Source organism: Beta vulgaris, chromosome 4, assembly GCF_026745355.1.
Source record: "Beta vulgaris subsp. vulgaris cultivar EL10 chromosome 4, EL10.2, whole genome shotgun sequence".
NCBI lineage: Eukaryota > Viridiplantae > Streptophyta > Magnoliopsida > Caryophyllales > Amaranthaceae > Beta > Beta vulgaris.
In genome coordinates, this window is record NC_079205.1 from 41,544,607 (window position 1) to 41,606,404 (window position 61,798).

Below are 61,798 nucleotides of genomic sequence, written 5' to 3' on the forward strand. Positions count from 1 at the left end.
CGATGCAAATTAGGCGTCTGCGTCGCATCTTCAGCCATGTGCGACGCAAATCAGGCAAAAGTGCGACTTACTGAAAAGTCAGGTCAACTATTAAAAAAAAAAAAGAAATATGCGTCGAACATAGTTCAGAGTACGACGCAAAAGGCGCACTCAGCTACTGCAATTTTGCGTAAACAACAAAATAGATCCAGAAATTCAGAAATTCAGAAATCGGATGGTGCTGTAAACAACAACATGCATTTTTGCTAGTAAGGAAATTAAACAAATTTATATTGATAGCAGATCAAAACCAGTATCATAAATTTACAATGAGAAAAAAATAGGAAGTGGTGTTTTACGACACTAAGTACAAAAAAAATACAAACTACAAAAAGTAAAACAGAGAAAATTACAGAAAATAAAACAGAGAAAATTATAGAAAATAAATAAGAAAAAATTACAGAATTTCCATATTGAATTTTTACATCTTACGAGTTATAAGATGAAAATTTGACAAATTCTAAAACTTAGATATAATTCTTCAAATTTCAACACTTAAAAAAGAATAAAAACAAGTAAAACCCCAATTCGAGCAAATCTAAATCTGAAAAATCTCTGTCGCAAGTCTTCGGTGGAGAATGAAATTGGAACAAACAATCAATGATGGCTTCTTATTGGTGTTTCAAAAACAAACGAACGAACAAGAGGTTGAAGAAGGGTTCGTCTTCAGGGAAAACAAGCTTCGTGGAAAAACAAAGGTTCTTCGTTGAAACAACAGTGAGTATAAAATTAGAAACCAAACATAAATCTGCAAATGAAAATAAGAATTTTCAGATTTGATAGTTATAACATAAAATTAGATCTAAAAAAAATTAAAAATGAAATAGACTACGATAAACGCCAAAAATAAAACAAAAAATTACATCTAAAAAAAAATGAAAAAACGAAATTGTAGATCTGAATACAGAAAATTGTAGAGTACAAAATTATAAATAATCTGATTGAAAAATTGAGAAAAAAAATGAACCCGTCAAAGTGAGAGAAAGAGTGTTCGTTGCGATGAAGAATTTGGATCTGCGACGAAGTCGCTGGAGACGCACGAAGAAGTCGATAAGCATTGTTCGTTGTTCGCCTCTACGAAATTTTGTTCATTGCGATTGTTCGTTGTTCGCCTAAGGCGCACGGAGCGGCGGTTAAGAGTGGGAGAAGGAGAGAGAGAGAGAGAGAGAGAGAGAGAGAGAGAGAGAGAGAGAGAAAGAAAGAGAAAGAGAGAGAGAGAGAGAGAGAGAGAGAGAGAGAGAGAAAGAGGCGATGAGGGTTTGAGGGAGACGCTGGTTTGAGAGGGACGAAAGTGACGCTGGTTTAAGAGGGACGAAAGTGAGAGAGAAAGAGAAGGATGAAAATGAGGGTTTTAGGGTTTGAGAAATTTTAAAAGGAGATGCGCTAGTTATAGGGGTTAAAAAAAGTAAATTGGGCTTTTAGGATGATCTGCGTCGGATGGGCCAAGGGGTCCGACGCAAATTATCCTTTTGCAACGCACATTGATTAAGTGCAACACAGATAGGGACAAGCGTTGTGTGTCGCATGGGCCTCAGTGTCCGACGCACATGAGCTATATGCGTCGCACATCAATAGGGTACGACGCATATAGCTCGTATCTGGTGCTTATCAATGATGTTTTGCGTCGCACTCTTCATTGCATGCGACGCAAATTATGGTTTTGCGTCATTTTGCCTTTTAAGCGATGCAAATGGGGAGACGCAAATCGTCCTTTTTTTACTAGTGATACTTTTATACATGATATCAAATAGTCAATTTTGATTGATAGTTTCTTACCCTGTGGGCATAGAGTAGGATTTTTGAGCTTGTTAGTTGACTTAGGTTTGGGATATGATATGAGAAATTGAAGGCTAAGTGAGGCTTGGAGTAGGATTTTCTATTGATAAGGGTATTTTGTGTGACATTTTGAAAGTTAAAGGTATAATGTGGAGAGTTCAAAAAAGTTGGGCACAAAGTAGAATTTTGTTAAACACAAGGGCACTACGTAGAAAAACCCAAATATTCTATTCGAGGTGTGAAATCTATACAGATACATTGAAAGACGTACAAAAGAAAGCATATGTGCCACGTGGCACTCTACTCAAATTTCTAATGCAAATATTTGATGTATATGTGTACTCCTCATTAAAAAATGTGTAGGTGCAAGATAGTCATCCATACACTATGACTTCGATTTTTTCACCTGATACCCTCGAGTTTTCAAAAAATTCACCTGGTACCCTCCATGTTTTCAAAATTCACTAGATACCCCTAAGTTTCAAACTAATACACTAGGTACACCTAAGTTTCAAACTAATACACTCAGATGCCCTTAATGACTAACAACGTTAACCGCCGTTAGTCATTAACCCTAATTTTCTGTTTTAAACCCTAACTAACCCCCTAATACCAACCACAATCCTAAACCCTAAACCTACCCCTAACTACCCCTCCCACACACTCCTACCATCCCTGCAGCCTCCCCCACCCCTGCAGGCCCTCCTCCCTTACCCCGTCGATACCCCGTCCCCACCCCCCACTCTCCTTGATTTCCCCACCCCCTCCCCACCATCTTTCTCGGCACATCCCACCCTAAGTCCCGAAGATCTGGGCATCCCACACGAGCCACCATCTGGGCAGCAACGAAGATCGACGGCGGCGTGGACGAAGCTATGGGCGGCGAAGATCGACGGCGGCGTGGACGAAGATTTGGGTAGCGAAAATCGACGGATAGGGGGGCAACGAAGATCGACGGGTTGGGGGGGGGGCAACGAAAATCGACAGGGTGGGGGAAATCTGGGCAACGAAAATAGAATGGTAGGGGAGCAACGAAAATCGGCGGAGCGGCGGTGGCAGGGGAGGGGCTACGACGGTCGAGCGACGGTGGAGGGGTGGGGGAGGCTACAGGGGTGGTGGGAGGGTGGGGGAGGGGTGGTTAGGGTTAGGGTTAGATTTAGGGTTTAGGGTTAGAATTAGATGTTAATTAGGATTAGTGACTAACGACGGTTAACGCCTTTAGTCATTAAGGGTATTTAAGGGTACGCCATGATTAGTTTGAAGTTATGGGTACCTGGTGAATTTTGAAAACATGGAAGGTACCAGGTGAATTTTTCATCAAAAACTCGACTCGACCCGTCAAAACTCGACTCGACTCCGTCAAAACTCGACTCGACTCAACTAGGAGATTACAAAGAACTAAAGAAGGAAGAAAATGGGGGTCGGTGACGAGAGAAAGGAAGACACAACTCGTTAGATTATTTGATCTCTGGTCGTCGTCGTCATCATCATCGTGCTCTTTCTCTCTCTTCAAACTCCCCCAACACTCTCTCTCTCCTCTCAAGGAAACTTTTCTTCTTCACCAAGTCACCTACTTTCGCTCTTTCTATCCCCTCCTGGTACATCTCTTACCTTTCTGTTATCTCTCCCATTTCTTCTCAATTCAGCTTCAATTCATCTATTTTCTCTGATTTTGATTATCATTTGAATTCGGCTTTTCAGTTAGTAGTGAAACCTCGAATAATTTGATTTCGTTACTACCCTTTTGATTTCTGTTGTTTCTTTTGATCTTATTATATCGGAATTTGGATTATATTCAAATGTTAGGTCGTATAATCTTTATCTTTCTTTCCTTGGCTTTTTTAATTATTAGTTTGAGCTTGTAATTTTATCATGATTTTCCAAGTTTTTGTTCAATTTATGAATAATTTGAATGTCTAGATTACTCTTTGCATTACATTGATGTCTAGATGAAGTTGTTAATTCTCGACTGTATGATCTTATCTTTGTTCATTAATAGAAGTAATTTTGTACCTTTTCTGTTATAAGATTTAGGTAGCTAGTAAAATGGATTTTTGGGTGTACCAGAAATTGCAATACAAAAGAAAAAGGGAGAAGCGTTTTATAGTGTAGTCCCTGAGGGTACCCTAAAGGTTCTTGAATATGCATTAGTATTGGAAGTACTGCCTAATTTCCGGAATTTGGACTTTTCAGTGAATTCGATTGACAGAATGTAGGAGCGGAGGATGCCATTTGTTATTTGTTTCTTCTTTTAGCAAAAATGCAGTTCGGTTCTTGAACCTTGCCATGGAGTATGGAATCCCTTTGTGGTTTTTGTTTTAACTCATAAATCTTGGTGCACCTCTTCCATACTTCTTTTTAACATTTTTTTGGGGGAGGGGGAGTTTAAGTCTGTAGGAATTTGTCTATTCTCGTAATGCATGGATTAATACCAACATTGTATCTCATTCACCTGCTTCCAGTTGGTAGGGAAAGTGTATTATTGTGGACTTCTTGTCTTTCTTTGATGTACTTATCTATTTTTCCTTGTAACAAATTTTTATTTTGCCCTTCGACAAATTCGTGTATGCCGTTCCCATAGAGTGTATTTCATCTGTTCTGGACACCGGTTAAGTTTTTCTGGTTCATTGCAGGATTTGCCTCAAACGAACCATGCTTGCCAATTCAAACACGACATCATGGGCTGTGTCTACAGATAACTTGGAGAGAGGTGCTACAAACTCTAATATAAATGTGGGACAACCTTCTGGCAGCCTCCCAATGAGAACTTTTTCACAGGGTCCTGTTGCTATTATGTGGGACATTGAGAATTGCCCGGTTCCAAGTGATGTCCGCCCTGAAGACGTTGCTGGGAACATCAGAATGGCATTACGGGTTCACCCTGTAATTCAAGGAGCTGTTACATTATTCTCTGCTTATGGAGACTTTAATGCGTTTCCGAGGAGAGTTAGAGAAGGGTGCCAAAGGACAGGTGTCAAACTCGTAGATGTTCCAAATGGGAGAAAAGATGCAGCTGATAAGGCTATTTTGGTTGACATGTTCCTTTTCGCCCTTGACAACCCTCCACCTTCTTCAATCATGCTGATTTCAGGGGATGTGGACTTTGCTCCTGCTCTGCACATTCTTGGCCAACGTGGATATACAGTAATCCTTGTTATTCCATCAGGGGTGGGTGTTTCATCTGCCTTGTGTAATGCTGGTAGGTTTGTCTGGGATTGGCCTAGTGTAGCACGCGGAGAGGGTTTTGTGCCTTTACCAAGACCTAATATGGTCCCTCGTGGGGGAACAACTGATAATGCTGGATTTTTGATGGGTTTCCACATGAGTGAGAATATTGATGGAAATGACGAGGAAGCAATTGTTTATCGAGGGCTCTCACAGAGCTTTTATAACTCAAGGGATTTTACTTTAGTTTCGCAGTCACTATCTGAGTACAATGCTAGCACTTCAGCTGGTGTGCCTGTCTATACCACATCACTAAGATCAAATTCTGTACCTCCTGGCTTGAATGAAGTTACTGCAGGTTCTATTGCTATAAATGACCAAAATGATTCAAATCGATGGGTACAAGTACAACCTGGCGATGTAAACAGTTTGAAGGCGCAGTTAGTAAAATTGCTTGAATTGTCTGGTGGATGTTTACCCCTTGTTCGTGTTCCTGCTGAATACCAAAAGGAGTTTGGCCGCCCGCTTTATATCTCAGAGTATGGGGCGTGCAAGCTTGTGAATCTCCTGAAGAAAATGTCTGATGTGATGTCGGTAGAGGGGAAGGGTCAGAAGAAGTTTGTGTACCTTCGGAATGTGAGGCCAGGCTCTTGTGCTCCATCACTTCCACTAAAGAGAGATAAGAAAGGGAAGGGAGTTCAGGAAGAAAGCATGGAAGTTACTGTTGTTTGTGGCTCATCTGATGAGTTTTCTGATGACGAGAGAATGGTCATAGAGGAGCAAGAGCGAAGAAGTGGTGCAGAGATTCCGACTTTGAGTACAGATGCACAATATGCACATGAAGACCAGAACTTGTTACAGTTTAAGTATGAGCTGGAGGAGATATTGGTGAGTTATTCATGTGGGATATTTCTGAGTTTTTTCGAAAAAATATACCTGCAAAGGTACAAGAAACCTTTAGACTACCGGAAGTTTGGGGTAAATACGCTGGAGGAATTGTTTGAGAAGCTGAGAGATGTTGTGGTTTTGCATGAAGACCCAGTGTCCAAAAAGAAATTCATAGCTGCTGCTCTTGGTTAACGGCTATTAACAGCATTGATTTAACTTGGCGCCTAGGATATGGGAATGTGAGCTTGTGCCTTGATGTGGGTCATCCTCGTGCGTTGAGCTGTTGGCACTTGGGAAGAAATGTGGATTCACATGTATATATTTTTTTTCTGCATGTGTCCTGCATGTTGCAAGGTTATGACGAGGTTTTTTAGTTCAGAGTAACTGGTCAACATGTTAATTGCAATAAGCTTATGTATTTAGTTTTAGCATTCGTTGAATTGTAATATGGAAGGCTCTCAACAGTTGATACTCAGTGGTGAATCTTATTTATGACATTAGAAGCAATGAAGGTGGTTTTAACTGTTATGCCATCAGACAACAAGAATGGATAGACTACATTCTTTTCTTTCATCATAAATTAGGGCTCATCACAGTTTATAATCAGTAAAAATGTTTTCTCTCATTCGAAGTGGACAATCGTCTCTGAGCTTTTCCCACATTAGCATTCAATATCACGGCATCCCACGAAAGTGAAAGGTACTTTATTTAATAGATTTGCTATTTTATTTCTATTTGATGCCATTTCTTTGAGTTAGTTCTTAAGTTCTTGGGTATTGCATATAACAATAAACACTGTGGGATTGATAGATGGCATCTAATATGGACTCTGTGGTACCATGCCTTCAACACTGTCCATTAGGCTACTATTGCCTTGTAATCCAGTTGTGATTGTTAAGGTTAGTAAACTTGGACGCTCTTCTCTCCTTGGATCTATTGACTACATGTTTTAAAACGTATATGCACATTTGGCTTTTATTGATCCTTTGTTTTTAATCGCTAGTTAGCTAGGTTCTGTTTTTAGCAATTGCAGAAAAGTTACTAATTTAACAATGCTCCCTTTTTAATTCTTGGGAGTGGGGGTGACGGTGGGGGAGGTGCTGTGCTAGCATTTACTCTTCTGATAATGCATTTTATATTGCATATGGCTATAGGAGGTGCTGTTTGTCTGGCTGTTAAGATGTTTGAAATTTATTGTTTGTTGATAATGCTAAATAAATGGGGTAGGTGATCCACTTAGAACTTTGGTCATCTACATTGGCTTCTTATGCATTTGTCTCTAATTTACGTTTGTAGGTATTTTCACAATCTCTGAATTCTTACTCCGAATTTCTTTTTGGGGGAATCTTTGTGAATTTATTTTTTTGAGAAGTTCAACATCCTAAGACAGATTTTTTAGCATTAACTAATCGAATCATTGGAAGTTGCACCTCTCATTTAGTCTGGAAAGAGTCAGAATTCCCCTTCTATGATAATACGATTAATCTTCGTTGTGGGTGCTTCCACTGAAAAACTTTGAGTGCCTTCTTATGTGGTGGTTTTGCAATTGCTTGCGAGCATGTCCCTTCACATGAATTATAATTTACTGCAGAATCACTTCTTCACTTGATTTGCCGACAGTTCTTGAGCTTCTCACTCTTTTTCTCATTCATCTTCATACCTTATTTATAACAAGTGGGAGGTGCTGCTGCTGCAAGATGCAATGGTCTGTTACTCTTGAACTGATCCTCTTATCAGCTCCAGTTTCCTGTTTTTGCTTTTACCTGGAACTAACACATGCTGATCTTTATGATGGGGTTGTTGACTCTTCGGCATGCTTTTGCAAAAAATTATCGCAAGATTAATATGTCTTAATTTTGCATAATTGCTATACTCCATAAAGAAGGCGTGCTTTTCTAAGGAGTAGAAAGTAATAAGGGAGAGTAATTTATAGCTATGCAGAGATTTGATAGCCAAGTCTGTTTTCTCTCCAATGGTCTTGTGGGTGGAGTCTTAAATCCTGGCCGCTGGGATTTGCTTCTTTTTACCCTTGCTTGGTAGATTTGTAGCAGTTCTTTTCGGTCCTTTTCTAGGATCTGCTACCCACTCTTTAAATAATTCCATGGGTGAGGAGATTGACTGATGCAAGGAGATTTCACAGAAGGCCAAGTAGTCGATGGACAACTGCTAATGGTGAAACAAACCGAATTTCTGTGCCAAATTCAATAGCAGTTTATTATTTCTTAAGTGGAGCATTGTAGCAGTTGTCGGTTGTCGTTTATCGAACTTCCTCAACGATTATCAGCGTGTAAAAAAGTGAGTGTGTGTTTTGCCTAAGCCTAACGACCTGAGGTGTGAAGAGGACTTGATGATAGCCTAGTGAAATGTATAGATTTATTCTTTTATTAAATTGAAAATTGTGATTCCTAGTGTTTCTTCCTGGTGTGATATGATAATGTGATGTCAGTTTAACTCCAAAATGGACCAATAACATCTCTGTTTACCAAGCTGCGGATCTGTGCCTGTTGCCATGTTTGCTTTGCATGACAATATTCTTTCCGCAAGCATACTTTAGACATTTTAAGTGGTCCTAGTCAGAGGCTAAGGAGAATGATAGCAATCCTTAATGGTTGGTTGTAGAAGCAGCCTGCCAGATAACAGGGATGGATGATGTCCTGTTAGAGGGGAGGGGGAGAGTTGGGGGGAAGAGGGAACAATATCTCTTACACTTTATAAAGAAAAATCTTCAGATGATGTAGCTCATTATTAGAAACTTAATGAGTTTAGAGACATTGGACTAATTGGAGAAATTGTGAGGCCTTAGTAAAAGCTAAATCATTCAGAGACTTGATTGAGCTTGTACAGTTGTACTCGGTAGGCTAGTGCCCAAACTGGATGTGCAATTGTCACTTTCATGATGTTGAACTGTTTGCTGTTAGAGACCTCTTATTTCGTACGTCGTCTTCTTGTGAGTTCTGTCCACTTTATTTTTGTATATCATCTGCTGAACAGATGTATTGCTCTAATTCTTGGTATATGCATTGAATAAATTGCTATCAGTAATCTAATGCTTCCTATACCTCAAGGGTTGACAGCTTATAATGTGTCTCTGTACCTATATCACTTGTCTCCTACCTTATTACCCTTTTCAGATTCTGACACATGTATGTAGAGTAAGAACAATTAAAGCATGTTTGGTTCAGACTGCAAAAAGAAAGGGAAACGAATGTTTTTATATCTGAATCCTTTTCTTCTAAAGAGGTATTTAGTTCAAGCAAACATCCTCATCTCAGTACCCACTCCTTCAGTGCTTCTCCTTTATTCGTTGGTCTCTCTTCAGTCTTTTCCCTCCTTTCAGAATACTCACAGTAGTTTTTACCCCTTTATTTACCTTTAGAGTTGGTTCCTTCTCTCCTCCAAAGTGGTCTTGACATGGGTTACTTCTTATGGCTGCAAACTGGAACGATTGGGCATGGTTTTGTTATAATTCAACAGCAATTACATTGAAAATTAACATTCTCATGGTTGCACCCATGGAATTGGGGTAAAATTGGGATTTGTGTATATTGTTCCATTAATTATGAAATGCGAGGGAAGGCGGCTGTGTAAACTGCTCTAATTGGTCTCTCTTTCTCTCTCCTCTGTCATTAACCGTGTATAGAAGATAGTGATGGTACGGCTGATGTGGAGGGGTTGGCAGAACTAGATAATAAAGTGATAGGTGGTCTTCTTTTGTTTCCCCTAAGTAACAGTCTCTGTTACCAGTTACCACTGAGGGGAATGAGGGTAACTAATCAGATGATTCAAATACCTTCAAGAAACAGAGACTTTGTTTCCTTCCTGTTACCTGAAGCTTAAACCTTTGAACTAAACATGCTCTAAATGCTTTTACTCGGCTGTGGGGTAAAGGCAATTTTTTGAGAATTGCCATTAGCGGTTATAAATCTGCTGCTGAAGATACTAGGATAACTTGTGCTTTAACAAGTGAGCAAAATTTTGGCTGCCTTTTCCCTTTTTGCCTCAACTTTTTTGTCTTCTTGACTCGCTCTGATTCTCCTGAAGAAATGTGCAGGTGTCGAAATTGTTGTTTGGGATTCATCTTGGTGTTAATGTTCTGCTTCATTCAACAGAACTTTTGGAAAGGAAAGAAGCATGCCTCAATGCATCTATTCTGGCATTTGATGGAAGAACTATGTATCTACTTCATGTGCTGCTGGGCTTTTGGTATATTTGCTGAAGTTGCAGACCTCTCTCTTCTAGTGTAATTTGGTGTAAGTACATGGCAGCCTCTTAAACTATATGTACGTTGCTGATGCTACATGACAGCCTCTTATACGAGAGTCTTGCGTATCCGATCACGGAAGCCACTATTAATATTTCTGTAATGAAGAGCTTAGCTGATTGGTGTCGTCAATTTATGTGATAGACTTGCATTAGATGGCGTACGAACCATTTCACGAAATATGTGTCTGGATAATCCAAAGTCCCAATAGCTAGCTCTCAGTTTCTATAGAGGATCTAGATTTTTGACTTGTTATAGAAGTGTCTGAGGCTAGACTTGTTACATCACCTTTGGAAAAAGATCAAGTTAAATCAAGTAGCTGACTGAAATATTTGCCCAAATATATCCTTATTAACTACTCCATCCGTCACAAAATATAGTTTCCATTTTCATTTTGGGTGTCCCAAAATATAGCTTTCATTTACATATTTAGTTCCACATTTTTCGTAATTTGTCTAGAAAAATTGCATCCCATAATTTATTTGCTTCTTGAATTTTGTTTTCCCTTTGTTTATTCGACCAAAATGTTACAATTAATGTTCTTTCACCTATTATTCTCTATTCTCTCTCCTAAAATCATCTTTTCCCATATAACATTTATTTAAATAAACAAAAAATCTTTACTATCCCTTTTAGATTCTACTTGCATAAATTACCGTGAAAAAAGTGAAATGAGAACTATATTTTGAGACGGAGGGAGTAGTATTGTATGTATGACAGGAAGTAAAACTCGAATTTGTTCCCCTCTTAGTGGAGTCTTTTTCTTTTCTCTTTACGTGCTTAAACAACACAAAGACCAATCAAAGAATGACATATGCATGAATGCAGTCAATGCACCTAAAATGCTATAAATCTAAATGCAAAACCATCTTAAAGGCCTTAATAGTAAACAGAAGTATAAAACTCACTAAATTATCAGTGATAATGGTGACAACGACAAACAAGAGTAAGTTGACAATAATGACGAGGAGTAATGCTCTCTTTGCCATCCACCGATAATACCTAACATTAGTCTGAAACGCTCCTCTCTCTCCCTAAAAAAATCCTCCTTCCAAAGCCTAAAGTTTATTCGCCACACAACCCAAACCCTAGCGGGCTCGACTGTCGCGTGAGCCACCACGGGCTCCTCACGCTGGCAGTCGAGCCCCGCCTCCCTCTTTTTTCTTTTTTTTTTAGGTTTCTGTTGTCGTAGCAGTTCTGGGCTAGCTGGTGTTCCCATCCCCGTCGTCGTTGGAAGGATGTTTTCCCCTCCCGTCGGCGATATTTTTTCCCCTCCCCTGTCGTTGGTTTTGCTTTTGTCCCCCTCCCGCCGTCATCGTTGGTATGTGTGTTTCCCTTGTTGGTTTGTCGCTTTGGTTCCCCTGTAGAGTTTGGGTTTCCCCATCCCTTTGTTCCTTGTGTTTTTGTCGAATCCGGGCCTCCCCTCCCTTTTCCCCCTGTCCCGGTTTTTCGGTTTTCCGGTTGGGCCTCCCTGTCCCCTTCCCCCCTTTGTTATGTCGGGCCTCCCTATCCCCTCCCCCCTACTTCGCGTCGGGCCTCCCTTTCCTCTTCCCCTTGGTTGTTAGTCACCCTAAGTGGATTCCTGGTAAGGTTGTTTCTCAATATTCTCAAGTTGTTTATCGATATGTTTGTTAAAAGTTTAAGAGTTAATTGGTTGGATAAGGCTTGGGGTTTCAGAAAAGTAGAATTTGTGGTCTTTTTGAAATTTGTGTTGTGGATAGAGGTGAATCAAATTGATTGTGCGCGTGGTCGAGGTGATGAACGTTTTTCATGGTTGGGATCTTTGTTTTCCGGTTTCACAAACCGACAAGGTGTTCGAGAGCTCACTTTATTTAGCTCTCACTCTAGCTTGACATTGATCTTTATGACCATTGCCTTGACAAAATCAAAACTGTAGGCGGCACACTAGATGTATCTGGTGGTTTTCAGCACGCCCACTCGACAGCGTTTCTACCTTCTATTGGAGAAACATGTAATACTCTCGACCGAGAGTACCGAATCACATAGGACTGTGACTCTTATCAAGATCATGAGCTCAGAATCCCAAGCAATATAAGTTTGTTGGGATTGCTCATACGGCGAGGTACGACGCTCGCCATTGGTTGTTCGTTGTCCGAATCGTGAACGACAATCGTTCCTCTCACCACATTCATCAGCGATCCAAGTTTTAACTCCACTATCACTAGCTTTTACCAGCGATGCCCTCTGTCATATACGACCCTTTATCGTTTTTTGTTGGTTTTGTTTTCTATGTATTGTAAGAACCCTTACATCTTCTTTACGTTTGTTTGCTTGTTTTAGATGTAGTTGTATTAGCATTAGGCTGTACTTCCTCCTTTAATTAATGTACGATTTCTCGATGTCAAAAAAAATAAAAATGACGAGGAGTAAAGAAAACGGATATGTTGGAGCATCAATAATGGTGAGAAATTATTCATTTATCCTCCCTATTTTAGAAAATATCTTAACTAGATTAGTTTATCTTTTTCCCTAAATCTATCTTTTAGTTTCCTAATCCTATTCCGATTCTACTTTTCCAACTAGTATAAATAGGGGTCTCCACCCATCATATTTTTCACACCAAATTTGAGAAACAAATCTCTTTTCTCAAGTTTAAACTCTATCTCCCTCTTAGCCTACCTTTCTCTTATCCCTAGTAGTTATTAATTTTCAAGGTGCGTGTATTTATAGATCTTTAATAATTGTTTTGCAAGTGTAGTATCATGTTTTTAGTAAAATACTTTGGATTGAAATATATGTTTTTATGAGTTTTATTATGACTGCATCTATTTTATATGAACATGTTTGAATGTTTATAAATTTTATTTATGAACTTTGAATTATGTCTTTCATTTAATATATTTATAAAGTTTTATCTTTGAATTTATATTCAAATATTTTAGAAGGAGTTTGATCTTTTGATTCATGTTTAAATATTTAAAAAGGAGTGTTTTTGAACTATTATTATTTTTCAAAGGTTAACCCTTAAGCAATTTATTTTATTTATGCCTTTATATGGCTAAGTTTTAAGAATTATTATTCTTTTTAAAGGAGGATTATTTCAGAAGGATTTTTATTAGTTATATGATCTTTATGATTACAATTTATAAAGAGGCCACGACTTGTTATTTATTAGCAAGAACGGTAGCTATTATATTATTTACCCATGTACTTTTTGTATAAGTCATGTGGACAAGGTAGTTCCCCTCGTAATAGACTCAGTAAGGAATACTAAACTTGGGGAATGTGCACACTTTAGGCAAGGTACCTAGGCAAGGAAAAAGGATTTTTATTAAAGTTATATACTTTATATTATATAAGTATTATCAAGTATCCATAAAAGTTTTTTTGAAATTAAATATTTCAAAAGTTTAATTAAATAAAGTGTTTAATATTTTGCATATACATGTACTCAGTATTTTTACTGACACGCTTTTGTTTTGTTTTGTTTTATGGCTCTGTCCCTGTGATGATCCTATTTTCGTGAGCAGAATTTACAGGTTGATTGATGCATACTTCATATGGGGGAGCTAGTGAGGAATCATAATTAGTCAAGGAGTTGTTATTTTATTTTCTTTATTTCCATTGTTATATAGTTGTATAATAAAGTTTATATTAATAAAGAGAAGTTATTCAAGTTATTTCCGCTGCATTAGTTAAGTTCAGTTAGTAGTTAGTATTAAAGCCTTTAACGTTATCACGTGGCAGTAATACTCTCAAGTTTCTCAAGGAGTTTTATATTAAAATATCTTTTTCAAAAGAGAGAAATTTGGAGGTGTTACACACGTGAACCCCCCCCACCCCCACCAACGCAAACCCATCTCCCACCGCCACCCACGTGAACTCCTCCCCCCACCACCTTCACCAACGCAAACCCCTCTCCCATCACCCTCAGTTTGCAGCCCCCCTCCCCCACCTCTTTGAATCCTGACCGATGCCACTAACAACTTCGAATCTTCAACCTTCGACCGACTTTTTCGGATCTGCAACTACCCCTTTCGAATCTACATTCAAGTGGCAACTTTTTCGAATATTCAACCTCCGATCGATTTTTTGGGATCTGCAACGTGAAGAAGATGGTGACTTTTCAGAGCTTTGAACGTGTGTTTTACAGCATCATTGTCGGAGCTTGTGGTGATTTTGCGGCATCGTCGGGATTCGAAGGGATGGGGGCTGCAGGCTGGGGGTGGTGGGAGGGGGGTTTTCGTGGGTGGGGGTGGTGAGGGGTTTTGCGTGGGTGCGGGGGATAGGGGAAGGGGGTTGTTGTGGTGGTGGGGAAGGGGGTTGCGAGGTGGGGGAAGGGGTTGGGCTGTCGGGGTGGGTGGGGGAGGAGTGGTGGAAGAGAGAGAGGAGGTTTAATTAATTTAGATTAGTATATAATGAGGTTAAATTAAATAGGCTTAATTTTGGTTAATTGTTATAAATAAGGGTAAATAAATAATTTTACAGCATTAAAATTTCCATTTCAGGGAAGAAAAAAAGTGTAACATGTATTTTGCACCATTCTGTTTAAGGAAAGTGTAACATGTAAAAAACGAAGGAAGCATAATTTTTTCAATTAAATTAATTAAAAATGAAATCATATCAACAATCATATTGTTTTTATTCACTTTAAATAGAGATTAATCTTGATATATTTTCAACACTTCAAAAAATTCATATTTTCTCATTAAAATCTCTTATTTATTATTTCATAATCTTATTCTCTCCATTTCTTTGTAATCTACACACTTTCTATTTTGGTTTGTTTTTTCAAGCTATATACTGTTGTTTTTTCCATTATTGGTAATATGTCACCAGGGCTGGGCATAGGTCCAGTACCTTAAATGGACTGTGTTGGCCCGAACCCTAAATTTAGGGTATGAGTCCAACTTTTTATGGACTGTAAGGGTCTCTAGGCTTAGGCCTTAATATTATAGACTAAGACCCTACTCACACCCTGTACTTGAACCTTAAGGTTATCTAATATTCTTATTACCTTTGTGTTTTAGAGACAAACTTTCGTATTTATCCTAAAATTTCAACTTTTGTCATTTAGACCGTAAATTCTAGACCTTACACATCATTTGCACTATTGTAAGTCAAGAAATATAAAAAATATTAAAAATTGGGCAAAAATAAAGGAAATATGCTAGAACATATACCTGGACCCTAGACTTTGTAGACCCTAAGGGTCCGGGTCTGGATCCGAGTCCAACTTTCTAGACCCTTAGGGTCGGGTCCGAGCCCAACAAAAATTTCAGGGTCTGGGGTCTGATCGGACCCGGCCTAAACCCTACACATGTTTATCCCTACATGTCCCATCTACTTTCTCCTCTTTTTCCACCCAAGTCATCCACTTTTAATTTTTTAACCCACTTTTTAGTTTTTATCTCACTTTTCATTTTCTCTCTCATATTTTATATTTCCTTCTTGGTTCCTCCCCGAAGTAAAGTGAGTAAATAAAAAAGAAACGAAGAGAGTATATATCTAGTATGTATTCATAAAAATGTAAAAGATATTTACTTTGAATAATATATGCATTAAGATAGATTTAACAACACTTCACATTAAGTTTTTATCACATTGGTGATTTTTTTAATATTTTCAAGTAATTAAACTGAGAAAAAACAAATGAGTAGTATATGATCGGACAAATATACTACTATAATCATTTAGTTATTTCAAATTGAGATATGAAACTAGAAGGACTTTCTAAATATGTTGTAACCAAATTAATTTATAAAAGGTCCATAACTAATCTAATGTATAAAAAAATTAACTAGATTTTTACCATATGTTAATGGTTAATAAGAGAAGAAAGTGAAAAGTATATACTTAATTATCGCGTATAAAGTATGCATGTTTTTTTCCTTTATGCTTGCTAAAGCCACAAGTTTCTCTATAGTGTAAAATTTGTTATTTTTCTAAATCAATAGCTTTAAACACACGACGCTAGATTGAAGATTTTTTTACTAAACACTAAAAGGAGACTTTTTTTTGGAAAATTCTATGTAATGACCTGTTTTGCAATAATCTACATGGTGGAAAGAAAAAAGTTTCATTCTACCAAGTAACACTATGATATTGTTTTACAAAAAAGTTGACATTAATGGGTTTTTGGTTCCATCTAATATTTTGTTGCTTTTTTTAAAAAAAATATCATTCTTTTTTATCGAAAACGAACTATGCGAACCATCCTTATAGGGCATGAATCACGAGAATGTGGTCAAAATAAAAAATTATATACCAATTTTCACGGCAAATATCTTGAGGACAAAAAGGTGTTTAATTTGACCTTGAAAACGACATTTTTTTTTTTTAAAAAAAACTCCGCCAACTTTACTTATGGGGAACGAATCATGATAATCCAGTCAAAATAAGCATTTATATGCCAATTTTTAGGGTAAGCATCCTGAGCTGAACATAAAGATGTTTTTTTTTACCTCGAAAGCGACATTTCTTACAAAAATGGACTATGTCAAATTTACTGAGCTCAAATCATGAGAATCAGGTTGTTACCTATATGTCAATTTTTACATTAAGCATCTTGAGCCGAACAAAAAGGTGTTTTTGACGTGATATCTTTTACAAAAAATTTCACCGATCGCGCTTGACGCTTATAGAGCAGAAATCACGAGAATCCCATCGAAATAGGTAACTACATGCAATTTGCATAATAAGCACTACGAGCCAAATAAAAAGGTATTTTTGACCTTAAAAAGGATATTTTTACGAAAATGGACTATGTCGACCGCCTTTATAGGGCAAAAATCACGATAATTCGATCGAAATAAGTATCGGTATGCCAAATTTCAATGTAAACATCCCGAGTTGAGCAAAAAGGTGTTTTAACCTCCAAAATGACGTTTTTTTAATGAAAAAGGACTTAGCTGACCACCTTATTGAATACAAATAACGAGAATCAAGTCGAAATAAGTACAAATATTCCAATGCTTAATACGTTAAAAGGAAAAAAATATTTTATTTTCTAAATAAATAGTTAATAGAATATTGGATGTAATATGCTCATTGATGTTCCAATTTTTTGTTTGTAAAATAATAACAGAGGGACACGTAAGGCAATGCCAATTTTTTTTCTTTCCATCGTCTAGAAATTTGCAAAATATGAGGCTACGATGTAGAGTTTCACAAAAAATTCTTTATTTTCATATACACGATTTTAAGAATTTGTGAGGGGTTACCATGGATGTTCCTTTTCTCCTATTGTTTTGAGTGTATTTTCTTGTTTTGTTGAATAAATTAATACCTTTTTATGAGAGTTTATCATGCTCTGCTATGAGAATATTTGTCTGTATTTTAGAGGTTTCCATCTCCCCAGTGTGTTGTGAGTCTTGTTTGTTTGTAGGTATGATAGATGGTTCTCATTAGTTGAAGCTCAAGACTATAAACATGAAGGTATTAGATTAACAATTTTTTCTCCAAACTATGTCGAAATGATAGACGATTTCATTAATAACTGCAAAATTGAGAAAATACAAGGGACGTGTGCAATACTAATTGATCTAGTTTATTATAGTTTTATCGAAACTGAATTTGAATTAATCTTATTTCATTGTATTTTATTTTTATTCAATACCTATCATAAATGTCGTTTGACCCTCCATTAATGAAATTTCCGAATAAGAAATCGTTGGAGTGCTTATTGTCATAAATGGCAAAAGCAGGGGAGCAACAAGTAGCCGTGAAGTTAGAGGTGGTCACATTAACATTTAACAATGGTCTCCCTACGCTTCCCCTTCTTCTCATCGTTCCCTCCGCCAATCAATCCCAATTCCTCCGCCTCTTCCCGTCGTATCTTAACGGCTGCCGGCGTAACCATCGCCGCCTCCTGCGCCGGAATTGCAGTGACGCACAATTCTGAAAAACATCCATTTCTTCAAAATACACTTGATTTCATTCTCACCCATTTTCCTAACTCTCCTCCTTCTTCTTCTTCCCCTTTCTGGGCTTCTCTTTCTCTCTCCTCTGACATTCAACCTCCACCTGTTACTGAATCTAGAACTGGGTCTTCCTTCCCTTCTCTTCTTAATGCTTCACAGAAATTATTGGGAATTGGGCTCAGAAAGAAGAGTGTTTTTGGTCTCAAAAACATTGATGTTTATGCTTTTGGTATGCCTTCTAACTCATATTGGACTTTTTACTGCCTCTTTTAACTGTTTTTTTATGTGATATTGTTGTTGGGTTTTGCACAACTTGTGAACTAATACTCTATCCGTTTTAAAATATATGATATTCGAAGTTGAACTTTCCGTGGATATAATTTTTATTTGTCATATTATAAGAAATATTTTTGGTCAAACCGCCAAGCAAATTTTCGTAATGCATGTGTGCCTTATATTTAACGAGGGAATACCATTCTAGGATATGAATTTAATGCTTAAGGGTTGGGTAGGAAAAAACTTTATCTACCCACTGGGTAGACTACCCGTCATTAATAAAGACTTGTTGAGGGTTGTGGTAATGGAATCCAACTCAACATTTTTTTTATTAGTAGTGGGTTGTCAATCCTGTGGGTAGATGTAACAATGTCCGCCTGGGTATGTCAAAACCGTCAAAACTAATTATTTCCCACTTAATTTTTTTGTTACAAGTCAACATGTGTAGATTGGGTAAATTGAGGTGGAGTATTACTTGAGATTGGCTTCAGGCAAAATTCTAGGCGATAATTATTCTCATTTCTTCTGTGTTGGAGTTAGCTTTCATTATACTTCATGAACCTGTTTTAAGAGTCTTTGATTTGTGGTCATGTTGATGAGATTACCAAACTGATGGCAAAATGTTGCAGTATGGTAAATTTTCCATCTTCAACCATTTTATTGGTTTGATGTTTGCTTAATTGCTTAGTTAAGTGAGCTAGTTGTGTACATGATCAGCAAGTAAGGTCCTAGCATTATTCTTCATTTATTTTTATAAATAATTTAGTATCTTTGTTAATTGACGATGCAACTTTATATAGATGCCTTTCTTTCCTCGGGAAACTTGAAAATTTTAGATGCCTTGCTGAATTGGTTTACTTTGTGATGCCAAAACACTTTTTCTGCTTTTCCATTTCTGTAAAACCTTTTATCTAAAGAATCACAATGCCGATGCAACATTACTTTTCAACTCAAATTTCTAATGAAAATATTAGCAGTCAGTTTTGAATGCCAATACAACTGTCTAACTATTAGCTAGACACTTATCGTGGAATGGATGGAGTAAGAAAATTAACATTCTCGGGTTATCTTTGTGATAAATGATAATTGTACTCTGCCAAAAAATTTGTAAGCAGTTTCTACTGGATAAAGTATACCATTACTAAATAATTGATAAGAATTTGTCTATAGCTTGGAATAGCATCATAATAGGAGTAAATAGCATCACCTCGTAATGAAGACATATATATCACTCTCGTCTCTTGCTGATTTTTGAATTCTTTTTGTCTAGTCTAACTAATAGGAATTCAAGAGTGGAACAATGATTATGATGAATCTTGGCACTATTATTAGAATCAAGATCGGGATCCTATGGACCTGACTGGTCCCAATTATTACATCTTAATTTAGTAGGATCTTATATCCTACTACTAAAAGAATTCCATGGTAGAATCTTAATATGATGCTATGATTAGATTCTATTATAAAATTTAATAGAGTAATTCCACATATATATTTTTTTCTCCTATCACTTTCCGTTTGCATGTTAATTATATCTTAAGAGTATTGAACTACCATAACCATTTGCTGCATTGGTTTAATTTGTAATGCCTTAGCACCTTTTCTGCTCTTCCATTTCTTTTTTTCATATAAAGAAAAACAATCTGATGCAACGTTACTTTTCATTTTAAATTTCTTATGAAATGTTAGTTGGTAGCTTCGAATAATGATACAAAAATCTTCCTGGACACTTGTTATATTCCCTGCCAATCTGTCTACAAGCAGTAAGTAGATGAGTAGAAAGTATTCCATTAGATACGTCAATCTGATTTCTTGCTGATTTGTAGATATCATGATTATGATTTTTTTTTTGTATTTACAGGTGTGTATGCTGACGAGGACGACGTTAAGAAAAACCTGAAGGAGAAATACGGGAAGTTTTCAGCTTCTGACTTGGAAGACAATAAGGGTTTTAGTGATGATCTCCTAGAAAGTGATGTAAATTTGACTGTGAGACTACAAATAGTCTATTCTAGATTAAGCGTTCGCTCTGTGCGGAGTGCTTTTGAAGACTCGGTTGGAAGCAGACTTCAAAAGTTTGGGGGGCTTGATAACAAAGAATTGCTTCACAGGTAACTCATTTTCATGCTACAGATAGATTGCTGATTTTGTAGATGGATTGGTCAAACTACGATTTGTTTCATTCTTTTTTCAAACATAAAAGCATCTGTAGTTCAAAGAATGTTCTTTGAGGATCAGAGTCAGAGCATTCATTCTAATCTTATGTTAGATCTGCTTGCTCTCGTCCATAACTTCTATTCTAATGTGACATGATGTTGAGGCATAATCTTGTACTAGTTGTGGACATGGATTCATGGTAAAACTTTTTTTCCTTTTACTTGATGGTTGTTCATGCTATTGCCTTATTTTTGCAATCAGTTGTGCACTGCAGCACTAGTTGTACCTTATATATAATTCGTTTTCTATTTTAGGCTCTTATAATTTCACCATTTCTAGTTACCCATAATTGTTCTTATGTTTGACCTAATCACTTGAAGTTATTCAACATCTTCTTTCTTTGTCTCCGTTCTCTGTCTTCCCCCTCTTCATAAACAATTACCGCCTCCTTGTTCATGTGTACTGATGCATAACATGAAGTCATGAAGATAGTTTCCTGGGAGTGAGAGAAATTATGTTTCATTTTTGTCGGGGGTAAAAGGTTTTAGGTTTTGAGAGTAAGAAGTGCTATGCCACTGTGTGGAAGTTCATAGTAGTTGCCAATGGAGAAAGATTATTCTTTAGGATTTACATGTTTTATTGCAATATATTTGAACATATTATGAAAAACATATTTTGAGCAAGTGAAGGCTTAATTCTCTTAAGAATTTAGTGTTGTTCAGATGTTTCTCCTTCGAGGATGTAAAATGATATGTGGTTTTAGGATTTAGGAGGCCTTGTGGGAGATGTAGGGTCCGTTTGGTTTGATGGAAAACATTTTTCACAGAAATTGGTTTTCCATGAAAAGTATTTTCCAGTGGAAAATGCATATGAATATTAGTTATCCTTTGTTTGTTGGATGAAAAACTATTAAACTAAGAAGGGAAAATTGGAGATGTTGGCAATGAGAGAGTGGAGGAAAATGGTTTTCCTTCAAATATTGGAGGAAAATGTTTACGAAGGTAGAAAAACTCTTTCCAACCTTAGTTTTCCTTTATAAATCCCTTGTCCAACCAACCAATGGAATATGGGGAAAATTGTTTTCCCGGAAAACATTTTCCTCCAAAACGAACAGAGCAGTAGAGTTATTCAGGATAGGGACCCAGAGTGGAACACTCTGGTGTCATCCTTTCCTCTTTTTGCCCTTTGCATGTTTTTATTATGTCCCTTGTTATGGTCTTCTAATTTTTTGCTACCCTATTTTTAGCCCTTTACCTTGTAGGCCTGTGTAAGCTGTTGTTATTGTTGTCCAATATTTTCCAAGATATTGTTAATTCACTGGAATTTTGGACTTCCTATAAGAAAGATCAGGACCATGCACGTTTTGTTTATGTTAACTTATAACTTTGAGGTGGTTAAAGAAGTAGCATAAACACCTCTTTGGTAATTTGGCATGAATGGTAATGCATCTTAGTGTAAATTTGTAAGTAAAGTCTCATGTCAATGTGCATGGTACTACTTCACCTCTGACCATTTCTTTTCTTCACAAAATTTTTCATTACCATCCATTGCCACTTGGGAATATGACTTTAAGTGGTAATGAAAATTTATAGATGATACAACATGTTCGGCGGTGAAGCTTTATTACCATGGATGTTGACTTGATATTTTTCTTACAACATTACACTAAAATTCATTACTATCATATAGTATCGTCTACCAAACGGGTTGTTAATGTCATGCATGCAATTTGTGGTGTTGCTGACGGAAAAAATAGTTATGTCCTGTGAATCAGCTGTCAACATAAAAAAAATATTGAACCAAGCTTTTGATGCATTCTCAATGAGTTACTTTTAACTCTCAACTTCATATTTTAGGTCTATTTTATATGATAAACAATCATGAAGACATTTAGATGGTAGAACTACATGTGTATTTCTTGACGCCTGTTGTATACTTGTGATTAGTTGTGCTAGATATATTGAATCCCGTCTGTACATATATAGTTTAGAGCACATGATTGATACATATGAAAGAAAAGAAAATGTTGATGAACTTTTGGTTCTAGATGTAAATATGTAATAAAGATATTATCCATGGGTCAGCTAAAATCTGTTCCGCTGCAGATTTACTTCTCTGTTCAAAGATGAAATGAAATTATCAAAGGGTTCTGTTATAGAACTCTCCAGGGAGCATGGGCATGTTCTTCGCACAAAAAGTAAGCTCTCTCGACCAATCGCTCAATTTATATGTTTGCTCAGTTTGCATAAGATTTTATGTTTTGTTGTTTGTGCTTGCATAATAACAAAGCTTACAGTGTTGCTATTTTGAACTGTTGCAGTTGATGGAGAAGAGATAGGGAGCATTCAGAGCAAACTTCTTTGTCAATCAGTACTGGATTTATACATCGGTGAAGATCCATTTGATGAACAAGCTAAAAAGGATGTAATGCACAAGTTGGTGACTGTTTTTGAGAAGAATTAACCCGTGGTACAAAGTTGTTTATGTACTGCATTAGAAGCACTGTAGAAGCCCTAATATATAGTGCTCAACATTATGTACTTTGTTGTACACTTGTACTTGTATCATAGTGTATATTTCACCATCAACATCAACGATGGAGCTCATAAAATAAAGATCGTTGCTTTTTATAATCAGGTTCTTTTACTTTTAGAAAAGTGCCTCTTTGATCCTCTCTATAGTACAAATGCTTTTGCTTAATTGACACTATAAGTTCCAATAATGGTTAGTTGTGGTTTCAACTTTTGATATTTTCACAATAACAACATTCCCAACTTTGAGAGTTCTCTTTCCATAAAAGTTATACAGCTTAATTGACTCGATAAATTGGTTGATTGTGGCGCATTAACACTTTCAGTGGCATTAGTAAATTCAATTAAAAGAAAATTGATAAGGTTTGTCTCAACTATAGCCATCCTTCCATAAAAGGTCTAAACTATAGAATATTCTACAGCAAATCAAACTTTGATGTTTAGTTTACGCAGATAGATAGTCACAAATGATCGATGACCCGTGACTAGTTGAATATGGTAAAAGTTTTCATTTTTGAATATACCTTTATTCTGTTAGAGTTAGTGGATGGAGTGTTAGTTTTCTCACTCCAAAAGATGTTTCAAAAGAACAAAAAGCTCATTGTCCCACATTGGTAGTTTACTGAAATTTTCCCTTCCTTTTATAGTGTTTCCTTCTTTATACTTTTGTTGAGGGTTGAGTGGGAAGGAACTAGTCACCACAAATGTGCTGGCTGGGCTCAAGCGTGTGGTGCGATGCGTTAATTAAATTCTAAAACACGTTCTCTGTATTCTCTCTATTATGGGCATTGTTCAAAGTGTTCTCAAAATTTACCAGTTTTAGTTCCTACACTCTAAAGTTGAATTTCGTTTTTATTTTCGTACATCTGGGGGACTATTATGGCTGGTGAAAATGTTATCCCTACTGTTGTGCCTATTACTGCCAATCTTTTCATCACTGATGTTTAAGTTAGATCCTTTTGAGGGCAAGAATTATAAGATGAAATTCTTTTTAGGACAAATTGGTGTAGGTTTTTGTCTGTTTTCTAATGTGCAACCCTATAATTCTGTTAGAGATTTTGTTAAGGATAATAAGACTTGTCGTGGGATATTGCATTATATGACTGCTGCACTTTATATGATTTATAGTAAGTCGAAAGATGCTAAGGATATTTGGGATGCTTTACAAACCAAGTATGGTACTGATGATTTTGGGACTAAGAAATATGCGTGTAGTCGTTGGTTAAAATTTTCTATGACTGATGATAGATTTATGCTAGATCAAGCTCATGAGTATGAACATTTATGTGCTGATATCGTTGATGAGGGTATGAAAATTTGTGAAACTTTTCAAGCTAACTATCTTATTGAGAAGTTACCCCCATCTAATCGGAAACCTATGTCCATTCTATGAAACACAAACGAAAGGACTCTACCCTTTTAGAGCTTGTATCCCATATCAAGATTGAGGAACAAAATCGAACCCAAGCTAAAGGGAAATATGTTGATCATTCTTCCTCAGCTGCTAATCTGGTTGAATCTAAGAATGTAGGTAAAGGTTCGAAAGGTAAGGGTCCGGTCAGTTGTATGGTACAAGTTAGAATAATAACTTCAAAGGAAGACAGTTCAAGGGAAATTGCTTAGTCTGTGGTAAGATTGGTCATGCTGCAAAGGATTGTCACCAAAAAAGCACTCCTGGAAACCAGTATGCAAACAAAGCCTTAAGTCAATCTTGCTGAAGATGTGATTATTGCTATGATGTCTGAGGTAAATCTGGTGAGTAATGTGACTGTGTGGGTGTTGGATACTGGAGCAACTCGCCACATCTGTTCAAGCAAGGAAATGTTCCAGGAATACAACAAAGTTTCAAAAGGCGAATGCGTCTTCATGCTGGGAAACTCAAGCAATGTGAGTGTACTTGGCAAAGGAAAGGTTTTTTTTTTAAAAAAAAACCATTGATTTGCAAAATGTTTTAAATGTACCCGATATTCACATAAACCTTTTTTTTTTTGTTCTCTTTTAGAAAAAGCTGTTATCAAAATGACTTTTGAATATGATAAACTTGTACTAACCAGAAATAGTGATTTTGTGGGTAAATGATTTTGTTATGAGGGCTTATTTGTTCTTAATGTTGTAACTGATAAGAAAACTTCTATTGCTCATGTTTATATTGTTGAGTCTGTTTTTTTATGGCATTCTAGACTAGGTCATATGAATGTTGCATCTGTTAAGAGACTTAAACAACTTAGTATTATTCCTGCATGTAGCAATACCTCCTTTGATAGATGTGAAGTATGTGTGGAAGTTAAGCACCCTAAGAAAGTATTCATCAAAAGTGTTGCTCGTAGGTCCACCTTACTAGAGTTGGTTCATAGTTGCTTAGGTGACTTTAAGAATTCTATGAGTAGGGATGGGAAGCGTTATTATATTACTTTTGTGGATGATTTTTCTCATTTTACTAAGGTTTATTTATTGAGTTCAAAAGATGAAGCAGAAAAAAAACCTTATTTATAAAGCCAAAGTTGAGAACCAATTGGACCTTAAGATTCTGAGGGTAAGATCAGATAGGGGTGGAGGATATGATGGAGTTTTCCTTCAGAAATTTTGTGAGTCTAATGAGATCATTCATGATGTTATAGCTCCTTACACCCCATAATAGAATGGAATAGCTGAACGGAAACATAGAACTCTTAAGGATATGATGCATGCAATGCTTATTAGTTCGTGTATGCCTACTAACACGTAGAGTGAGACTATTCTTTTTGTTTGCTATGTGCTTAACCGTGTTCCCCATAAGAAGTTAGAGAAAACCCCTTATGGATTATGAAAAGGTTTCAAACCTAATTTGAGTTACCTCAAAGTGTAGGGGTATTTGGGAAAAATAGCACTTTCTAATTTTCATTGGAACGAAATTGGACCTAAGACTGTGGATGGTATTTTTATCGATTATGCTTCTAACAGTACTGCATACAGACTTATTCTTAAGGATGCATCTGGTTTTGGTCTTGTTAGAGAATCAAGAGATGTTGAATTTTTTGAGAACATTTTTCCTACGAAATTAAGTGTTCCTCTAGTTTACCTGCTGCATCTTCATCTTCTTCTTCCACTATGCATCATGATATTGCATCATCTAGTGAGACTCTAAAACCCCGAAGGAGTAAGAGAGCTAGAATTGAGTCTAGTTTTGGACCTGATTTCATTACTACCTTCCTTGTTGAGAAAGAGTGTTTAGATGAGCATGAAGTGAATGTTTTTGTCTTAGAAGAAAATCCAAGGACCTATAGTGAGGCCATGAGAGATTAGTTGAATCTAGTGTTTGGTTAGAGGCTACTTATAGCGAGATTAGGTCCAGTATGAGTAACAACACTTGGGTTTTAGTGGTCTTTCCTAGAGGATGTAAGACCCTAACCAATAAAAGAATTTTTCAAAGAAGCGCATACCTTATGGGACTTTGGATAAGTATAAGGCCAAACTTGTGTTTGGAGGAAATCACCAAAGAAAATGCCTGGATTTCTTTTATACTACTCTCCGGTGACTAAGGTTGCCACCATTAGAACTTTAATTGCACTTGCATCTGTTCATGATTTGATTGTGCATCAGATGGATGTAAAAACTGCTTTTTTGAATGGTGAGCTAAATGAAGATATTTACATGAAGCTACATGAAATATGTATAGTTCCCAGACGGGAAGACAAGGTATGTAAGTTTGTTAGATCTTTGTATGGTGTAAAATAAGCACCAAAACAGTGGTATGATAAGTTTCATCAAACCATTACTTCTAATGGTTTTCAGGTAAATGATTATGATGCTTGTACTTATTCCAAATCTGATAAACTTGGTTATGTTTTCATTTGTCTATATGTGGATGATATGTTGATTTTGGGGACCAATATAGATATAGTGAATGCAACCAACGTCTTCCTAAATTCTAGTTTTGAAATGAAGGATTTAGGTGAGACAGATGTGATTCTTGGTATAAAGATTATTAGAACTGCATATGGGATGTCTTTATACCAATCTCATTATACTAAGAAAATTTCAAAGAAGTTTAATCAATTTGATTGCACTCCTATGAAAATCGCATATGATTCTAGTATTCATTTGAAAAAGAATAAAGGTGACAGTATGTCACAAGATCAATATGCCAAAATAATTGGAAGTGTAATGTTTTTATGAATTACACTCGACCTGATATAGCATATGTTGTTAGTAGATTGAGTCGGTATACACATAATCCTAATCAGGAGCATTGGAATGCTTTGATTAGATTATTGAAGTATTTAAAAGGTACTATCAATTGGGGTTTGCATTATCTAAGATCACCTTGTGTTCTTGAAAGATTTTGTGATGCCAATTGGGTTTTAGATAATGATGAGATTCATTTTACTAGTGGTTATGTTTTTACTCTTGCTGGTGGTGCTATATCTTGATTATCATCAAAACAAACTTGTATTGCCAAATCTACTATGAAATCTGATTTCATTACTTTAGAATTGGCAGGACCGGAAGTTGAGTGGCTAAGGAGTTTGCTTGCTGATATTTCATTATGGGGGAAGCCAACTCCATCAGTTTCCATGTGTTATGACTCACAAGCAACAATAGGGATAGCGAATAATCAAGCTTATAATGAAAAGAGAAGGCATATTCACTTAAGGCATGCTATTGTGAGAAATCTAATTATAAATTATGTAATGTCACTCGACTATGTAAAGTTAGATAGGAATATTAATGATCCTCTCACCAAAGGCAATTGGAGAAAAATGGTGTTGGAGTCAGCACAAGGATGGATTTAAAGCCTATTGTGGAGTAAATTGTAATAGATACCCTTCTTAGGTTTTCCTAAGTTCAAGGCCGGGTCAAACGAAGTCAAAAAGAGCTCAAGTTGTGTATATTACTACCATTCCTATTAATAAAAAATAGCGTAGTATTTCTTTACTTTTATATGTGTAAAGGATGAGCAAAAGGCTCTTAATAAGTTCATAGCCTTGATAAGGTGGTTTGTGATTGTACAAACTTGATGGACTTACCTATGTAGATGTGAGGCTTATGCCCAATTGCCTATGAGAGTCCCTAAGGCTTAGGACCTCTAGAGCATTCATGAAAATCCAGGTAAATTGTGGGGCAATTGAATTACAAATCGCGAGAACACTATTGATTCGAGAAAGGTTTAAGTGCGCAAATGTGAAGTACTAACATCGTAGAAAGGTTCAAAGAGAAATCTACCTAATACAACAGTAAGACATGTTTGTATGCACTGGGTATCAATTCTAGTCTATACGACATTAATGCTTACAAAACTGAATATTCGTGCGCATAATTCCTTTCAGTTGCTTTTTCTTCTTTATTCTTTTGAATCATGTGGGGGAATGTTGGAGTTAATGAGTGGAGTATTAGTTTTATCACTCCAAAAGATGCTTCAAAAGAACAAAAAGCTCATTATCTCAAATTTAGTTTAAAGGATTTCCCTTCCTTTTATAGTGTTTCCTTCTTTATACATTTGCTAAGGGTTGATTGGGAAGGAAGCATGTTCACGGTTGCGGTTGTGGGACATTTTAGTTCAGTTACTTATTTTTTACGGAAATCAACATCCATATCCTTCGCTGATTTCTTAACTATTATCCTTAATTGATTATTGCCATTATTAATATTTCCATTTTGCCTTAATATCTGCCTAATTGATTATATTACCGTTTTTTACTTCTTGGGGACACTGAAAAAATTCCTTCTCTACTAAATTATAAAACATGTTCTCTGTATTCTCTCTATTCTTGGTATAGTTCCTACATATTCTTCTCACAAATATGCCTTCCCCAACTCTCTTATACTTGTTTCAACTCTTTTGTCTAAATCTTTCGCCGTTCTGCAAATCCTCATTATTCTTCTCCACTATGCAACCGCAACCCAGTTTATTTTCATTTCCCCAAGTGTTTTTTTTTCTCAGTCAAAATAATATACCGAAGTATAATATGCACCCAGTAAATTAAAAAAAAACAATTGCTTAAACCCAGTTTATAGATGTAATCCAAATGTCGATTCTGATGTGTTTTTTGAATAATTTTTATCAACATTTCCTTACACAAAAGATGACTTACTTTTGGGTTTTATGTTTAATTTTTTGACAAGCAATGGAGTTAAGAATATGAGCTTCAATCAAATTGATCACAAAGCCCTCTTACTCATGAATTATATTTATCAATCAACACAAAGTTAGATAACTAACTAAAGAAAACATTAGAACTTCATCAAAATCACAACACTAAGCTATTTGGATCAAATGAACAGATAAAATAATCCCAGTTCCAAGATTCGACTTAAACAATAAAGATATTTGAAACATTAGAAGTAAACCAAAGTTTGATTTTACTAGCTAAGAATGTTGCATTTTACCAATATCAAATTCCAATTTTGGGATTAGGTTATTAGAAGTATATTAAAAAAAACCTGCACCCCAGTTGCATCTGGTGGTTTCAGCACGCCAACTCATCAACGTTTCTCCTATCTTAGAAGAACTCTGAAATACTCTCGAGCGAGAGTAATGAGTTACAATGGAATGTGACTCTTCGAAGTATCATGAGCCCAGAATCCCAAACAATAACAGATTGTTGGGATTGCTCATGTGGTGAGATGCGATGCTCGTCGTTGGTTATTCATTGTCCGGATCGTGATCGCCATCCGCTTCTTCTATCACTTCTATCAGCATTCTGAGTTTCTAATCCGCCATCACATGCATTGACCAGCGACGTCCCCCTTCTTAAGTGCTTTTGTATTAGTTTTACTTATTTTTGTTTTAGCTGGAATGTACGAGCTCATACAGCTCATTTAGGTTTGTTCGTTTATTGGTTGTTTTCGATTTGGTTGTATTAGCATTAGGTTGTACTTCCGCTTTTAATTAATGCACGATTTCTTATTTTAAAAAAAAAAATCCAATTTTGATGGGTAAATCAACCACAATCAGCCATCGTACCAGTTTGGCCGCCCTGTATCAACACTATATCAATTACTGAAGATGACATATACAACTCAGAGTTGACATTTTGGGCGTGTTTGTCGACGGAGTCATCTAAAACTTTTCATAAAGAAGGGACTGTGGAGGGTTAGGTGGGAGGGTGATGCAGTGATCTTCTTTCGAAGCTTCTCTATCACAAGATAATTCATCAACTATGAGTACTTGTTTTGACCTTCTGAAATGATTAGATCATCCGGAAAGAGTATATCATTGAATTTTTGCATACTGGTATTATTTCTTCGAGTTTCAATGTCTGACAAAGTATAATATTGTAATTGTAATTCTATGGGGGAACAAATGACATTAAAATAAGTTATTACATTAGCATATTTTTTATCATCATTGATCTAACAAACCCCTCGCGTTTGCAAACTCTTTTGAATTTTTGACGGAAATATCATCAACTGCGCTGAAGTCTTCGTAGCATGTTGTTTACAAAATTAAGCAATGTTCTCAAATAATACCTTTCTCCAAACACAAAAGTAGCATGATAAATCTTCCTATAGAATATCCCTTTTTCCTTGGAGTCAAATGTGTTATATTTTGCTTCTAGACAAATTTGGTAGGAAATTCCACGTAACTCAACTCTTTAGCCTCATTAAATTGCTTATTACCATTCATCCAAGTTAAGAACTTTGTCTTATCAATGTTTTGCCTTTCAAGGACATAATCAACATCAAAGTCATGCTTGTACACAACAAATTGCTCGTCAGGTAGACGAAAACTTAATCTTTCTACCGCAAGAGTTCCGTAATGAACACTGATGCTCCGTTTGGTAGGGCGTAAAACATTTTTCCGGAAAACTGTTTTTCCTCTATTTTCAGTTTTACATTGTTTTGTTGGCAAAAGAGTGTAAAATCATTTTCCCTCGGGGTAAAATTACTCTACCAATGATGGAAAACCATTTTCCTTTCAAAATGAAGGGAAAACGGTTTTCCTTATCTTTCTTGTACACTTTTCTCACTACCTTCTTACTTCCCCTTTCATTTTCCTTTCATTTCATCATTTTTCTTACATGAAACCAAACAACGAAAAACTAATTTTGGAATTGTGTTTTCCATTGTAAATTGTTTTCCATGAAAATCATTTTACACTGAAAATGTTTTAAGCCCTACCAAACGGAGCCTGAATCCAAAACTCCTCCACGTAGCCTCACACAAAGAGATATAACGACAGCCATAGTACATCTTATCTCATCTATTTTCTCAAGATCATCAGTATTCTTTCTTTGTTTATATCCAACTGTTGTTATCCTGTCGTAATCCTTATTTATGTACTTGAATAGATATTTGATCGATCTAGCTCAATTGATTACACCACTCGACATTAGTGTATGCTCGATATCTTTGCAGCAAATAAGGGTTATATGGGATAACCTATTATAAGCTTCAATACCGTTTTTGTTAACTGTAACACCAAGATCTTGATTTCTATATTAGTATCTTTCTTGATCAACACTTGTTCTCTCAGTGAACTTGTTTGGAAAATTCCTAGTGCATCTAGGTTTTAGACCTGCATTGATTTTTTTTGTTTATCTGTTTATTTATATCTTTACTCTATTGAATGCATACTTTTAAGAATATTTTTTGTTTGAATACAATAATATCACATGATAAAAACATATAGATTTTATGTTACTTTCATGTCGTTGATTTAACGTATATGAATATATAGTGTTCTAATAGTTAAAACCTTAAACCTTTAATTTCTGACATAATTTTTAGTGTATTTAAGACTAAAATCAAATGAGAATGAAGTGGTTATCAAATTGATAATTGATTTAGAAATTAATAGAAAAACATACGTACTTTTATAATTATCAGTCAACCACTCGAGAGGGGAGACCAAAAGACTAACTATAATTTTTGCCAATTTTTTTTTGATAAGTCATATAATTTTGCCATTAATACTTCCTTGACGGATTTACATCTACGGTATACATTTAGTTCTTAAATTGAATTTTTCGTTATAGTATATAGCTAATTTTATATATAAAAAAAGTTTTATTGTTGTAATCTTAGTATAGGATAATGTTAATTGCTAGAAAAAGAGCCCTTGTATAAGTTCTAACATTGAATAGGCTTGTTCTTCCCAGCTTATTTTCAGTTCAGTTCAGCCTAGTTCAGTTCAGTTCAGTCTAGTTTGGACAATACTTTTACTCTCACATATCACTATTCATTTCAGTTCAGTCCAGTTTGGAAAATACTTTTACTCTCACATATCACTATTCATTTCAGTTCACTTTAGTTCAATTCAGTTCAGTTGTTTTATGCCGAAGAAAGCATGCCCTTACATATGTTATCATGTTTTAATTTAACTCTTTGTGATGATTTGAAGATTCAGAATACCAGAACCCGTAACACCAAACAATGTTTTTCCATCCTAATTAATGCCAAATCCAATCCTTATTTTTGATTCGTATTAGTTGCACAACTTTCCTAATGTGTGCTAGAAAAAAAAAATTCAAAAATCCAACTTGAGTGATTTTTTTAGGGAACTTGAGTAATTTTTAGTTTATCACAAATTAATTTCTAAATCAATTATCAATTTGATAACTTTTCTCATATCCACTTTTCTGGCCTAAATATGGCATTTTGAATCTAATATGTTCGTAATTTATTAACTCACATAGTCAAAATAAATAAAAAAGTGCATTTTTATTTACTCGATAGTTGAAGAAATTATTCATGAAATGAATTTCATATTTGCGAAAAATAAAGAACACTGAAGAAAGAAATGTAGAGAGAAGAAAGAGGAGAGAAGAATTTTATTGATGTGTTTGAGAGAAGAAAAGAAATGATTAAATTCATTTCATGAATTTCTTCAACCATCGAGTAAAGAATAAACTACTTAACTAAAGAATACATTCCAGCTTATATACAAGTAGCTGAATTGCTAAGCTAAAGAATAAACTAAAGGCTTATACAACAAGTTTAATTATAACTACTAACTTAACTATGAGCTGAGTTGGCAGTTAGTTACAACCTGATAACTAACTAACTGTTATCTTCAACAGCCCCCCTCAAGCTAGGGAGGATCTTCAATCAAACCTAGCTTGGAGCTCAACTTGAGATGTTGTGGAGAAGAAAGGGCTTTAGTGAACAAGTCAGCAATTTGTTCTTGTGTAGGAATGTAAGAGAGTTCTAATAACCCTTCCATCACATTTTCTCGAGTAAAATGACAATCTAGTTCTATGTGTTTTGTTCTTTCATGCATAACTGGATTCTTGCCAATATGTATGCTTGATGGATTATCACATAGAAGCTTCACAGGTTGCAAGTTATCAACACCAAACTCTTGCAAAAGTCTAACCAACCAAGTTATCTCTGTTGCAGCAGCTTCCATAGCTCTATATTTAGCTTCTGAGATACATTTAGAAACAGTGGCCTGCTTTTTAGACTTCAATGAAACTGGAGAGTCGCCTAATAACATTACATAACTAGCAACTGATCTTCTTGTGTTTGGACAAGAAGCACACTTTGAGTCTGAATAAGCCTTCAAGGTTAATTGATTACTAGCACTTAACAAGATTCTTTGACCAACTGTCCCAGCTAGGTACCTAAGAATATGTGTCAAAGCATCAAAATGTTGAGTTCTAGGTTGATGCATATACTGAGCGTTTGCATTGCATAGGAAAGATTTGGTCTAGTATGAGTTAGGAAGTTTAATCTCCCTACTATACTCCTATATAAAGCTGGATCACAATAATAATCTCTTGAGTCTGTTGTAAGTTTAAGGTTGGCTGGAAGAGGAGCCTTAGCAACCTTAGGCAAGTCTAACCCACTGGATAGCAACATCTCCTTGGTGAATTTCTTTTGTGTCATAATGATCCCTTGCTAAACATGACTTATTTCCATGCCTAGGAATTAATGTAGTTTCCCTAAGTCTTTGATACTAAAGACTTTATAAGATGAGCTTTGAGATCTTCGATAACATAATCATCATTGCCTGTCAATATGATGTCATCTACATATATGGCTGCAACCAAAAGTAACGTTTCACTCTTTTTAAGGAATAAAGAGTAATCATTCAAGGATTGAACAAATCCTTGTTGTAGCAACTCAGATGTGAGCTTTGCAAACCACTGCCTTCAAGCTTGCTTCAGGCCATAAAGTGATTTTTTAAATTTGCATACAAGATTATGTGGATTTGGAATCCCTTCTGCATATTCATATATATTTCCTCTGTCAAATCCCCATGCAAAGATGCATTATTGATGTCCAGCTGAAATAAATTCCACTTCTTACTTGCAGCAAGAGCTAAAAGATATCGATCTCACGGTTGACATTTTCACTACTGGTGAAAATGTTTCTTCAAAATCTATCCCATATTGTTGTGTGTATCCCTTAGCAACTAGCATTGCTTTTAGCCTTTCCAAACTTCCATCAGACTTTAGCTTTACCTTAAACACCCATTTACACCCTATGGCCTTTTTATTGGGAGGAAGAGCAGTTAACTCCCATGTGACATTTGATCCCAAAGCATCAATTTCCTTTTTCATTGTTGTAATCCACCCTTCATTTTGAGAGGCTTCTAAGTAGCTATTGGGTTCTGTAATGGTAAATGCACGAGCTATTAAAGTTTGAAGGGAGGAAGGAACATCTTGAAACTGAACTAAGTTGCACTAGTGAGAATAAGTACTGGTAGCAGCAACATAATTAGTTACCCAAGCGGGTGGTTTATGATTTCTAGCAGAATGTCTGGTGGGTGGTATAGGTGGTGGTATATTTGGTTATATTGAGAGATGAAGAAATAGGAGAAGAACTAGGGGGAGGTATATCATTTGAAGGAGAAGAAGTAGATGAAGAAGGTGTATTATTTGAAGGAGAAGAATGATGTAAAGAGCTTGATGTAGTAGGTTGATGTTGTGGAGAGCTTGATGTTGTGGAGAGAAAACTCAAGATATTATCCACATGTACTTGAGTTTAATTGCATCAGATGCAATTAAGGTACTTGAGTTTAATTGCATCAGATTTATGTTTCATGAGAAAAATCCATGTAAACCTTAAGATATTATCCACAAGTGTATTTAATTGCATCAGATTTATGTTTCATGAGAAAAATCCATGTAAACCTTAAGATATTATCCACAAGTGTATGAAATTGATTGAATGCATCATGTGTACAAACTACAAACCTTATAAGGCCCCCAAGTATCTATATGAAGCATTTCAAAACAATCAGATGTTTGAGTGACACTAGTAGGAAAAGAAGTTCTAGTCTGCTTTGCCTTAGGACAGACTTGACAAATAGACTCACAAGAATCATTAGTACAAGACATTCCTTCAACAACACGATGTATTTTATTGTAAGGTAAATGACCTAATCTTAGATGCCAGAGCTTCATGGCTTCATTATCAGGAATACAAGATGTTCAACTAGCATTTAATGATTTCTTCATAATCACAAATCCATCACTAGCAGCATATAATCCAGAGTCCAGCTTACCAAGAACCAAGGAATTATTTAAGAATGTTCCCAAAGGATGCACTTATCACTTGTAAACATTATATCACAATTAAGATCTTGACATAATTTGTGAGTGCTTATCAAATTGAAAGTACAGGAACATGGAGAACATTTTTAAGCTCAACACCATTCTGAAATTTCATATTACTAATATGTTGCATCATAGCATATTTTCCATCAGCAATTGTTATAGTGTTCTGTGTTTTAGTGAATATTTTCATATGAGTCAAATAGAACTATATTTGAACAAATAATGATCAGTTGCTCCACTATCAATTATCCACTTTGAATTAACAGATGATATTAAGCAAGTACCTGCTACATAAGCAGAAGTTGAGGTAGAATGCACAAGATTCTGTACATTCTAAGTAGTGGAAGCGGTGACACTATTTTTTTTTTTTTGCTAAGTAAGAATTTTATTAATCACCAAAAAGACAAGTACATCCAAAAACTCTTCCAGAAAGGAGCAGCCCAACTAGGTTGGCCCCCTCACTAACTGGTAGAGAATAATACAATATGCATACTATACAGCAGCCAACATACTATCTATCCATAGCTGATCCCTAGCAGTGATTTTATGAGGTAATACTAGTCTAATTCTTTGTTGTATCAGCTGCTTCAGCTTCCTGAATATGAATTCAGGTTTCGACACTACATGATTCCAAATTGCTTCATTCCTTACCCACCAAATCTGGTAAACCAGCCCACTGAAGACAGCAGCCATGAATCTTTTTTTCACCCCAGTTCTCTTACTCTTCATAATAAACAGCATCTGCCTAGGGAATATACTGTGTTGGTTTTTCATGCCCATCCAGCCCCTAACCAAATCTAAGCATTGAGTTGAATATTTACATTGAATAAAGAGATGATTATGGTTCTCAATGCCTTGCTCACAAAGATGACAGGAATGTAAAGCCTGTACACCTATCTTCACAAGAATGTCTAGAGTTCTCAGCCTTTGTTTCATCACAAGCCATCCAATCACTCTATGCTTTGGAATCACTAATCTGTTCCATATTAGTTTATCCCAATGCACAGCTGGTTGCTCCCCTATGAGTTTTTTATAGACTTGCTGCACACTGAACTTTGTCAAACTATTCCATTCTTGCTCACTATATAGCAGCTTCAGTTTGCTCTTCACTTTACAAATTTGCTTCCAATACCAGCAACTGTCTATGGGAGGCTCATAATCCCACCACCTTGCATCTTTGACATATACCTCATGCACCAATTTCACCCACAAATTATTTTGTTTGGTAGAGATTGCCCAAACATATTTAGCTATTTCCGCCACATACCACGTTTGGATTTGCCTGAAACCCACACCCTTTGCTTGCTTAGGTAAACAAACATGTTCCCAAGCCACATTACCTGGTTTACTGCTATTCCACTCTCCAGTCCATAGGAATGCCCTGCATATCTTTTCAATCTCCTTCAATACAGACTTTGGCAAGATAAACATCTGAGCCCAATATTGATGAATGCTTAGCAAAACTGAGTTCACCAAAGTGACCCTAGCCATATATGACAGATTCCTACTGCTCCATACTTTAATCCTTGCACACATCTTCTCAATGATCCCATTACATTCAGCCACCCTGATTTTCCTAGCACACACAGGCAACCCTAGATACCTAAAAAAAAGTTTGTTGTGAGCAAAGTTTGTAGCAGCTTTGATTCTCTGAATTACCTCCTGACTTACCCCTGCTGTGTAAAAGTCAGACTTTTGCTCACTGATTTGTAGGCCAGAAGTAGCTGAAAAGAGTTTGAAAGCCTTCAACATAGTGTAAACTGATGGAAAGCTCCCTTCACAGCACAAAATTATATCATCAGCAAACACCATGGGTGTTAGTTTGCTCTTCTTGCACCTTGGATGAAACTTGAACAAAGGATGATCTTCCATGCTTCTTATGAGCCTTGATAAGTACTCCATGCAAATGACAAATAGGAGAGGAGAGATGGGATCTCCTTGCCTTAAACCTCTTAAAGTAGCCATGTAAGGATCCATTAACCATTAAAGTGAATTTAGGAGTTCTCACACAAAGCATGATTAAACTGACAAACTTTTCAGGAAATTTGAGAGCTTATAACATCTCTTCTAAGAATTCCCACTCAATTGTATCATAAGCTTTTTTTAAGTCAAGCTTTATGATACAGCTAGGTTTAATGATTTTCCTCCCATAGTGTCTCACCAAGTCTTGACACACCATAATATTATGAGCTATGTATATCTCCTTTACAAAAGCTCCTTGATTTTCAGCAATGAACTCAGGCAAAATTAAGCTCAATCTATTACAAAGCATTTTAGTGATGCATTTATATAAGGTATTGTAACATGCAATTGGCCTAAACTCACTTACAGAGCTAGGGCGCCTTACTTTAGGAACTAGGGTTAAGATAGTAGTATTCAGCTCAGTGAGAAGCTTACCAGTGTGTAGCACATCTAGTATAGCTTGAGTGACCTCCTCCCCTATCACATCCTAGGTATCTCTGAAGAAATGAGTCCCATACCCATCTGGACCAGGACTTTTGTCTCCTGGAATAGAAAACAAAGCTACTTTCACCTCCTGTGCAGTATATGGCCTAGTAAGCATTTGCATTTGCTCACTTTGCAGGACAAGACCCTTTTCTATCACCTGATTGTATACTTTAGTTCTATGCTGCATAGAATTACCCAATAACTGCTCATAATAAGCTAGAAAGGCCTTATTAACATCATGAGGGTTATCTTGCCAATGCCCATCACTGTCATTTATAGGATAAACAGTATTCTTCATTCTTCTTGCCTTGATGGATTGATGAAATAATGCAGAATTCTCATCTCCATCTCTACACCAGCTCATCTTTGCCTTCTGTGTGAGAAATTCTAGATAAGTTTTGTGAGTCTGCCTGTAAACCATAGCTGCCTGATACTCCTCACTCCTTGCAACTTCACACCTTGGATTCTTTTGCAGCTCCACTTGACAAGTAATCAATTTCTGAAAAGCCTGAATGTCCTTACTATGAATATCAGAGTAACCCTCTCTATTCAGTCTCTTCAAGGCCTTTTTTTGTATTTTTTAGCTTCTGCACCACCTTGAACATCAGAGTACCTTGCACATCTACATTCCAGCTGTCTCTAACAATTTCAAGGAAGCTTGGGGCATTACTCCACATTTTAAAATACTTGAAAGGGTGTTTACCAATCTCAAGATTTGGATGAACCATTATGACAGCAGGGCTATGATCAAACTGGCCCTCAGGGAGGAAATGTGTCACTGCAGTAGGAAAGCTATCTAGTCATTCCTGATTCACCATAGTCCTATCTAGTTTACATAGAACCCTGTTCTCACCAAATTGCTTGTTGTTCCATGTGAACTTGTAACCTGTACTAGCCATATCCTGCAAACCACACAGTTGCACACAGCTTTGCAACCTCATTGTCTCTTGTTGTCTTACAATAGACCCTACTCTTTCATCAGGGAAAAGAACACAATTATAATCCCCCACAACCATCCATGGCATTCTTCTTTTACTTGCAATGACCTCTAAATCCTGCATGTACACTTCTTCTCTTTCTTTTGCATCATTTGAAGCATACACAAATGAGCACCAAAATTGAGGTGAGACACTCACAGGCTTAACCATACAATTCACCAATTGGCTTGTACATTTTCCTATATTCACATGAAAACTCTAAGGATTCCATGCCAAAATAATTCTCCCCCCTTTATGATAGGAGGAGTTAGAAGTAAAACACCACCCTTTAAACAAACTAAGGTAAATCTCCCCCATTTTAGGAACCCCTTTACTTTAGTTTCAAGGAGCCCAACTAAACCAACTCTTTGGCTATTTAAAACCAACTTAAGATCCCTTTGTTTTTGTTGGCTGTTGAGACCCCTTACATTCCATACAATAATCCTACCCATGATCTTCAGGAGGTTTGCTGCCTCCTGAAACTTTCCCTCCAGCCCCACATTCAACCATTCCCACCATCACATCTTCACCTGTCAGAACCTCCTTATGCCTACTTGTGTCTGGTGGCTCTCCCCCAGTATCTTCTTCCACCTCATCCAAGACAACAAATGTGTTATGAGTAGGAGCCACATCATTACTAGCTAGACTCCTCCTTACTGGGTTTTTAACAGTTTGAAAAACTACAGGCTGTGAGGCCCTAGTAGTATTCCTGACCTGTCCTTCTGCTCCTTGACCCTGAACCTTCTGCCTCCATTCCTTCCTCACTATAGGCTTCTCACACCTTGAAGCTTCATGTCCCATATTCTTGTAGGCAGTACATTGCAATGGCTTCCATTCATAGTGAACTATAACTTCCACCATATTATTAAGTTCATTTATGAAATGCAACTTCTCAGGGAAAGCCTGTCCTATGCTCACCTCCACCATAATCCTAGCAAATTGTAATTTGTCCTTCTTGCTAGTGGCCTGATCAATTTTTATCATTCGACCTATGGGTTGTACAATTTTCCCCAGACACGACTCCCCCCAATATTTGAAATCCAGTTTTAGTTGGATCCAAATAGGTAATACCCTTATGTCATCCTTACAAATATCTATATCAGCAGACCATGGTTTCACTACTACAGGTTTGCTATCAAAAAACAAACCATTACCAGCAAGAACATTATCTCGTTTCTCCATTGTAGTGAACCCGACGACATAAATACCTTTCTTAACCATGGCAATTTTATCTATACCACTATTCCTCCATATTCTCCTAAAGTAACCCTCCATAACATGTATTGGGGGATTGGCTCCAATAACATAACAATACACAACAACTAAACTCCATAAATCAATCTCCAATTGCACATCCTCCATTTCTATTTTCACAATATTCGGGTTTTCATTTTCTGGAGAAAATAATATGGGAACAGGTTCAATGTTACCTTCTATTCGACGACTCTGTTCTTGACTTATCTTCTCTCCCGATTTCTGGATAGTCTCCAGCCAATCTGAGAAGTTTTCTCTCAGCATTGTCTGTTGTTGCAACGACCTCAAAGATGATCTAGGAGAAAGGATTTCAGGTTGATAATCCATTGGTTCTTCGTCATCATCCTCAAGAACCATTTCCTCAATACCCATGACTTCATCCACCAATCGAACCTTCTTTGCCTGAGATTCAGTAGGACCCTTCCCTGGAACTATGATTGAGTTTGCCTGATTTGCCTTCTGCTTGGCTCTAGACTTCCTTGCCATGGCTGTTACGTAGGAACTACGCAGAGAAAATTTAGAAAGAGAAGCGCGCAAAACTAAGTATTCTCAGCGGTGACACTGTTGCTGGCATTATTCTGGGAGGGATCTTGTACTACCTGCACAAGTTTATAATATTGTTCAGAATAAGTTCAGTAGGTGCAGCATTTGAACCATCATCATCTCCATATACAATGGCTGCAATTCTTTTGTCTTTGCCTCCTTTGAAGGTTGAAGGTTTATGGAGCTTGTAACATCTATCCAAAGTGTGTCTATTCATCTTGCAATGTTCACAAAATATATTCCTTCTTGAACCATTATAGCCTCCTCTATTACTATTACCAGAATTCTTGTTCCAATAATTAGGAGGTTTATAGACAACAATCTTCAAGTCAAACTTCTTGTCGTCTGCTGCAAATGCCATAGCATGAGTTTCACCAGAAGTAACAATACTTCTTTGTTTTTCTTCTTGAATTAACAACCTATATTCCATTGAGACATTAGGCAGAGGTTGTATCATTAAAATGTTAGACCTCACATTAGCATATTTTGTATCCAGTTTCATCAATAATTGAACCAAACGCACTTCTTGATGTTGTTTAACAATTCTTTGAGTGAGATTACAAGTATATCCAATACATGTACATACAGGATTTGAATTTATGCCACTGAGTTGATCCCAAAGTGCTTTATTTCCTTGAGATAACTCATGTAGAGTTTGTTGTATAGAATATAATTGTGCTCCTGAATTCTGAGATTACCTCTCTTCAAGATCCTTTCATATATATCTAGCACTAATGAAATAAATCACACTTCTAGCTATAGTAGTATCCAAAGAATGAAGGATGTAGGATGTAACCATAGTATTGCATCTCACCCAAGCAGCATAAGTAGGATCCGTAGATGAATATTTAGAAAGAGATCCATTAATGAATGACAGCTTATTCTTACAAGATAAAGCAATCATAATACCTCTTTGCCATTCATTAAAATTATCTCCATTGAATTTTACAGAAACAAGAGGATTTGCTGGATTTTCAAAAGGATGAATGAAATAGACACTAGAAGGATTTTGTGTGAGAGTAATGTTAGAAGAGGTTTCAGATTACTCGGTCATTTTGTCAATGAAATAAAGATGAAATTACAGTAAGATATTAAACAGGATCAATTTTGAAAAAATCAATTTCAACTTTCAATTTTAAAGAAGAAATGCAGAAAATAAGAATCAAGAACATAATGAATTAATTTAGAAGAATTCAAGTAACTTTCAATCAACACAGAATCAGAAACAATCAAATAATGATTCTGGAAAAATTCAGATCAAACCTCAAATTTTCAACCGATGAACTGAACGATTCTTCAAAGAAAACTTCAAATCAATGAAGTAAAAGAGCTTTCCTCAGCTCTGATACCATGAAGAAATTCATGAAATGAATTTTATATTTGCGGAAAATAAAGAACACAAAAGAAATAGGAGAGAAAAATTTTATTGATGTGTTTAAGAGAAGAAAATAAATGATTGATTATACACATTGAATTCAACTTATATAAAAGTAGTTGAATTGCTAAGCTAAGGAATAAACTAAAAGCTTATACAACAAGTTTAGTTATAACTAACTCTAAGCTGAGCTAGCAATTAGTTACAACCTAATAACTAACTAACTAATTGCTATCTTCAACAATGATAGTTTACTATGGGAGTTTGTAAATTGTAATATTCTTTCAAATGTTTGTTAGATACTCCCTCCATTTTTTTTTGAAAGATCTACTTGGTTATTATATATAGACACTTTAAGGCAAATGAGAGATTATTAAAAGTGGGTTCACCTGGTTTCTTTACTTTTTTTTTTTAACGAGGAGAGAGAGTGTGGATTCATTTTATTTTAAAGGGGATAGAGAACATGGAAGAGAGAGAGTATTTGTGGGCCAAGGATGGTTAAATTGTTGTATATCTTTTGCCAAATGAGGAATAAAGCATAGTGACTAGATATTTAAAAAACGGATGGAAAAAGAAAATGAATATATTTTATGCCAAGGAACAAATTTCGATTATTCCGCTAAACAAAAGATAAATGCTTGATTTTTAAGTTTTTTCAAAGATCAAAATACTTGTTAAGATAATCGACATCATAATTAGTACTTCCTTTGTTCTGTTTAAATAAAACTAGAGCATCTCCAATGGCAAGCTAATTGCAAATTAGCTTGCAATGCCACATAGAATTTCCACCCATTTTCATTTCTAGCTAATTGATACCCCACTGTTAGCTACAACTTTCCATTTAAAGGGGTCCCGTCTCGCTTAAATGAGACTCGTTTTCTCAATAAACTTAATTTTATTTATTTCATAATTTTACTTTTTCTTCTAATTTATTATTCAACAGTAAATCAACTAGTACATGATGCATTGCAATAGCAGGAACATCATCCATCCAAGTACATGACTAACTTACGTAGTATTATAGAAATTGTAATCAAATTTACAAAATTGTTCATTATTCTCGATTTTTTAGAAAAATTGATTCTAATTATGGGTCGTTCGTTCAAATTAATTCAACGTTATTTTTAATAAGCATGATCTGCTCATATTGAACTGTAAGACCAATAACCTTTTTTTTCAAGTTTCTCTTGTCTTCTTTCTCTTCCTCCCCCTAACAACCCATCTGTACTCACCAAAATATTTTTGAATTCAAAAAGGATTAATTAAAGGGATTGAATAATCAAGCTTGGTTTGAACTTTGGAGGCTTCTTGATAATCCTACTTTTTTCCAATAATATCAAATAATTTATTTAAAATATATATTACATGATGTTTGATATACTCGTCTCATGGGGTGATATCATCATTGGCAAAACAATTATTTATTCATGCAATTTTGGCCCGCTTAAAGTCCAACATTACTTTTGGAAAGTAATTGAGTGACCCAAACTCCCAAAGGGTTGCCAATCCTTTAGTTATTGAAATTTCATTGGTCAAGAATACATCAAATCATTAAGTTTATGTCAATTTTCTCTCCAATTTATTGCATATATACTAATATTTTATATTTTTATTCTATAGTGACTAAGAGGCTTTACAACTCCTCATCTCAAAAAAAAAAAAAAAAAGAGGCTTTACAACTCTTAGAATCACTCAAACATTTTCCTACTTTTGACCAGACCAGAAAATGGGCTAGATTGTGAGCAATGTTGTTTTCGGAATAGCATTCCCAAGCAATTAATACACACCAACAATTGAACAAAAAGAGAACATTTTCCTTGGAAAAGAAGATAAACCCACTCTAATTTCCAAATTGAAATGAGCATTTTTTACTGTTAACGTGGTTAATACAAAAAGAGGGTAACTTCAAGCTTTGTCCAATTCTACCAAGAATTGGTAAATCAAGACCTAATATTTTGGGGTATCTAATGTTTTTTACAAGAGAAATGCAAAAGAAAGCTCTGGCATCATGCTTTACCATTAAGGGAAGTTGGAATTCACAGTTGCGGAGTTTGCAAGTTTATGTCTTTGTACAACTCTTAGACTTTCATCAACTCCTGAAATAAAAATGTTTGTCAGATTTGTACCATGCAAGTACAGAACAAAAGAGAATAAAGGACGAATGAACTTTCTTTGTATGATAATATCATGTAGTTAATTCCAAGTTCCAACTTATGCACATATGAGGACTGTATGAGATTGACTATGTCAGTGAATCAAGAACTTAAACTTTTGTAACGAGCTTGAAATCCTCGTAAAGCCACCAAACCAAAACTAAGAGACAGTAGTTCACAGAAAACAAAAGGGGGAAATCCTGTGTAATTACATGCTCACCAGTCAAAGAAAGAGGGCATGACATGCACAGGAAATATAGAAAAGGCAAAAATTAGACCTGTTTCTGGCTGCAACATGTCAAGAGAAATTATAACTCATTACCTGGTCCTTTTGCTTGTAGATAGTCTCAACCTTCTTCATGTACTCATCAGTCATCTTCTGCAATTAGGAAGAATATCCAGTTGCTAAGTTCTGGGAAGAGAACTATCAAATAGATAGAGTAAAAGTAAGGATAGCATACATTGAGGTACAGACAAAATTCGCTTCATTTGCAAAGGATCACTATAACTGACTTGGGTCGTCTCTAGAAGGTATCATTTGCTGCTATACTCCCTCAGTAAGAATATAATTGTCACCAATAGTTCAACCAGCAATATGTGACAGCTAAATATGGGGTGATCAAACAGCATGTACCTTTCCCAAATTATCCTCCACAGGATTCTAGATAACCCAATAATTTATGGAAATTCAACCGACACCAAGAACATGGTTACATATTACTATATTAGCAATTCTGTAGATGGAACAAATAGAAATCTCAAATCCAAGATAAACAAGGAATTAACCGTATATCCCAGTGGCGGAACCAGGGGGCTGGCATAGGCCGTGGCCTCCCTGATCATTTTAAATATCTATTAAGGTTGAAGGTGAAAAAAAAACCAATCATCATTTCTCAGTTAAATGATACATACACTTGGTCTTCCTATGTTAAAATCCTGGTTCCACTACTGGACTTGATCCAAGAAAACCGAACGAAACCAAACCCATTAAGTTCGCAATGTGTATTATCTAGTATTTACATGTATAATTCAATAACTACCTGAACAAATGCATACATGAGTGAATGAGAGAAATAGAGGAGGGATCCCAAACTCACAGTTTTTTTTCTTCAACATGTTTATTCAGAACTTCATTTTTATTTCATACCTAAACTGTAGCAACCAAGCACCGGATACACCTCATCTCACCAGATAAACCAGCTCTGAATACAGCACCATTAATTGGCTTTCTAAAGGAAATTGAGGACAACATAGGTTCAACATTTAAAAAGGGCATTATTCAAGTGTATCCATATATTTTCTACCTTAAATCTACTCTGGCCAATAAGTATATCTGAACCCTTTGTATTTGAGCTTAAGGACCTGTGCATTCTGCACCCAACGGTCTTCGCTCCTTTTCACTATCCCTTCTAGTTGTGAGCATGTGGCATTCTTATTACATATGCATCTCTTAACCATGCACAGGCTATACTATATTTCATGTTCGCCGCCAACATGCAATGTCTAAAATACACATCTCTTGGCTGAAAAACATTTCTGTGCTATCAACTAAGCGGTCTATAGTGCTAACTCCTAACAATGAATTCTGCAAAATCCCAACAATTTCTTTATAATTAGCTAAAATTGGGAGGAGAGAAAAAAAACTCAACTTGAACCGAATGAAAAGAACGAAATAATTTCAATAAGTATTAAGCAAAAAATGAACAGGGTCATGCCGTCATGAGAGTTCAAGCTAATAACAACTCAGATCCTGCCAGCATACTGTCCCAAATGGCCTAAAATCAGAAAGATAGCTGCCTTTCCCCCCCCCCCCCCCTAAAGGCCCGAATACGATGCCACTATGTAAACATACATTTACATTCACAAACTTGTGCAATGTGAAGCCTGATAATACCTGCAGATCAGCGGATAGGTCTTTCACATTATCTTCTGAAAGCTTTTTTTCCTGCAAAGATATAGAGATAACAAAGATTTTTGTAAGGATTCACATAAAGTCGAAATTACAGCAGTTCTAATTGAAAGATCACCTTCTCCAGTTTTTCGTAAGCCTTCAAAGCATCTCTTCTTATGTTCCTCACTGCTACCTATGATGAAATAAATTTTGCACAGGAACAGGCGCATGAGAGTTTTGCCACACAAAAAGATTCCTCCAATCATTGTATAACATAAAACTGCAGAGTTCAAGATGTTTATTTCAACAATGGATTAAGCTTGACTCTTTTTTGTCTCATTATCAGAAAGTCTACAAGCATGAACAACTCAGTTGCTTCTTCATTAATTGGGAGTAAGTGATTATCTGGTACAGCAGCAACACTTGACATACAAAATTCTAGTTTATGCCTGGATACAGCGAAGGATGTAATGTTAATCAGCTAGTATGCAAAGTTAGAAATTTTAAAGTTGAAAAACCATTTTTTACTCATAACTCAGTTATGCATCAACCCAGAAACACTCATACAATAATCAGCACAATTTCACAAAACATTATTTGCAAAAGCTTATACAAGACAGTCTCACAGAGGAGTTTGACAAGACCCATGCTCAATAATGGATTTGGCCATTGAAACTAGTTTGTGCATTTATATGTGCTTGCTGAATCCTTGCTAAACTTTTCATTCTCATGAAACATTTCTGTGAGAGAAGTGCTTGGAAGGGTGGCTGCACATACATATACCTATTTGCAAGTCTTGGCGAAGCATCTAGACACTTAGCAATCCTTTCTGATTGAACATGCATACAGAAGCCTACAAATGTCAAACTAGTAATTAAACTTTCAAACAAGTGCAATACAGATGACCTCATCCTATCAAGTGAAGACCTTAGATACACCATCAGACGTTCAACCACTCACTAACTCATGCACCTATGCAAACATGGGTAGCCCATGCACAGGGTCTTGACAAGGGAAAATGAACAAAGTGTAGTCAACTAGAGTCACATAGATAAAGAAATTAAACAAGATCTGCAGTATCAAACAAGCCTTGGCTCTAGTTTTGAGAACCTCAAGAGAAAGGTATAAAAACAATTAATACACCCTCCGTCCCATTTTAGTTGTCATACTTTGGGAATATAACAAAATAATGGATCATCATCTAGTGTTATGTTTTCCACTTTCTATATTAGTTTTGACCAACACGAATTGAGTTTAGTGGCATATTAAATGTAATTGTTGTTTAATAATGGAAACTTGATAGGTATTTTCGGACTTCCTATAAAGGAAATTTTGACAACTAAAATGGGACGAAGGGAGTATGAATGTATGATCAAACACACCTTTCCTTCTTCTGCAAGTTTAGCAACAACTTTCGAAAGCTCCTGCGCAAAATGCGAGTATAATATTAGATGAGGACCAGTAAAATATTTCAAGAATCTATACTCTGAAATCTGAAAGAGAGCAACATAGGAGGAAAGTCAGTCTCTTAAAAAACTTCTAGCTCTGTTTTATTTGATAGAACAGCCATGAGTTGATGAATATCAGATCATTGTTTATACCATAAAACTCGAACAGTAAACGATTTTTGCAAAACCATCAACTTTAAACCCTCTAATATTGGAAAAAGATCTTATAATACATAGTTTCAAATTTCAATGGAATACTGATCGACTCAATACAAGAAGCATGAAGTGGAGTGCCAGAAGCTATGTGTAATATACAATGAATTTCAGCTTTCAATGAAAAGGCCATCATACTGTGCATATCTGTACTTCTAATATTGTCTACTTCCTTTGGACATCAACTGATTTCTTATGCATTTTAATGACCAAATTGCAGACTAATTAACTCATGATCCACACTCCACAGCATCAAGGCACAAAATACAGTTAGAAGAAAAAAACAAAGTTCTGTTCCTGAGTGACAAAACACACAAGCCATAAGGCAAGGTCTTCCCTAACTATGTAGACAAATAATCAGAGCATATAAGAAGTAATTAAACACAGAGAAAATTGAGGTACACATAAGATGCCATAACTCAAAACATAAATAAGATTCCACCCACCCCCACAAATCTCCAGTAGAAAAGGCCAAAGATCAGAACAAATATTAGCAGGCCAAAGTTATTGTAGTACTCTAATTGTACCTAGCATAAACAGGTTTGGCATGTAGCAGTCAAAATCATAATACTACAACCTATCCATAATCCATGCAACAATTGCATTTTCAAGGTCTCCAATGCACTACGTCGACCACCAATGTCTTCGACTTTGTATTAGTAGAAATTTATGGTGAATCTAACAAGATTCCACATGGCTATTCTTTTCCATATGATGGTTATAATTTGTGGTCAAAGTATATAAAGTTTGACCTTAAAATAGTAGTGATGCATGGTTTCTTGAACAGAGGAAGTACTAGATATAGGGTAAAAGGTATCTTAGAAGGATTAATCTGAATGCATTTGCCAATATTTGACAGTATAAGTTTGTAAAATCGCCATTTATGTTCTTGAGCCTTCAATAGTGATGTAAATTCTATTCTCCATGGTACAAGGTCATTCAAGACTACCTTCCTTCTCTCTGATGTTAATGGAGGCAGGGACAGCCGAATAACGTCACCGTCATTATTTGGCGATAGACCAAGTTGAGAGGTTACTATTGCTTTCTCTATAGCCTTCAAGCTGGGAAAGCAAACATCACAGTGAGATCTATTGAACATGTATATAATCAGGATATTAGAATGCATTAGTTGTGTACATTTAATATACTATATAAAAGGAGTATTACATATAGTTGAAGAAAGTAAGGATGAGAAGACTCAAAGATACTGTTCAACTTGTTGGTTCAAAATTTTCATAACAGATACTAATTACAGGTCTTTCTTTTCTCCATTCATCAATGTATGACTTTGCTACTAAGATGATTCTCATAGAACCAAGAAAGACTCTTATTATCATCAGTATCATGAATAGATAATAATATACTCCCTTCGTCCTAAAATGAACTCCAAATTTCTTCATTACACACAATTCTAAGAAGTCGTTGGTGATGGGTCCATTGTGATTTTTTTCTTATAAACTATCATTGTTATTGAAATTTAAGAAAATTGTTTTCAGTCCTAGTGGGACAAAGTGTAGACCCAATGAGAAAAGCATAATATTTTATTATGAGGACCCTACACAATTAAAGAAATGGGAAATCTATTTGGAACAACCATTTAAGGAGAATTGGGAAGTCTATTATGGGACTGAGCAAGTACAATTATACATTCTCCAAAATAAAGAAAAGAAAGGAAGATTGGGAAGTTTCCAAAATACTCTGTCACTTTGACTCTTTACTGTGTCTTGCTTACCCATGTCGGACAGTTGGACATGGGTCTGTATTCTTGCCCACCCCTTCAATTATGAATTATCATTGAGACACCTCAAGCATCTTGAATCACAAATTCATTAGGAACGTAAAAAGAGAAGGAAAGAGGAGTAAATGCTGATACATGCTCATAAAAGCCAAATGGACAAAGGATCATAATTTTGACAAGTTCTAGAAAACAGATATAATCTTTAAAAAAAATTTCATATAAGCCATGTTCTATAATCCGACCAATTATGAAGCAATACCACATAACACAATAACAATTCTTATTAGATTGAGCAATACGCTAACTTCCTCCCATGACCATTAGTGGCATACAAAAGTCCCCAATATAAATATGTGAAAAGAAGTTATACATTGTCCACTTATAAGTTTGACAGTACCTTGATTTGTCATATGGCGATATTAAAATAGAACTAGCATCTGGGGAACTAACTTGAGCAATGCTTTTCAAGCTGACTGGAGTTCCATAGTACTCGACCTGTTGAGGCATACTGGTCAAGACATCTGGTGATGAGAAGTTCAAATAGCAAGGAGTTGAAATTGATTGCTCATAGAGATGAGTCAGACATTGCACCCAGCATGCAAACAACACTAATATAAGTACCAGCAACAACAATAACTCAAAATGGTTTACAAGACATAATTAAAATTTGGTATTGCAGGAAGATGCAGGACACACACCTCTACCCGATCCAACATTGATGGACTAGCTCGATTTGTCCTTACAGAATTGAAATTTGAGCGTACTGTTTCAAGAGTCTTCTCCATCCTTTGTTTCTTTGAAAGTAAAAGAAAATTACAAATGGTTAATTTCGATACCTAGTCAAGCATGAACAATAATGCAGCCAAAAGAAACAACGATTCCTATTCCTGGGTAATAACACAAAGCAAGCTTACAGTGTCCTTTTCTATCGTAGACTTTTCAGCTTCAATTTCTTCAATAGTTGCACATTTAATAGTTCCTTCTCTGAAGTAAAAACCACCAGAGTATATCAAAACTTTATAACTCCCTCACCAATTCATTAACCCTGAATTCAATAAAAACCGAACGGACTCGAGGCCAAGGCAACAGGCATACCTGTTTCGAGACAGATTCACAACAACAGACTTCACAGGAAACTTCTGAACACGACAATTTAACCTAACATAGCTAGCACCAGAACTCCAGAATGAAACATTGGTTCGTCCAACTTGGTGTTGTAAATGATTGCATTCCACATTACTAACACCTGAACAAAATTACGCAATTTCTTTAACAATTCTCAGCATTTAACAACTAAATTCTTGTAAAATCTCAATCACAGTAACAGAGAAGCACATATATCTAATTCTTAACTTAACAAGCGCAAAATCACAAAGCGAGTATGAAGAATTAAGACATAAATTCCTAATCGTCAATTACACGCAATCGAAAAGGTAAATGATAAAAAGTTCCGTAGAATTAGGTTTCACCATATCTTAGTAATAATTAATTGAATTGAACGATAAATGTAAACTGAACAACTACTTTCGAAAAGAGGTCTTTTAATGGATAAATCAAACCTTGGAGAGAGGCGGAAACTTTGGTTCGGGGAATAGCTTGCAGATAAGGAGTTGCAGAAGAAAGTGACGATGTCGCCATTACAGCTGAGTTCAGAACTGCTGACACCCGAGTTTAGGGAAGAGAACGAATGAGTAACCTTCGGATAAGAGTGAGGTGGAGAGTTTTGAATTTTGAAAAAATTGTTTTATTTTTTACACCTATACAAAATTACAAAGGGAAATTCCCAACGATAATCCTATATTATGGAACATTTGCAATGGTAAACCGTTTTTCTTTTGAATTTCAAAAATAATCCTATACTTTGTAATATTATACAACCGTGACATTAATGATGGTTAAATCGTTACCTTGACCGCTAAACCTATTTACTATCCTAACCCAAGTTAACCCCAAACCACTACCTAACCCACTAAATCCCCACCCACCACCACTCTTCCACTGAAAACATTATACTCCCTTCATTCTCTCCCTTTCGATGACTTTCTCTTTCTCCTTATCACTCTCTCCCTCCTCGTGACTTCTCTTCTCATCTTTCTTTCTATTTCGCTGCTGCCTCCCCAGATCTTCATCGTCACTGTGTTCTCTCCCCTTTCACGTTGATGTTGTTGTTGCCTCCCCAAATCTTCACTGTCGCTGTGTTCTCTCCCCCTTCACGTTGGTGCTGCTACTGTTGTGACTGTGGCTTGTCGGTGTTAGTGTTATCCCCCTCTGTCTCTTGCTCGAGTCTTCCTTCCTTCTCTGCTTGCTTCGCTCCGTCCTTGATTATCTTTTCTTTTATCTTGTTGATATGGTTGTTTTGAGTAGTTAAATGGTGTTTTTGGTGGCTGGAGTGGGCTTTGGATGGATGGGTATTGGTTTCAAGGCAATCTAGATTGGAATTTCGATGAGTCTTTGGTTTCAAGGGGTCAGACAATGGTGGTCGAGTGGTGTTCAGGTGGAGGGGTGGGACAATGGTGATGGAGTGGGGTTCATGTGGAGGGGTGGGACAATGGTGGTTGGATGGGATGTCAGTGGGCTAGATGATGCCTGGGGGTTGGTGTTAACCTGGGTTAGGTAAACCGATAATAATAACGGTTGAATTAACGGTTTGATCATCACTAATGTCACGATTGTATAATATTACTAAGTATAGGGTTATTTTTGAAAATTAAAAGAAAATCGATTTACCATTGCAAATGTTCCATAATACAGGGTCACCAGTGGAAATTTCCCAATTACAAATACATTAACTAGAGAAGTCTATTGTACCACGTGACACTCTCCTCAAATTTCTAATACAAATATTTTATGTCCATGCATAATGAAAATATAAATATTATATGTAATTGTAAGATCTCAAACACGTGACCTTTGAAATATTGCAATGAAAAGTAAAAGTTTAACCATCGATATTTTATGACTTTATTGTCTAATGTTTGAAATTAAATATGATAAAGTCTTATAATAAATATACTTGACTAAAAAGATGTAAACAAGTATATGCATCTCTAACACTCTTATTACGTAAATAATAAGAGATTATTGATGTCATATTCTCTTATCACACTTCATTTTCACCTATTATTTTCAAACTAAAACTTTTCAGATTTTTTAATTATCACGTCAGAAAAAAACTTTTCAATTTTTCAATGGACAAAAAATACAAAAAGTGACAAAATAAATTATAAAATTTAAGAATATTAACATATTTGTAATTAAGTTACAGTTAATTGAATGAACTCAGTTTAAAATAGTAAGATAACTCTGTCTTTTGCAAATCCCATAAGTGACCAAACTTGGTTATGGCAACCAAAGGTGAAGGTTAGGCCGGATATCGCATTCGAGATCTCGAAAATGCGATTTCGTCATTGCACCTTCAACCTGCACCCCACGCCCTTCTCGTACTCAAAAAGGGAAAGAAAGAGAGCAAGGGGAGGGTCACATGGGGGATTCGATCCCCTTTGCTCGCCACTCATTAGTCTACGATCTTGAATGCCATATCCGTTAGCTCAGTTTGACAAGACGACATTAGTTGTCAGTATAAAATTTGAAACTTAGTTAAACCTTTAATTGGCATAAGTGATATCCGAAATCACTACTTTGGCCCTCGTCCAAGCTGCTATGGTGTGGGAGCCTGCCCCCATTGCATTCGAGACGATTTTCTCAAAAAATGGATGTTTTTTGTAGCTGACCTGAGGCATCGCTCGAGCCAAAATATTATTTCATTCTATACTTATGCCTTGGGAGCTCACCTCGGTTAAAGCTCAACTCGTGATACCTCGGCTTAGACGAGCTCGACTCGAGACGTTAACAAGTCGAGACGAAAGAGGTCAAGTTTGGTTCAAGGAGCTCGTTAATAGGCTCGATTATTATTTAATGTAAAAAATATTATACCTTAAAACACTTTAAAAAGTTATTTTAACTTAAAACACTTGAGAAAAGTTATTATAACAAACATATTAAAGAATCTACAGTCCCCCACCTTCATACTATCTCCATTCTCTCCTAACTCAATTTTTGTATACATTTTCTCTATTTATCATAGATCATCTTCGTCCTCTTATTTCCACTTCCTCACCCTTTTTTGTTGTATGAACAAGTCAAAAATCGAAGGTCAAAATTTTTAGGAGAGATAATTGGTCCAAAGACCAATCCCTGCTAGGCTACTAGCCTGTAGGACACACTAGATAATAGGTTGGGCACAAGGCCAAACAGCCCAGAAAACAACCAGCATGAAACCCACTGCCACCACAAGAGAATTCTCCAACATATTGTTAGGATGAGGATTCGGACCCTTGACAAAGCCCTAGAGTCTGGGGTGATACTTCACTCAGCTACCACTTTTCCCTCAAACAAAGGTCTAAATAGGCAAGAAGTTGTTGATGTTTTTGTGATAAAGAAAAGTTATAAGTCTCAAGAATCAAGCTAGAGTCGAGCAAAAAGTTGAACATGCAAGGTTTTGGTAGTTGATTTTATGTTTGACTTTTAGATCTACATTTTAGGATAGCTCTAAATTTCAATTGTGTTATGTAATTAAAAATCAATATTGTAACACTCCGTTCTTTTATAAACATTATTTAAACAAGAAAGAACATTATAGTAATGAAACGATGATAGCGCAAATATCGTCCGACGAAAATGTCACTCTAAATAAGGGTTAAATATAAAATAAAGAAAATAAAAAAAACCCAAATTAATTATCTCAAAATATCTATAAAGAGGAAAAACAACCTCAAATCCAAAAGTAGAAAATCTAAAACAACAATTGACTAGATTGACTAAATATCCTAAATAAAATCTCGCTCAATTGCCATAAAAACGAAAAATAATCACGCCTCGAAAATATCTGCAAAATATATCAACAAACATCCACAGTTTGTGGAGAGTAACTAGCAGTTCTCCCAAGACAACTAGAATCAAGATAGCATTAGTAGATAAGCTTTAATAATATAGATTCATCACATCATACATAACTTAAGAGCAAATCATCACAAAAGACTCCGACTACTAACTTACATGATAAAAACAACTCTAACATGAAATATATAAATAAGGAGAACATCATCACACCATCAAAATCATAAATCACCATAAAAAATAGTGAGGTAACATAGAGAAAAGTTTATGAGAACGAGAGTTGAACCCTAGTGGATCGCAACCCCCGACCTCTCAGATGACATTAATTAACCCAGGTTTACCCCTAGATTGCAACCTAGGTGGTTGGCATGTTCGTCATAGGGGACTACATTATCCCACCTAATTTCTTAAATCTCAAAAATAAAACAAATACCGCAACAGTTTCATCTCAAAACTTTTCATCATCAAATCAATATCAATAAGGAAGCCCAATGGCCTTACACCCACAGTTCAGCAGAAAAACTAGGATTGCAACCCTAAGTATTTCAAGTTCCCTAAATCATCACATTTTCACAATCGTTGACCAAACATCATCACAATATCCAAAAGGTCTTATAACAACAATCATACTCTTAACATACTAAATCATGGAAAAACAAATTCACAACCATACTAACATTTCATAACATAAAAGAATAATTTTTTAACATTTCCAAATCATATTTAAAGGATAAACAACATCACAAACTCAACAATTTCCCAAGATAAAATTAATCTTCCAATAATCTGCCAATAATCCGCCCAAACAACGACATGAAATGATAATCGAATCAAAACGAAGATGTGTATAACACGAGCAGTAAACACTCAGACTTACAGGTCTACCACAGACTAACGTGGGCTCGACGCAGGAGCATGCGCTCCACGCATCGCTTTGCGTCTGACGCATCTGAACGAAAATTCCAATTTTCGCCGAAACTCATAAAAACCAACTATTTCATAAACCGAAAACTAAATATGATTACCACTATAATCGAGCAACATCAATACGTGAATTCCAACACTCCAATATCAATTATCATCAAATCTAATCATAAGAAATTATATAAACACATGTTAATTTTCATTGGAAATATATAATATCACAAGTAACAACATCCTAAAACATAAACTAATCATATATAGGAAACTAATAATAACAACTCTAATAACATGACTATCATTTCAACTAAACTCACAACAAGATTCACAACAAAACTATATTAGACAATATTTTCATTGAATTTCTAAGTTTAAATATATAAAACAAACAAGCCTAAGCATAATCCTAACATTTGAATCTTTTCCCTAAAACAATCGTGATTTATAGCATTCTAGGATAACTATTAGCTACCTGGAACGTCGAGAAAAAGTGTAGCAATAAGTCACTAGGCGTTTTCTTCTTCAACATTGAAAAATCTCATTTTGTGTTGTTATGTGCCGGCCATGATTCACGGTGATCGAAAGCTCGGATTCAAAATCTCTCCAATCGAAGTGAAGGCCAAGATGTCACAAACGTGCTGTCAAAATTTCAGAACGATCCAACTGTAGATCTCCGGATATGGTCTTTTTTTCGTGAAGGTGAGACATGAAAAATCGGGTGACTCGTCTGATTGAAATGGAAAATGCAGTCGCCACTTTCACTTTATTCAAAAACAAATTACACCAAGTGCAATATATTTCTGATTAGATGGATTTTGACTACTCACACGTCCAATTCTAGTAAGAAACGAAGGAGATATGGGGCAAACAAGATGGGTGTGCGAAAATGGACGAGAATGAGAATAAAGAGAACTCTTTTTCTTCCACTGTAAGGCTGGCGTGGGAGGGGGTTAGAGTGCAGTAAAAACATGTGATCATTCACCTCATTAAGAAAAGATTTAAGTGTGCATTAAGGTGGGTTAATGGGGGTTAATGGTGGCAAGTAAAGGGGCATGGCTCTTGGGTAATTTAACGTTACAAAGTCATTGCCAAGATAAACTAGAACGTACTAAAGACCTCTAGAACACACTAGAATTCGGCCCCCTATCTTAAGTGACGGACTTAAGATTCATTATGGTACCGGTCAAAATATATAAAGTAACATTATACAAATAACCCACAAATACTCATTTGACTAACATAAATAAACATACTAATACAATTCCTAAGTAACCACGTCAAATAACAAAAATGTATGAACACATTTTCATATATCATAATAAACTCAACTTATTTAAAATAAATAACATTAAGCTATGGCTTAGTTTGCAAATCAATTTATCGGATCAATAATATAAATAATTATACCATATAAAATACAAGCTTATAGAAATGACATAATAAAACAAATGAATAAAAGTTTAAATGGTTATTTCACCAAGTACTCCCGAGTTTTCAAAAAATTCACCATGTACCCCCCATGTTTTCAAAATTCACAGGGTACCCCCCAGTTTTGTGTAAATACATCCAGATATCTTTAATAACTAACGGTGTTAACCACCGTTGGTCATTAATCCTAATTAACCTCTAATTTTCCCTAATTAGACCCTAATTTACATAAATAAACTCTAAATCCTAAAACCTAACCCTAACCCTAACCACCACCCATCCCCCTCCCCTACCCCCGCAGCAGCCCGACCCCCTCCCCCACCACATGCAGCAGCCCGACCCCCCTCCCCGCCACAGCAGACCCCCTCCCCGACACAACAGCCCCTGTGATTTCCTCCTCCGTTGATTTCTTCGATTTCTCTTTCTTCATTTTTATCTTTCTCGATTTTTTCGATCAGAGATGTTTAAAGTGTGAAAATTCAAGGGGAGGGGGCTGCGAGAATCGGGGGTGGGTGAAACGTGCGAAAATTGAAGGGGTGGGGGAGCGAGGGTGGCGGAGGAGTGGTCGACTGCGTAGGTCGGTGATGGGCTGCGTGGTGTAGTAGGGGCTAGTGAGCTTGCGGGGGTGGGGATGGGAGTGGGGGTAGGGCAGGAATGGTAGGGTCGTGGCGTGGTGGGAGGGTGGTGGCGTAGTAGGAGGGTGGGGGAGTGAGTGGTAGGAGGATGGGTTTGGGTGTGGATTTGGGTTTGAGTTTGGGTTTGGAGTTAGAATTAGGGTTAGGATTAGGGCTTAATTAGGATTAAAAAAAAGAAAATTAGGGTTAATGACTAACGGTGGTTAAAGGTTAGTTATTAAGGGTATCTAGGTGCATTTACATAAAACTGAGGGGTACCCTGTGAATTTTGAAAACATGGGGGTTACCTGGTGAATTTTTTGAAAACTCGGGAGTACTTGGTGAAAAACCAAAGTTTAAACATCAGAAATATTTGGATCAAAGAACACAAGTTAAAATGAGAAGTAAAGGTCAAAAATTGAAATTAAATAGAGGTATTAAAAAAATTCGATCCGATCTGGTCGGCCCGATCCGAGTTTTAAGATTTTGGATATTTCGGATCATATATCTGAAATTTTTCGAATCGGAAAAAAAATTCGAATATCCAAAAATTACAAAATTAATGATTTTTTTTATTTTTGTAGAAAAACTGCAATGTGTTGCTAGTCTGCTACAGTGGTACTGAACTTTGCGTTTACTTTTTATTTTCCTAAATTCTAAGCATTCTAGGGCAAACATCCAGACAATCTCGGCTCTCCACTCTCATAGTCGTCATCCTCAGTCCCTCACCATGCAGTCACACACTCTCGCCTCTCCACGCACTCCCTTGGCCCGCCCCTCCACTCTCGACTCTCCAGCAGACCGGCACTGTAGCACATCATCAGTTCATCAGTCTCTCGCTTCCGGCGTCCAGCACTCCAAATGAGGTGAGGTTTTTTTTTGTCTCAATTCTCTAACTCTTCTTGTCTCTATTTTATTTTGCCTCTTTTTTGTTTTCTCTTTCAGTTTTATAAATATGTTCAACGATTTTGCTTATTCATTGATGATTTTCGAGTTTTGTTTGTTGTTATGAATTGTTTCAAACTTTCAGTTCGGTATTTTGCTTCGAATTTTGCCTCTTTTTTTTGTTTTCTATTTCAGTTTGGTGTTTCTACTTTCTAGTGCTTCAAATTTTTGTATTTTTTGTGTTTTGATGCTTTGAATTTTCAAGTGCTTTGGTGCTTCAAATTTGTTTGGCATTTTGGTGTTATATTTGTTGTTTTGGTGTGGTAATTGTTCTAATTTGGTGTTGTAATTTTCTATTTTGGTGGGTAAGTGTTATGTTTTGGTGCTTCAAATTTTTTGGGTGTTGTAAATTTTCTATTTTGGTGTTGTATTTGTTGTTTTGGTGCGGTAATTGTTCTACTTTGGTGTTATAATTTTCTATTTTGGTGGGTAAGTTTTATGTTTTGGTGCTTCAAATTTTTTGGTGTTGTAAATTTCTGTTTTGGTGTTGTATTTGCTGTTTTGGTGTGGTAATTGTTCTATTTTGGTGTTGTAATTTTCTGTTTTTGTGGGTAAGTGTTCTGTTTTGGTGCTTCAAATTTTTTTGGTGTTGTAAATTTTGTGTTTTGGTGTTGTTAATCTTGTTATGGTTCTACTTTTCGAGTGATAGTTTCATTGTTTAGTTTAGATTTTGCTTTTAAAATTATTGTTTCTTGCCTCTTATTTTATTTTCTTTGTTGAATATATATCTTATTGGAATATTTTTAGTAGTTTCAGTGGTAGCTATGAGATTGAGATGGATGCAAACATAGAAAATTTGTGCATATCGGATGATGATGATGAAGTTGAGAGCGTGGAAGAGGTAAAGAAAGCTCCATCAACTAAGAGGAAGAAAAGTGTTTCTTCAAGAGCCTCAAGCAAACAAATAAAATCACCATTACAATTTACATCCTAATGTTAGTGGTTTTTCTTCTCAACCTCATGGTAGAATGAAAAAATCAAATGGTGGGCTTATTTTTTGGATACTAATGATCCTTTCAAGGCCGAATGTTAACATTGTGGAACTCTAATTGGCTATAAAAGGCACAAATGGAACTACACCTTTAGAGAATCATGTTCAAAGATGTCGAAAGTTTCCTGCCAATTTGGATAGAAAGCACAGGTTAATAGAATTTGAATCCCAAAAAATAACTAAAGAAGATGGTTCAACTGAGATCGTAAATGTGCCAAGGTTGTGGGAATATGATCCAGAATTCGCTAGGAAAGAACTTGCTAAAATGATCATTGTTGATGAGTTGTCTTTCATGTTTTTAGAGCGTGAGGGTTTTCGATCTTTTTCTAAGGCAATTAATCCTACTTTTATTGTGCCTTCACGTGCTACTATTACAAGAGATCGTTATAAGGTGTTCATTGAGGAAAGAAAAACTTTAAAAGAATATTTTAAACGTTTGTCTTCTAGATTTTGTCTCACAATTGATAGATGGACTTCCGGGTAAAATTTGAGTTGTGTCTCACGGCTCATTTTATTGATGAAAATTGGAAGTTGCATAAAAGAGTGATCAATTTTTTCCCAATTGTCGGCCATAGTGGGGAACTTATTGGTAGGGCGGTTGAAAAATGTTTTAATGGGGGATTAAGAGGGTAATGACCGTCACTGTGGATAATGCTAGTTCAAATGATTTAGCTATTCAATATTTGAAAAGAAGAATGAATCATCATCAAACTAGTTTGTTAAGGATTAGTTGCATATGAGATGTGTTGCTCACATATTAAATTTGGTAATGAGAGATGGATTGAAAGATCTTGATAGTTCCGTAGTGTGTGATATGTAAGGTTTTGTCCGGCTAGACTACAAAAATTTAAAGCATGTGCACTTGAAGAGGGTTTGGAAACCAAAAGTCTTTTGTGTTTGGATGTTCATACTAGATGTAATTCAACTTATTTGATGCTTGAATCGGCCTTGAAATTTTAAAAGGCTTTCACTAATTTGCACTATCGAGATAATGCATGTGTTAGAGAACTTAAGAAATTTGGTGGTAAGCCACATGAGAATGATTGGAGTAAAATTGATGTGCTTTTGCCTTTTTTGCGAAGATTTTGCGATGCCACTTTGAGGTTATCCAGATCTCGTTATGTGACCGCAAATTCTTATGTGCATGATGCTTTTGATGTTGGTATAATGCTTTCACAATATTGTGAAGATGAGGATGAAGGCATAAGTAATATGGCAAAACAAATGAAACTGAAACATGACAAATATTGGGGTAATGTTAATAATATCAATATCTTGATGTTTGTTGCATTAGTACTTGATCCAAGACACAAATTGAGCTATGTTGATTGGGTGGTAGAATCTTCTTATGGGGGTGAACAAGGTAACCTTTTATCCTTAAAGATAAAAGTTACTTTGCGGGATTTGTAAGATTCTTATGTTTCTTCCATGCCGTCATCAAAAAGGAAAGAGAGAGAATCAAGTTCCACTTCCGCCACACCTAATATGGATTATGATGTGGTTAGACAAAAGAAGAGAGTTATGAATTTTGAGCAATTCATGACACAAAAATATCAAAAGGAGAAGGGGTATATGGAAACTAGTGAGAGGAAGAATGTGTTAAAAAAATATTTGAGTGATGAGTGTGAGCCTAATGATCCTAACTTTGATATTTTACTATGGTGGAAGATAGAGCTAAGACATATCCCATCCTTCAACTCATGGCCCGGGATGTACTTGCCATTCCGGTTTTTACCGTTGTTTCGGAGTCCGCATTTAGAATCGGGGGACGTGCGCTTGATAGATTTCGTACCTCTTTAACTCCAAGAATGGTGGAGGCGCTTGTTTATTCTCAAGATTGAGTTCGTTTTTCTCATGAGCGTCTTGTAATAGAGGAAAGCTTGCTTGAATCGGAAAACATGGAAGATGGTTCATTTGATTACAATTATATTATTTTCCTATATTAGCATTACATTTTTTTATGCTAATACTATTTTTTTGTTCCTTCTGTTTATTTTTTTGTAGGTATGAAAGATTTGACATTAGAGCAGCCAACAATTGAAATTGATGAGTCATTGGACACCTTTACATGATGTTCAGAATTTATGAGTTTATTAAATTGTGGTGAAATTTTGGAAGACTTTATCCACTTTGTTGTATATGGAGTTGATAACTTGATATGGTTATGTTTGTTTTTTTCAAATTTGGATGTTTAATCCTACTAGCTACTAGCTAGAAGGTAGGATGTAATAGTTAATTACTTATTTTGGATGTTCGACTTTTATAGTAGTAAAATAATAACAAGTTAAGTAAGTTGACTAATTATTACTTGTGAGTTATGAGTTATGACTCAACAAAGCCAATTGAACTGGCCATTACAATTTACAACATACTACTAGTGAGTTATAATAGGGCATAGGCAACACAAAGTTGGTACAAAAAAGAGGGAAAAATTGGTAAAAAAAAACAGAGGAAAAAAAAGAAAAACGGATCGGATAATCCGATACCGAATTTTGGTTATTT

General features: G+C 36.0%; 5 protein-coding genes across 9 annotated transcripts; 2 read left to right on the forward strand and 3 right to left on the reverse strand.

The window, feature by feature from the left end:
- Positions 1-3,205: 3,205 nt before the first annotated feature.
- Positions 3,206-10,524, forward strand: LOC104891205 (hypothetical protein). 4 transcript variants are annotated; one of them, XM_057394304.1, is made up of 4 exons: positions 3,206-3,413; positions 4,449-6,567; positions 6,679-6,767; positions 7,460-10,524. In XM_057394304.1, the coding sequence occupies exon 2, from the start codon at positions 4,468-4,470 to the stop codon at positions 6,058-6,060; it is 1,593 nt and encodes a 530-aa protein (XP_057250287.1). In that variant the 5' UTR covers positions 3,206-3,413; positions 4,449-4,467; the 3' UTR covers positions 6,061-6,567; positions 6,679-6,767; positions 7,460-10,524. The 4 variants fall into 4 exon arrangements, with proteins under 4 accessions (XP_057250287.1, XP_057250288.1, XP_019104606.2 ...); XM_057394305.1 differs by having other exon boundaries at positions 9,910-10,524; XM_019249061.3 differs by having other exon boundaries at positions 9,920-10,524.
- A 7,253-nt stretch (positions 10,525-17,777) lies between these two features.
- Positions 17,778-23,078, forward strand: LOC104891204 (fatty-acid-binding protein 1). Its single transcript, XM_010676864.3, has 4 exons — positions 17,778-18,241; positions 20,150-20,399; positions 22,551-22,642; positions 22,766-23,078. Exons 1-4 carry the CDS (start codon positions 17,848-17,850, stop codon positions 22,906-22,908), a joined length of 879 nt encoding a protein of 292 aa, XP_010675166.2. The 5' UTR covers positions 17,778-17,847; the 3' UTR covers positions 22,909-23,078.
- A 12,875-nt stretch (positions 23,079-35,953) lies between these two features.
- LOC125496676 (uncharacterized) lies at positions 35,954-37,438 on the reverse strand. The gene has a single exon (XM_048642202.1). It carries the CDS (start codon positions 37,436-37,438, stop codon positions 35,954-35,956), a length of 1,485 nt encoding a protein of 494 aa, XP_048498159.1.
- Positions 37,439-37,910: 472 nt separating this feature from the next.
- On the reverse strand, positions 37,911-39,057 carry LOC125496677 (uncharacterized). The gene is made up of 3 exons (XM_048642203.1): positions 38,796-39,057; positions 38,506-38,687; positions 37,911-38,408 (listed from the first exon to the last, which is right to left on the reverse strand). Exons 1-3 carry the CDS (start codon positions 39,055-39,057, stop codon positions 37,911-37,913), a joined length of 942 nt encoding a protein of 313 aa, XP_048498160.1.
- A 4,794-nt stretch (positions 39,058-43,851) lies between these two features.
- On the reverse strand, positions 43,852-51,230 carry LOC104891203 (ribosome-recycling factor, chloroplastic). 2 transcript variants are annotated; one of them, XR_007273463.2, is made up of 11 exons: positions 51,061-51,230; positions 50,597-50,747; positions 50,416-50,485; positions 50,200-50,295; positions 49,899-49,996; positions 48,713-48,824; positions 47,485-47,526; positions 46,239-46,295; positions 46,106-46,156; positions 44,534-44,635; positions 43,852-44,154 (listed from the first exon to the last, which is right to left on the reverse strand). XR_007273463.2 is itself a non-coding variant. In XM_010676863.4 (11 exons), exons 1-11 carry the CDS (start codon positions 51,137-51,139, stop codon positions 44,137-44,139), a joined length of 831 nt encoding a protein of 276 aa, XP_010675165.1. In that variant the 5' UTR covers positions 51,140-51,228; the 3' UTR covers positions 43,852-44,136. The 2 variants fall into 2 exon arrangements, 1 of the variants encoding a protein (XP_010675165.1); XM_010676863.4 differs by having other exon boundaries at positions 44,534-44,590; positions 51,061-51,228.
- Positions 51,231-61,798: the final 10,568 nt, after the last annotated feature.

What these genes read in the sequence shown, in the direction of transcription:
- LOC104891205 (XM_057394304.1), top strand. Translation starts at nt 4,468, where the DNA reads ATGCTTGCCAATTCAAACACGACATCATGGGCTGTGTCTACAGATAAC.
- LOC104891204 (XM_010676864.3), top strand. Translation starts at nt 17,848, where the DNA reads ATGGTCTCCCTACGCTTCCCCTTCTTCTCATCGTTCCCTCCGCCAATC. An exon ending in CATTGATGTTTATGCTTTTG is followed by an intron (nt 18,242 to 20,149) that starts GTATGCCTTCTA and finishes TTGTATTTACAG; the next exon opens with GTGTGTATGCTGACGAGGAC. An exon ending in GCATGTTCTTCGCACAAAAA is followed by an intron (nt 22,643 to 22,765) that starts GTAAGCTCTCTC and finishes GAACTGTTGCAG; the next exon opens with TTGATGGAGAAGAGATAGGG.
- LOC125496676 (XM_048642202.1), bottom strand. Translation starts at nt 37,438, where the DNA reads ATGGATCCTTACATGGCTACTTTAAGAGGTTTAAGGCAAGGAGATCCC.
- LOC125496677 (XM_048642203.1), bottom strand. Translation starts at nt 39,057, where the DNA reads ATGGTTAAGCCTGTGAGTGTCTCACCTCAATTTTGGTGCTCATTTGTG. An exon ending in GCAGGATATGGCTAGTACAG is followed by an intron (nt 38,688 to 38,795) that starts GTTACAAGTTCA and finishes TTCCTACTGCAG; the next exon opens with TGACACATTTCCTCCCTGAG. An exon ending in AAGGTACTCTGATGTTCAAG is followed by an intron (nt 38,409 to 38,505) that starts GTGGTGCAGAAG and finishes CAGGCTTTTCAG; the next exon opens with AAATTGATTACTTGTCAAGT.
- LOC104891203 (XM_010676863.4), bottom strand. Translation starts at nt 51,139, where the DNA reads ATGGCGACATCGTCACTTTCTTCTGCAACTCCTTATCTGCAAGCTATT. An exon ending in AGTTTCCGCCTCTCTCCAAG is followed by an intron (nt 50,748 to 51,060) that starts GTTTGATTTATC and finishes AATTTTGTTCAG; the next exon opens with GTGTTAGTAATGTGGAATGC. An exon ending in TAACATCAGAGAGAAGGAAG is followed by an intron (nt 47,527 to 48,712) that starts GTAGTCTTGAAT and finishes CATTTTGCGCAG; the next exon opens with GAGCTTTCGAAAGTTGTTGC.